Source organism: Sardina pilchardus, chromosome 17, assembly GCF_963854185.1.
Source record: "Sardina pilchardus chromosome 17, fSarPil1.1, whole genome shotgun sequence".
Classification (NCBI taxonomy): domain Eukaryota; kingdom Metazoa; phylum Chordata; class Actinopteri; order Clupeiformes; family Clupeidae; genus Sardina; species Sardina pilchardus.
This window is the reverse complement of record NC_085010.1, coordinates 4,280,083-4,337,582: the sequence shown is the minus strand read 5'-3', so window position 1 is coordinate 4,337,582 and position 57,500 is coordinate 4,280,083. Positions and strand designations below refer to the sequence as shown.

Sequence of the window (57,500 nt, the reverse complement as noted above, 5' to 3'; positions counted from 1 at the left end):
ACCACCACCACCACCACCACCACGCACAACACACACACACACACGCACACACATCCATTTCTAAATCCCCTTTTAATTCCCAGAGCTGGCTTCTCTCCAGCTCTACTTTGTCAGCCTCTGCCACCGCTACCATGGAGATACCTTGGCAACAGTAGAGAGGGCACTGGGATGCTGTGGGGAGGGGTGTGGATGTGCGTGTGTGTCCGAGGACGTATGTGTGTGTGTGTGTGTGTGTGTGTGTGTGTTTGAATGTCCTGGGGAGACCCTCAACCATTACTAGTAGCCCACAAAAAAAGATTTTAATGGTCACATTCTAGATGAGGGAACACATTTTGACTTAAAGATGCTCCCACATTTATCAACTGTTAACATTAAATTACTGCAGCATTGACATTCTTAATTTACATTACTCAATGCTTCAGTTAACACAAACTGAATTCAAACACCAAACATAATATGAAATAATATGAAATGCTAAAGTTCTGCATTTGCTTAATGTGAACTATTGCATAATACTTTACATCCAGAATTAGGTATGCATGATATAGGGACAATAGCTACCGTAATTGTGCTATATATTTTTTTGAAAGTCAAACTTCACAGCTTAATATTCATGCATAATGCTAATCCTGTGACAATTATTCAATTAGTTGTCAAGTATAAAATTAATCGCCAAGTATCTTGGTAATCCTTTGCGTCATCAAATGCTTTGATTGTACCTTCAGCTTCACTTAAGTACACAGTAAACTAAATATCTTTGGCATGGGGAAAAAGAGGACATAATGTGAGGACATAATCTTGGAATCTTTTGGAAGTACTGATTCCAAATTTTCTCACCATTTTATCGATGAAACTACTAATCAATTTCATCAAGAAAATAATCCAGAGATTAAAGGTAGGGTAAGTAATTACTAAGCAATATCTAACACGTTCCACTTTACGTGTTTACATTCAACGAACAGTCTTAGCCCTGGCTTCATGCACTGGAAACAAACAAAAAGGGGGCAGCCCGTCCCCAAAACAACAACAGAGCAGTGGGTGAAGTTTCTCAGGAAACACTGAGAGGTGTAAGCTTCCTCTCTGGTGCATTTAGTTTGGTATTTGGTTCAAATATTAGGCAGGCCTACAGTTATTTGGTCAAAGCAAGATACATAAGCATAAACCAATGCAGTGTCACCCTATTTTTAAATTGACTATGAAAATAACTGTTAATTGCAGCCCTACAGTATATACAGTAATACATTAAAAATGACTGAAAGTCATGAGCCTGTCTTGTTGGACACTACTGTAGTCAGGCTAGCCTGATGTGCAGTGCTTCCATCACGTCCCACTGAGTGTGGCGCTACATGTTCCTTTTGTAGCCTCAGGATGAGGCAACTGCTCTACAAAAGCTTCTGCATAGTAACTTTGTTTGCTTGCTTGTACACTACTTTGGGCACACCCAAAATACTCACAGATGATAAGAGTCACGAGCGGCACGATTAATTGCAGCCTTCCCAATTTGCTGATTGCATTATTTCAAATTGAGATTTCGATTAAAAATCAATTAATCTCTCAGCGCTATCTAAAATCTCTATAATCCTAAATGAATACATTAGTCAGCATGAACTATCAACAGCAGTAATTAAGGCCTATTCAGCACTAAAATGTTTTATTGGTGTAAACAACAGAAAATGACATCAGGGTACTTTCATGTAAATCTTCTCTAACCAAGAAATAACAATCAGACGATGCTCAGGCAGTAAAGGGAGTCATCACTCACACTCAACTAATGCTGGCACACATGAGAACCCATTTCTCTATGGAGTAGTTTGCCAAAAATTTTAATCACAACACCTTGCTGGGCGTCACAGAAATACATTAACATCCAAATGGATCCATTTCTCAGCAACAAAGCACATCACCATCAAGCTTCAATACAACCATGTGTGTCCTACATTAAATAGCTCTAAGATCAAACTGCAACACAGGAGCTGGATTGCGTATCCTTGTAGTATTACAGAGAAGATAATTTCGCCTAACAAGTTAGTTGTTCAAACATGAATAAACTTACATAAGTTGTTATGTAATGGCAAAAAAGTACAGTAGCTGCTCTGGGTTCCAAAGGGAGGTCTTCAGTAGAGACATACTGCAGTAAATCATGCATAATTCCATCACTTCAGGAAACTTCTTCTGTAGCATTACATTCTGTCAACAAGCTTGAAATAATTATTAATGCTTTTCACTGTTGATAGGAGGTCAGGAAGAGTCTGGTAGCACACTGCACTGAGATACTAGAAGAGCCCCAACTGATTTGTGGGTGTAGCTGACAGCACTTTTAAAAAGACAACATGAAGAGGTAGAGGTGTGCATTTTGTTTTTTGATAAGTTGACTGCTCCAGATTTTGTTTGCTACTTAAACTATTTTCTCAATTGCATATACTGTAACGGCTCATTTGAGTGCCTTTGGCTGAATTCAGCCTGATCCCGATGCCATCCATCCTACATAGTGGTTTAAGCAGCACCCTCTTGGCCACTGTGCTGCTGGAACACATCTCCTCATTGGACTTGTCGTCACAGTGCACCACAGTGCAAAACCACCCAGCTCCATCTGTTAGAGGGGAGCGCTTTAACACATAGGCCTAATCATCACCTGTCGTTTACCCTCGTAACCACTGGCTACAGCTGGACAGAGTCTCTGCGTCCGCCCACCTCAGGTCACTGCCCCCGTCATCCCCTCTGTACTTTTGGCAGCGCGCGTCGCTCAGTGTTTAATTCTGCTCAAACTGGAGGGCTGCCGTCTCGCCCTGCCCGTGGCTCCTCACCAAGCGGCCCCAACATCTGCTCCGTCCACTGCTGCTGACCCGCGGCCCTTTAACTGCATTAGCGTGGCATTACGGTGCCGAGGTAATCCCCTGCGCCCGGCCCAAATCCCCCAACTCGCCTTTCTCATCCTCCTCCTCCTCCTCCTCCTCCTCCTCCTCCTCCGTCACCGCCTGCCCCGGGGGGAGAAAAATCAGCGCTCCCCTCACGCTAGGCTAGCGCACACAATCGCCCGGCCGCTGCCACATGACCCCCCCCCCCCCCCCCCCCACACACACACACACACACACACACACACACCTTCCCTTTCTGCATGAGACGGGCCGGAGGAGACAAGGGGTCCACGGGGCAGGTGCTTGGGACGGGAGGAGCTGGGCGGAGCTAAAGTGCTGACCTGAGGATGAGGAGCTGGAGGGGGAAGCCTGGAGCCGGAGCTTATTCACTCTAAACAGCGGCAGGCTGCACGCAGACAGCGTGACACAGCTTATGCTTTAGAACAGAAAAAAGAAAGAAAAGAAAACCAAAAAAAAAGAGGAACCCAAAAAAAAAACCACCCATCCCTGCATTTTTTAGCAGCGGTTACATAACCGTGTCTACTGTACCCCCAGGGAGGCACAAATGTGCAAAAAATGTGATCTAGCACAAAACACACACACAAACACCCCCCCCCCCCCCCCCGCCCCACACACACACACACACACACACACACACACACACAAGAGCAGGCCTGCTCCATGGTGGACTACACACACAGAGTGCTGCAGGGGGTGGAGGGGGCAGCTCTGCCATGGCCACACCCCGCGAGGAGCAGCGGAGGCCGGAGCCAAGAGAGGAGGCGCAGCTCCTTGTCTGGAGGAACAATGGCGACTCCCAGGACAGGAGAATGCCCCGACCGAATCCAGCCCATTCTATGCCAGTCTCAGGGGGTCCATTTTTGCACAGTATTTCGAAACGAGATTATCACGCTTGTGCTGTTTCGGCAAAAACGCCAGCACACTCCCTATTCTCTCAGCCAATCGTGTTCATTGTCATCTTTTACATAACCCACATTCATGGAGACAAATTAATCTTTTGTGTTTTGAGGAGGCTACTTTTTTTTCCTTGCGATTAATGCATAATTTTAGCATCCTCTTATACAGTAAATCACTTGTGACTAATTCTAGCCAGTGAACGTTGACACAGGCAAACTGAAAAATAACAATGCGAAACTATTTGGAGTGCGGCCTCAACAAAACTCCCCTCGAGTGGAGATCTGCAGAACTCACATGTGATTTGGAAACGTGCATGTGATGATCTGCTCAGGTCTGGTCAGACTGACCATCTGGACTGGACGCAGTGAGGCAAGACAGAGATGTGAATGAACTGAAAACACTACCAGGAATAATAGCATACACACTGAAATACAACACACACACACACACACACACACACACAGACACGCATGCACGCATGCTCACACACATATTCACTTGTCAGTTGGAGCTGAGGATATATGGAGTGTGGAGTTCTACATTTGCTCAACTGTCCAGGCTAATGAGAGCAGAGTGGTGGAGCTGGTGAGTCCCTCTGCTTGCCTGCTGAATCTAGGACAGGAGGCTCTGTGCTGAGAGGAGATGGACCCACTTTTCCAGGACAAGCCTACAAATCGCCTTCATCTGGCTCATAAATGTGTGAGCACATTGCTGTGTATGTGTGTGTGTGTGTGTGTGTGTGTGTGTGTGTGTGTGTGTGTGTGAGAGAGTTATCTACATAACTTCATGTGAGCTTGTGTGCATCTGTGTGTTCACCAATGTTTGTGTGTGTGTGTGTGTGTGTGTGTGTGTGTGTGTGTGTGTGTGTGTGTGTGTGTGTGTGTGTGTTTACACCCCTACACTCTGACTTCACTCCTCTCTGCTTCCCACAGTAATAGCAACACGAGGTGACATTGGCTCTCAGCAGGAGAGCACAAGCATGGCATGGAGGGCTGTGTGTGTGTGTGTGTGTGTGTGTGTGTGTGTGTGTGTGTGTGTGTGTGTGTGTGTGTGTGTGTGTGTGTGTGAGAGAGGGGGGAGGTGGAGAAAAAGACAACAGATACAGAGAGAAGGAAAATGCCACGTGTAGGGAAAGATAGAGAGTAAATATGGGAGGGAACAGCAAATATCTCATCAAAATATCAGGCTTCAAACTCGACAGATTGTGTGTGTGTGTGTGTGCGGGTGTGAGTGTGTGTTCATGTGTGTGTGTGTGACTATAATAGCCCCTGTACCTTTGAGGAGTTATGAAATTGAAAAGTAATAAGATCAGGTGATGAAATGGCTGCCCCCTTCAGCAAACACCAGCCCCTCCTCTGCTCTACGGGGCTCAGCGGCAGCACAGGGACCAACCTGTGCACACACACACACACACGCGCGCGCACACACACACGCACACACGGACACAAGCACACACGCACCTCAGAATAGTTTTTCAACAGTGGCCCTTCGAGAAAAAAAGAGAGAAAGAGAGAAAGGGAGACAGAGAGCGCACGAGAGAGAGAGTGAGAGAGGAAGAGAAAAGTGTCCTATTGCGAGAGCGAGCGGATGCATAATCTCCGGATGGCCCAGCAGCAGGCCTCTGTGATGGGCTGATGGTATCACGGGGCAGTGGGTCTGGACTGGAGATGAGATTTGGACTTGAAGTGGGGCAGAGAGGGCAAGAGGCCCGGCATTAGCACATCAACTCTACGCACAATCTCTGAGCTGGCCAGGCCTGGCCACATCATTATCTGCCCACAGCCAATCACACGCAGGGAAAAGCTCTAGGAGGGGAACGCATTTGACAAATGAACTTGTGTGAATTTAGCACACATGACGTCATAGAAATGAGACGTGTTTGTCTCTAGTGTCAATCAGCACAATCACTTGACATCATAGAGATGAGACATGTTTGGATCTAGTGCAAATCATCACACAAACATGACATCATAAGGATGAGACATGTTTGGCTCTAGTGTAAATCACCACTCACAAATGACATCATAGAGATGAGACATGTTTGGCTCTAGTTGATGGGAGCGAGGAGAGGATGATGGCAACGGATCTTCCAAGACACCTGGGAGTGTCATCTTTCTCAACAACAAACTACTTAACACACACACATATCCCATCTCTTCTCCATCACACACACACACACACACACCCTTCTTTCCTCTCTGTGACACGCACACACACAGTGTCTTTGTTTTCTGTGGAAACACAGACACAGAAAGGCAAACTCACACACCATCTGACTCTCTTCACCCCCTCCACCACATGAGTCTTGCATGCTGTGCTCCTCCACGTGTACCCGGGCACGCACACACACACACACACACACACACACACACACAGTAAAAGAGCTGAAGGGGGGTGCAGAGCGCAGCGCCACTCATCCAACTAACAACCTCTGGTGCCTCCTCCAGTGTCCCTGCATGGCTTGCTGCTGGCCATGGAACACTCATGTGGAGGCCATGTGACCTCGCAGAGCTGACTTGGTGCAGGGTCACATCTTTGCTCTCTCTCACACACCCTGCTGTGTCTGTGCTAAAGAGGGCTGTGGTGTGTGTGTGTGTGTGTCTCTCTCTCTCTATCTCTCACTCTGTGTGTGTGTGTGCGCATGTGTGTGTGTGTGTGTGTGTCTGTGTCTGTTTTTGTGTATGTGTGTGTGTGTGTGTGTTACCATGTGCCTAGTGTGCATGGGGTGCATTAAAGGACATACTGCTTTAGAAATTGAACATGCAGGTTTGCTGCTTTGAGGTGTTGCTGATACAGACTGATGTCAGCAGGTTTCCTGGAAGCCACAGTGACTCGGTATGTGACTCACAAAGAGAACGGGCAAGTGTGTGTGTGAGTGTGTGTGTGTGTGTGTGTGTGTGTGTGTCTCCGTGCCCACGCAAAAGGTTACTGTGCCTTTAAAAATGCACACAATTCAATTCAAGTAATGTACATAAACAACACAGGAGCCCCAGCCACAGATCCATTCATGAGCTACTTCCTCCAGCTAGTCTCCTGCAAAAAGGCTGTTGTGTTGTACTCATATAACTCTCTCTGATGCCATACATTGCACATGTACAGGTTGTTCACATTTCACCTCTTATCGTAATGAACTGCCGGCGTCATCTACCCCCCATGTCACTCCCCATCACGTCACCTCACACTGTCACACATCACGTCAGAACGGAAATGTACGGAGTGCTGGCAGCACGTGGAGGGGCCCGTTTTGAACACGCTGGCATCTCCTCATGGGAGTAGAGGCCTTTCCACTCTCCATTTGCATACAGCATGTGTGAGAACATGAGTGTGCACTGGACTGCAAGAAAAGGGACTGCTGGATGGAGGATGGTGCCTGTGGGGGAGGGTGGAGGAGGGTGGAGGAGGGTGGAGGAGAGCCACACGGCCCCCTTCTCCTGCTTAAGCATTTTTCTGCTTTTGAGCTGGTCAGCTGTGAGGTTGCAGGAGAGGCAGGTACAGGAGGGTTAGTTTATTGATTCAGCTCCCGGTGCAGCACACAGCACTGAGATTTACTGCCCGGCTGAGGAGAGGCTGGGGAGCTGCTGCTAAGTGTGTGTGTGTGTGTGTGTGTGTGTGTGTGTGTTCTGAAAAAAGGGAGAGGTGTGGAGACGCAGGCTTGTCTATGAGCCTGAAATAAATAAATAACTAAATAAATAAATGGCGTGGTGATGAAGAGCTGACAGGCCCGGAGGAGTGAAGGTTGTGGGGAGCTGCGGCAGTCGGCCCACGTGTGGCAGAGCCCATCCAGCGTCTAGCTAGCGCGCTAAACACACATCCTGCCACTCACACCAGGGAAGGTCCTTCATGGCGCTTTTATTGTCCTTCATATTTGTCCTCTCAGGGATTGGTCCAAGGGAGAGAATGGGAGAGGAAGATGAGAGAGAGAGAGAGAGAGAGAGAGGGAAAGAGAAAGAGCGAGGGAGAGAGGGAGAGAAAGAGGAAGAATGATAGTGGCCAGGCTACAGCGTTGTGAGACTGACTCACCAGAGGAGCATCCATACACCACGGTGTCTGTGACGCTGAGCTCCTACACAGTGCTGCAGTCGCTGCCCCCGCAGCTCACACAAGAGCAAACACCTGATCTACGTACCTGATGTACCTGATATAGCTGATCCACCTGCGCTGTGGCAAACACTGAGTCACTGCGAGCGCGTCTGATATGACAGTGCTGTTCTCCTGGACCCCACTGCAGTCGGAGAGTGAGAAGTAAAAAGCCTCCAGTTAGGAGAAGTGAGGAGACGCTGGCGAGTCCCACTGCGCTACTTGAAAAGGTTCTGAGCTGCCTGCTGGAGGCCCGGGGACCCTCTGAACGTCAGCAGCCGGCGCTCGCTCTCTCTCTCTCTCTCTTTCTTTCTCGCTCTCTCACTCTCTCCCTCTTGTTCTCTCTCTCTTTCTCTCTCACTCTATTTCTTTCTCTCTCGCTCTCTCTCTCTCTCATCGGCGAGGCACCGCTGCAGCGGTAGCATCCGGTAGCTAGTGGTGGTTGCGTAAGCCGAGTTCCACCGCCTCGTATCAAATGCTTCCCCGCACGTCAGCGCTCACAGCGAGCCCTCGTGTGAACTCGTTTGTGCACACACGTGTGTGTGTGTGTGTGTGTGTGTGTGTGTGTGTGTGTGTGTGTGTGTGTGTGTGTGTGTGTGTGTGTGTGTGTGTGTGTGTGCGCGCATGTGTGTGCGTGCATGTATATCTGTGTGTGTGTGTGTGTGAGAGCATCTATATCTTTGTGTATGTGTGTATGTGTGTGTGTGTGTGTGTGTGTGTGTGTGTGTGTGTGTGTGTGTGTGTGTGCGTCCGTGTGTATCTCTGCTCCCAATCTACGTGCCTGACGGGCGGAGTCCTCCGTGAGCCGAAGGATGCTCAGTGGCCCGGCTATCAACCCCGAGCGTTTTGGGGGCTTTTTGATCTCCACCCCAAGCACCCCGCTCCCCCATCTCCCTTTTATGATCAGATCTGAGGGTTTAGATCCTCTGATCCAAACATTTATCTGCGTTCATCGGTATTGATTAAAATAAACACTCTGCATGGGACATCAGCGCTAAAGATCAGAGAGAGAGAGAGAGAGAGAGAGAGAGAGACAGAAAGAGAGAGAGGGAGATTTTCTCGAGGAGAAAAGAGTAAAAGCTAACCGAGATTGGAACAATGCACACCCTTTCTACATGATGGAGTGAGGTACGAACAGAAAGCGAAATGTATCCCTTTCTTCGCCACAGATCAGACGAGGAAAGAAAAAGCACTGTGGGTTGCGGATACCACAGAGAGAAGAGCACAATAAACAATTCACAGATGAATACAATGAGCTAATGTTGGGAGAGACAAAGCTGCTGCTGAGATCTCATGACTCCCTCTTGTTGAAGCACTCGTTCCCAAGCTTCACATAAACACATCCGCACAATGTGACTCACATCAACATTCATACAAAATACAAAAACTCACTTTTAGCTCTCAACAACCCTCTGAATTTTACATCTCTGTTTTGAGGAGACACATTTGCTATTTAGTTAGAAATGAGAGCATTCTCATTGGCTGCAATGTCCCTTACCCAGAGCTACTGCTGTCCCAGACTCATCCTTCTTATCGGCAGACAGCTGCCAGTTCCCCTGAGCTCCTGCAGGCCTCGGCAGCACACAGGCCCCCACAGTGCATCAGCAGAGGGGGGGGGGCTCTTCTGAGCCATTACAGGCCTCGGCCACCACCACGCAATCAATTCTGGAGCGAAGCTACTGGGGGAAATCAGGCGCGGACGGCCAGACACCGGACTGCAATTGAACAGTGGACAGTGAGTGGACAGTGAGTGGACACTGATGTTGCTGAGGAGGAGTGTGGTAGGGGGGGGGGGGGGGTGATCAGACATGCCAAGCCCAGCGGAAGCCAAGCCCAGCGGAAGAGGAGAGCTTAATGTGCCTGTCCTTCACGCCCGCTCTCGTCCACAGCTCCTGGGACGCCCCGGGCTCCGGCCATTACGAGAGGGCCTGATTGTCCATCCTGGCAGGGCCCCGCTCGGAGAGTCGGCCCACTGACCACTGGGAGTCCCTGCGGTGGAGGGGAACGCCACACTGTCCACTTCCTCTCTCCTCATCTATCCATCACTCGGCCGGTTCATCCCCAAACGCCTCCCCTCGCTGTCTCCCACTAACCTTCTTTGTCATTCATTCCCTCTCCTGCTCTGCTGTTGTCCTTCCCTATTTGCTTTAATGAATATGAACAGAACCTGACGGGGGGGCTCAGTGCAGAGCCATGTCCAGCTACGTGATTTATCCGCCAGGGGATGCATGACCACATGAACAACTGACATTTAATATGTAGGCCATCAGCCCACAGAGGACAGCAGAATAGAGAGAATAGCCAGCAACATCTCACCAGTGCCTTAAGACATCTAGATTTTCACCAAGTCATTAATCAGACATGTACATGTAGATGGATTCTAAAGTGAAGAAAGAGAGAAAGAGAGAAAGAAAGAGAAAGAAAGAAAGAAAGAAAGAAAGACCAAAAAGAGAGATGCACACCCATGTTCTGCTCACCAAGTGCACCTGATGCGCGGCCTCTGTTCAGGTGAGGCATAGGTCTTGTGAGCACCTTACATAAGGTGAAGTGTTACCATATGCTCCTCCTCAGCTCCAGCAACCGGAGGGGATATCGGAGGAGCTGAGGCTTCTGCCGCCACTCTCAACAGCAAACCAACCGCAAACTACAATGGACTCAACCGTCTGCTTATTCAATCAACTTGAACACTGAAAATAGCCTACCTTCCCCATGCATTAGCCCACAACAGGAGAGGTTAAAAACTCATCTGAAACCAGGGAAAATATGTCACACACCTGACTGGTTTCGTCTGCTAAATCCACGTCAATTAGTGCTCGAGAATGGGAAGGGACAGGTTAAAGACGCTTACGCCTTCAGACAACTGGAGCATGAAGAAGGTGCAATGAGTATACGAGATTTGTGTTATTCTTGTGATGAAGGTGGAGCTGGGAGAAGGTTCCGGCGCAAGAAGCACCAGACCAACGTCACTCAACAGCTTTCTGAGGCACAAACCACCCAAAACACATTCTGACAACAACAGGCACGCAGTCAAAAATAGCACACTGATGAAAACAACCACAGCTCCCTCCATTCCTCTCCTCAGGAATAGCATTGATCAAATGCAGAATGCAAAGGAGAAATAACAGACCGAAGGCGCCACACAGAATGGAACAAGCAGGCAATCCAATCAGGCACATGAAGCCACCAAAGGACAAACACAGTCCCACAGTACACAAACAGAACAACAGACCGAAGCAGAGAAGACAACACACACACAACACACACAGACATAATACACACAGACGCACACACAGAGACAGACACACACATCGGCAGGGAGGTGAGAGAGGAATGACATCTTCCCTCGACTGTAGCTTTTCTTCGCTGCGTCAAGACACATAGCCACACAGACACACACGCGGCAGCATGTCCAAAATGTCAGGCAGGATTAGAGGAGGAAAGGTCAGAGTGGGGCTGTGAAAGTGAGCACTGACCGACCGACCACTCTTTCTCTCTCTCTCCCTCCCTCCCTCCCTCTCTCATACACACATCTCTTTCTCTCTTTCTCTCTCTCTCACACACACACACACACTCACACACACAAACACATATGCTCTCTCCCTCTCTCTCTCTCACACACACACATTCTCTCTCTCTCTCTTTCTCTCTCTCATGGTCTTCTAAGAGGTGTGTGAGTGTGCACCCCACCCAGGCCCCACAAAGGGCTCCACAGCGCCATGTCATGAGCATGTGACACCTCACTCGTGTGACCAGCTGTGTCACCACAGAGACATGCCACCCACCCACTCACACTGGGGCCCTGACGTGACGCTGGCTGACAGCCGCGGTGGAGGGAGGAGAGGGTGAAGGGTGGAGAGGGTGAGGCAGGGGAGGTGGTGCTGTTGGGGCGGCATTGGGTGGAGGGGAGAGTGAAGGCTGCCTCGCCTAACGGAGATGAGAAGCAGGCGGAGAGAGTGTGGGAAGGAGGGAGGGAGGGAGGGAGGGAGGGAGGGAGAGCCTCTCGTGGGGTATTCTATGAATCGGCGTGTCGCAGCGACAGATTGAGGGATTTCGGCTGTGTCGTTTATTCCACATTATCATGTACTTGTCTGACGAGCTATTCTGGGATTCCTCATTTCAACAGCACCACTTAAATCTCATCTGCTGACCCATGCCCACAGTGGATGCTCACCATCCAGAAACACATTCGGCATAATAAACACGAACGCCATCACACACACACGACACACACACACACACACACACACACACACAGTCACACACACACACACACAGTCACACACACCACACTCACTCTGAAGATGGAATATCCTTCCCTGCAGTAATTCAGTTGGCAACTTCCCAACTGCTTAGAGTGAAAAATGTTTCATTACGGCAAACACAGTGGGCCGTGCTTAACGGTGCTGTTCCCAGATCTGTGCGCTGCGGCCTTATCTGCACTGACCCTCCACCAGTAAACACCACTGCTGCGTCGCCTGCTGCACTCATTACAGCGCGCACCGGAGACACCGGAGAGGGGTCAAACCACTTCACCTCGCCCAAATTAATGAAATTAACTGAAGGGATTGGAAATCGCATTATACACATGAGCTAGCCTTCGTTTAGCCGAAATGGCTGACGACACGAGGGAAAATAATCCAATTAATTTTCGAAATTCTTCTAAAGTCAAAAAGGGGTGTAGGTGGTATAACCCTCCACTGCACCCATTTCTCTTAGTTTCAAGCCGTAGGATTTTTTTTACCCTTGAGTGTGAACTCCTGTTTAAAATGCAGCTCTTTCCCTCTCTCTCTCCCTCCCTCTCTTTGTCTCTCTCTTGCTCTATCTCTCTATCTCTCCCTCCCTCCCTCTCTCTCCTTTGCTCTTCCTCCACCCCCACCCCAGCAGAGGCACGCACACCTTCCCTGCTCCCTCTTCCCTGTGCCTGCCAAGATCATCTGCTCTCCTTCCGCCCTGCATCCTGCCGTCCCACCACGGGCCCCGCTCTCTCCGCCAGCGTCTTCGCTCTCCTGCGCTCCCCGATCGCGCCATGCCGCGCCTCCATTCCTCCTCCAGCGTTCTTCTCTTTTGTCTTCTTCATTCGTTCATTTTTTTTATTCGATTCCTCTTTCTCTCAGGCTGTTCCATTGTGACACCCCCCCCCCTCCCCGCCCCGCACCATCTCTTTGCCCCTGTGCTTGCAACGTGTTCCTGCCCTGACACACACACACGCACGCACGCACGCACGCACGCACGCACGCACGCACGCACGCACGCACGCACGCACGCACGCACGCACGCACGCACGCACGCACGCACGCACGCACGCACGCACGCACGCACGCACGCACGCACGCACGCACGCACGCACGCACGCACGCACGCACGCACGCACGCACGCACACACACACACACACACACACACACACACACACACACACACACACACACACACACACACACACACACACACACACACACACACACACACACACACACACACACACACACACACACACACACACACACACACACACACACACACACACACACACACACACACACACACACACACTCTCCTGTGTCTGTGCTCAGTGTTCCTCCACCAGCCTCCCAGGATCTCTGGGGACTCATCTGTGTGTTCTCCTGTGGTCTCTCAGCACATTTACTCTGCCAGAGCCAGGCCCAGCGCTCTCCTTCCACTCTTCTTCTCTCTTCTCCTCTCTTCTCAATCCAGCATTGTCTTGGTCACAGCCAATCAAAAGAATACCTACCGCATTCAGGGCTGTGGCACAAACAACACTATGGGACAAAACCAAGACAATACAAAACACCACGGTACAAACCGTGTTATGATGGAAACATGACAGCCCAGACAAAACAGTGGGATGAAAAACAGAAAAGGATAGACAAAACCATAGCAATACCATGTTGCTAACAACACAGAGACAATAAATACTAAAAAGAACCCTATTGGACAGGCTATTCGCTGTCCAGGAAACCACATACAGTATCTCGAAATATTCACATTGGACACTTTCTCATGACGCCCACAGAACATTCATCTGAGCCCAAGATTATAATGCCTCCTTTGATTTTCTCATTTTCTCATTCCATAGTTTTAACTACCTTATACTACGGTCATTATTTCCCTAATGACTTTGCAGTGCTTATGGGGATCTCCACTGGGGAGTTTGGATGGACTCTTGAATAGTTTGGATTAAAATGACAACCTGATGACTAATGAGGGTGTGGGCATTGAAGTCATGGGCTTGATTAATTGGCGGTCCTGTGTAACGGGCTAATCTGCTGCAATGTGTGAGTGGAGAGGCCCTGAGCTGACCGCCCTGGCTAGTATCAGCACTGCCCAGAATGGCTGGGTTTTAGAGAGGAGAGAGCACATCATATATGTGCTGCAGTCTACAGAGGACAATGCCCTGGAGATACCATATGTTGTATAACTGAATCCTCTCCAGGATCCTCTACAAACGACTGTGCAAACAGCGCGTTAAAAGCAATTTCCAGGAATGTGACCCTGCAGGGAAGGATGGGTTCAGCTCAGACGCCAAACTCTCGAGAGGGACACAAAAATATTCTGATAAAGCTGAGAGTCAAAGCAGGACGGGGGCCGGGGAAATCTCAGCCAGGCGGCTGAACCTCCAGAACAGGGGCGGACTGCCCTGGAATAGCACAAGGGGCAGGGTGACATGACACTGGGATGTCAAACAAGAGAAGTAGGATTTTCTCTGCATGTATGCAATGCATTTCAACCACAATGTGAGTGCAGAAATAGGGATTAAAGCTCAATCTCCTAAACTGGTTGATCTTTTTCAGCCTCGGGGAGTTAGGACACAGCTGGCCATCACCTGGGCCCCAGCGAGGCTGACCTGAGCATGGGTGCACAGCACAGAACAGGGCTAGGAGACCGGATAAACGATTGGACAAAACAGGTTACCATGTCAACAGCGAGGGCCTCTTATTGGTGGTCTCAACGGGACAGTGATGTCTCACCACATGAGCGGTGATGGGAAATCTCTCTCGCCCAGTGGGGTGTGGTAAAGGGCCCACAGCAAGCCACCTTGCCCTACACTACGGCTAAATGTTACCGGCCACAACGGGATCGTGGGTTTGGCCGTCAAACAGCCGTGCCTTGTCCCAGCACCAGCTCCAATTTCCTGTGGTTAGCCGCAGCCCCTGGAGGAGATGGCCAGCGTGTGCCGGAGCATCTCCCACCACCGTGAGGAGAACATTATCCACTTCAGGCTCGGAGGCGAGGGAGAGCCGTGGGAAGCTTCATCGCCGCTCCCGTTAACAGAGAGGGCAACAGATCTTACACGACAGGCCTCTTAGCGTGCCGAGTCTATTCCTCTTCCTGTCACCAACCTCATTCCCCCACCCTGCTGTCTCCCTCTCCCCCTGCTCTCTCCCCCTCTCTCTCTCTCTCTCTCTCTCTCTCTCTCTCTCTTTCTCTTTCTCTCTCTCACACACACTTTCTCATTCTCTGAGATACCAAGCAGATTCTTCTTCCAAACCTCGTTCCCTCCCTTTCCCACCATCAGTTTTGCAAAATGTGGTTTCCTCTCTAACTGGGTTACATGGATCTGCAAATAGCCCGGGCAGATAATGGGGAAGGACCCATGGCCCTCCCCCTCCCCTCTCTCCCCCAACCTGATCCTCCAATGTCTCTGCAACCTCTCTTGAGGCTAAGGGAGAACAACACCTTAGACATCCCAATGTGTTACCTAACACAAAACAGGCCATGGCGTCTTTCAAATCCTCTTGTGCAGTTCTCTAAACTACAGGCACCGTGCACACCCCTACCCAGAGGCATCAGCGCCCTCCTGCTGAGGTGCTCTCAGCCTTCTCTGCACAGCCGAGCAGACTCAATTCTGCCATATTAACAAAAGAAGCCACACTAGCAATGTGGCATCGAGTTGCTTTTGAGGATCCGTTGCTAAAAATTCTTCAGACATTTTTTTGTTCTCTCCCTCTCTTCCTCTTCTTTTGAAATGTGTCCTCTATCAGGAAATTTTTTGACCGGTTAAGATTAACCTCACAATCCTGCTGGGGGTAAAAACATCAAGTCATGTCCTCAGCTGTCATTTTTGGTCATTTTAATTTGACATCATAGTCATTTTCACTCCGCAGATCAGCTCTTCCTCAAAATGTTCCATTAGCAAGAGGGCCTTCTGACAGTGTGGATCAAGGGTGCTTTTTTGTGACAAACAGATTCTGCATCAGGACTTCTTTTTGATTAATATACAGTTAGGATTAGGTTGATACAGGGCCGAGCTCTGCCAGTTCAGGCTGCTTAGGTAAGAACAGATCAAGGTTTTGGTAAAAACGGGGGATAGGCTCAGTGCCACGGCCCATTCCCTGTATCAGGCCAATGATGGACAGGCACGCAGACGGTTTTAAGGCCAACAATATGCATTCCTCTCATGTTTCCCTGTAATCTTCATTTAGTGCACTCCGCCGTGTCATGTGATGCCAGCCATGAAAGCAGCGATGGGGATAAAGTGAAATGACAGGCAGGGAGGGTGGTGCCAGCTCTCACTCCCTCACTCACTCACTCTCTCCCACCCATGTATGTGTTGAAAATTGGCTTTGCGTCAGATCAGCTGAAGGCAGTGATTTCTCCTTTATGTGAACGTTGCTTTGGATTCTATTCTCCTTTCCTTTAGCGAGTCGACACAGCAGGATGGTATTTTTTTACCCTTCATTGAAACATAGCACAAAAGCAGGAGAACAACAGCGTAGTTTACAGCTTAAGTGGGCTGCATAAGAGTCTGCTTCCTGTGGGCCCATTCTGTTGTAGTCCAATCATGACCCCACATTCTGGTCGCCTGCTTCTCCACTCCATCTGTGCTGGCCTTGCATTTCCCCTTGTTAACACCACCTTTTACAAGAAAATCCTCCCAGTTTGCCATTTCAAACAGGTACATCATGTTATACTGAATCAGGTCCACACGAGGTAGTTCTTTGGGGGGGCATTGTAATCCTCACATTCACCGTGGAACTGAATGCTAAGGCCACTCTGCAGTCTCCAGCCAATAAGCAAACCTCCATAAATGAGGACAGACAGCATGTAACAGGCTAAGCTTCACAGGTGTCTACAAAACTACCCACTACATATCCATACCTTTCTCGTGAATGACACCCCGGCAGTCTGGGTTCAGAGTCACAACTCATCAGCCACTCCACTGCGTTCAACAACCAATATCACCAAACCTTTTCTAAATCCTTTCCTGGAAAGAAGGAGGGAGAGAAAAAAAACATTTAAATTGCACAAGCTGATAAAAATCCAATCTTTTCTGCCTCTGCCCTCTCTGCAGTAAACCCTTGGAGTGACGTGCCAGGGGGCGGCTTAAAACAGCTTTACAATCCCGCTGCTGACAGCTACAACCTGCCCAGCCTTCACAGGGCTCCCTGTTCATTTCCCCATCACCCAGACAAGCCACCCTAACCCTCACCCTTGACCTGAAACTAGGCCTTGCCTTCCACTGAAGCTAGAGCAACCAACACACACACACACACACACACACACACACACACACACACACACACACACACACACACACACACACACACACACACACACACACAAGCAGGTTTTACATATCCTCATGGCAGTCACTTCATCATCGTTAACTCCAAAATCCTTACACCGCATGCACTGTTACTATCAATGACAGACAGTCTCCACATTTCCATCTCTGCCATGGCAAGCACACATCTCCCTGTGTCAACAAAGAACACACACAAGGGTTCTTGGTTATACCCTATTGCCAGTGCCACCATATAGGACAAATGGACAATCACTGTCACAGCCATAACTGAGGAGACTTCCGGTGATGAATGGTGTACCTGTCAGTGGGACAATTTCCACAGAGTGCTGACTAAGCAAAAAGGGTACACCACTGTAGTACACTGTGCATCCATAAACAATGTATATCCCACATCTCTACTCAGTAACTCTCCCTCACACTCACTCACACCCACAGAGAGAGAGAGACACACACACACACACACACACACACACACACACACACACACACACACACACACACACACACACACACACACACACACACACACAAAGAGAGAAAGAGAAAGAGAAAGAGAGACATGAACGAACACACACACGCACACGCACACGCACAAGAGCACGACAATTCCTGATTTCATCAGTGGTTTACAAGCAAGCGGCCAGCGTTGAAATTAGCGCAATCTTCTGTGAAATATTACAGGCCACTGTACTTGCCTGTCACCAAATAATTACAATATGTCAGTGCACAGTGTCATCATCTCTACTTCACAACAAAGGTGTTCCCGACAATTGGGAAAGTCACATCCACTGGAGTCACCGCATTACAGAGGCACCTCGATTTCGAAGCGGTAGCGAGTACATGTGCTGATGCTGTCGTGTCAAATATAGGATAGGCTACAAGCGTTTTGTGTCTGGTGATGGGAAATGCAGTTAAACGAATCGAATAAAACGTTCATAATAAATATTAGCAAAAGTAACAAATGAACCCGTTCCAGGAAAAGAGATAATTCTGGGACGTACCAGGCGGAGTTGATTCAACAAGTAAATATTTTTTTCTTGTGTAATGTCTGACAAAAGCATCACAACGCAATGGTTAAATGTGCCATCACAGTTCGGCATTATGTTTCCCTATGTGCTTTCTAACACAAAGCAATAAATAAACCCATATTGCCAACATTCCCACGCTTTTACGACCCGGCAGCCACAGTCTGCCAGAAAACTGCTCAATAACTAGCCTGTACTCTGGCAATAGATGCTGAGTGTGACTGTGCAGTCCGCAACGTTAGCTCATCCGGCTACCTGCGAAAAGGGCAGTCGTTGGCACAACAGCGTTGCAATGCGCTCCGTTGCCTAGGACATAAAAGCGACTCGTGCATCTTCTTCACATGCAGTGGTCTGGCTGAGAGTCACAAGAATTGGATAACATCTGCACAGGATCAACGAGCCTAAGTGCTTGTCAAGTTACACTTTTATGCTAATTTAAAAGGGGTTTTAATTTTCACAAACCTCCTGAGTCCTGATGTTGTTGTCGCCGTCAATCACGTGTAACCAGCGCTCACTCACCTCCTGCCTTAACTCAGATGCGGTCCCGTGTCCTCCCCGAATGCAACCCGGGAGGAATCTCAGATCCTCGAGCCTCCGCCAGCGCCATCCAGCGCTGCAGCCAAAGCACCGAGCTCTCGCGAGAGTGCGCTGTTTTTCTCTTGCGTTGACATCATCGCATTTGAGCTATGATTTGAGCCTCCTGCTACCATCTAGCGGAACCCGACCCTACGCACTCACAAGAACAACAGTTACGTAAATGCAAAGCCTCTATTTTGTAATTTGGTGTTCGGGGGCATGAAATTGGCTTCCAACTGCTCCGTTCTCAGACCTCAAATCGACCTTAAAGGATAAGCGACACTCCTAACTTTGGGCCTGCCAGGGGTGCAGGAGCATCCACCACAGGGAGAGAAAAGGATAAATAACATAACAAACTTATAGGTACACAGCTAACACATTTCTCACCAAAGAAGCAGAGGCTTTTCTTTACATCACATAAAACGTTTAATGTATCAATACTCAGAAACAATGAAGGATAGGCTGTCATTCAGTTGTCAGGTCTCATCATCTTCCTCATCTTAATATTCTTTACTAATGCAGTGCTCTTTTAAACCTTGTAAATGATAACTTCCAGGGATAACAGGTGTGAAAAGTTGGCACGCATAGCAACATACTTAGGCCATTTTCTCCTAAAACCACTTCAACCTGCAAGCAAGTAAAGACCTATCACAGTTTTTTATGTATAAGCTGGGGCCATGTTTGCACAAGGTCCCTGTTGTCTTAGAATTTGTGTGCAGTCTGCCTTAGAGAGTGTGCGTGTGTGTGTGTGTGTGTGTGTGTGTGTGTGTGTGTGTGTGTGTGTATGTCTGTGTGTGTGCAGGCGCTTGCGTGCCTGAGTGTGTGTGTGTGTGGGTGGGTGACTGTTAGAAGTTTGCATGCAGGCAAGATCTTCAGAGGTCGTCGGTCTCCCCATCAAATGGTATGGCATCCATCTCCATGTGGATGTGGCTGTGCTCGTCGTTGCACACCCAGCCGATGGGCGTGCGGTTGAAGGAGGGCCGGGAGCGGATGTCACACTGGTGCACTGGCACCAGCTCGGGCTCCTCGGGGGCAATCAACTCCGGTGGCTGGAAGGTCAGCAGCTTGGAGCCCTTCTCAAAGCCTCCAAAAGGTAATGCCGTTCTGAGAGTGGGGAAAGAGGAAGCAGGAGATCAGGGGTGATCAGGGGGGCTTGGGGCAAGCACTAACTTACCCGTTGCACATCCTAGATGACTTCTCATCTTGCCATCTCTTGTTCTGTGGTATTCTACCCTGAACAGCGACAGTTACTACTACTGTACATTTACATCTACGATGCATTTTGCTTGCACTGACTGTAATGAGCTGTGATTGTTAGCGCAAGGTGTATAGCTCACAATGCACAGACACAACAGAAACTGTACATGCATAAGAAGCAATATGTCACACCTACAAAAGGAGACAAGATTATCATTTCTGTCAATCACATCAGGGATAATTCTTTAAAGCCAAAGGCTTGATGCACTAAAAGGAAGGTGCAGGTTTTTTTTTTATTAGAATACAGATAATTGTCCTCTTAAAACCAGCATTCATAATGCTTGTTTGCTTCCATTGTTACATCTCTGTGTATAAACTTGTTTAATGTGAGTAACTTTTCAAACACCTCAGCCATGACCGTGTTTATTTATTCAACCCCTGTCCCCCCACCACTTTGATTAGCATGGTAATGGTGAGGTTATATTACTTGGTGACATGTCTGTGCTTGGGCTGATATATTACCTGTTGAAGCTCTTGAACTTGGGCATATCCTTGTACACATGTGGTCCAGGCATCTTTGAGTGCATGGTAGCCCGCAGCTCCTCATCTCCCTTCATGGCACGTTCCCATGGAGACATGTACGTCTTGACATATTCACGCCTCCTCTTCTCCTTCTCGGCAGCCTCATCGACCTCCTCTGCACTCAGAGAGAGAGAGAGAGTTTTAACACACCTCCTTCTCAGCCATACCTAGTGAACTATATGAACTATGACAGTCTGACCTCTGCTCTTTCCTCTGTGTTTGTGAGAGGCACTTGAGTGTATTATGCCAATGGGTATCTTGGAGTAGTAATTTATTGTTCGTGCTCAATGCAATCAAGTAATGGAAAGTATCTGGACTGTCTGACATCCAGAGAGAAGGAAAGGTACCTTTGACTGGTTCAGGCGCAGCAGGCTTTGGGGGAACTGGGGGAAGCATCTCGCAGCCTAGAGATGGTACCAGCTCCTGAAGATTTTGCTTGGAAAATACACAGATAATTGTAGACTCTAATCAAGAATGTGTGTGTGTGTGTGTGTGTGTGTGTGTGTGTGTGTGTTTGTTTTTTGCAGTGCATAACATTCTGAATCATTTTCACCTTTACACTTGCACAGATGCAATTGCACACTAGTAAATCAAGATGGTAACAGACTTTTATAGAGTCCAGAGTGACAGTGCACAATCTAGGCTTATTTACCCGGGCTGAGCAGGCCACTCTGTGTACTCTCCCATTAACAGTCCGCTTCCAAGGGACTCTAATGGATATGCATGATCTATACCTATAGGGAGCTGGCCCTGCATGCACATGGGACAAAAATATTGATACCTGCAGTGTATCAGTGTATTGATGTCTTAAAACATATTGGCACATTGATTTTGCGGCCCCATCCCAGTGTGCATGGCGTGTGTTGTGAGTGCTCTCACCATGTGCTCAGTGCTGATGATGAATTTCTCCACGCGCTGCTGACGCAACTGGAACATCCTGGAGCCCCTGTTCTTCATCAGGGACAGCTCCTCCAGCATGGTGTCCTTGGGGGTCTTGATCTTGGTCCCCAAGTCAAACTCGCTAGCTTCAGGGTCGGACTCCTGATCTGCTCAGAGGCAGAGATAAAGGCTTAAGGACACAGAGAGGACAGGCAGCCTTTGTGGTGTGCCATTTTTAATCTTGCCCCCATTAGATACCCTACAGATATCCTTAAACATGTTTAAGGATTTCTCCACCTTGCCTGTGTCATGTTCACTTTTACTATAATGGGTAATTTCAGCAGGGTATTCAGAAAATAAAAGAAGCATTCTGGGTATTTTTCTGCTAATAGAGATGGCAACAAACATGTAGACAGACTGATGGGAGAAAGTCTTGTGTGATTTTGTGAAATTCAGTTCCTTCCTTCTGCACAAAGGTGCTTTTATGCTGAAATGTAGCCAAAGGTTAATGCTTCTGTCACCACTGTGACAATACAGGACAGCTCCAATGACAGGGTGGCATTAACAAATGATCAACTAGGAGCTGGGGTTGCAAGGTGTGTCAGAATCGGTGTCGTTTGTAAATTTAGCCAACATGAAAATACGTTTTTGTACTTTAGGCCCTGCCCGCTGGGACTCTGTAAACATTCATTGCACCATCAATTCTGTTGTACCTATGGGACACTATTTACACTCCAAAGATTACCAAAAACACTTGCTTTAAGCCATACCATAGTTATTTAAATGATTAGTCATGTGTTAGCAGTGACAGTATTCTCTTGAAGATAAATGTAAGTCAAGAGCATAAATGAATGATTTATTGATATGGTTGTTTTGATTTGTTTGTTTTTTTCAGAAGAATGAATGAACTGACTGCATGTGCTTAAGAACAGCTGTGAAACCCTGGAGCAGCAAGCAGGAGGTGTGTGTCTGCACCTCTGAAAGAGATTGTTCTCAGAAACGGTATGGCTCATTAGAGAAAGAATGAGAGAGAAAGAGAGAGAGAGAGTGTGTGTGTGTGTGTGTGTGTGTGTGTGTGTGTGTGTGTGTGTGTGTGTGTGTGTGTGCGTGTGTGAGTGAGATACAGAAAGCGTGGACAGCCGTTTCTCTTTGCTTTGTTTGCCCATAAATAGTTCAGCACAGATTTCAGCTGAGGTTTGCCAAACAAAATGTCTCACAGACCTGAGAGAAGATAATTGTGTTCTGTGGAATCTATTTGTAGATGCAGACTCTGATTATCACCTCGGGACACAAAATTTCATTGGTGTCACATTTTCATCTGTGTGTTTGACGACTACTTGTTAGTGAAGCAATTCGTCAGCATCATATTCATAGCTTAAATGTTTATATTCAAACGCAGTGTGAGAACTGGTAGCAATGTATTACAGACGAGCAAATTGAAAATTCACACTCTGGTGTCCTTCCCGGATCCAGTTTCCATGACACTACTAGCATTTAGAAACTGTATTAGATTTTAAGTCCGGTGCAATTACGGCCTTATCCTTTCGACTGGTGCGAAGTATGCAAAGGGTATTGAGTTGCTGTTGGCTGGAGCAAAAGCAAAGGTCTAGAGGAGAGGGAATACATCAGTGTCCCTGATGCTGAGAACGCCATGCAATGCAGTCTCCTCAAGCACGGGCAGGGAGAGAGAAGGAGAGGGGGTACTCGGGGATAGAAGATACCAGAGTGGGTAACTTATAATGGGCTGTGACATTTTAGAACATTCTGCCATGCATCACTGGCTGAGTCACATGCCTCTGTGGGGGTTGGGGGAGCAGGCCCAAGGAGGGGAGGGAAAATAAACTGTGGAGCTGAGAACAGAGAGAAGGCGAGAGAGGAGCTGGTGGCACCAGTTACCTCGCCATCTGTGTGATTTCGGAGATCTCACGCGGTAGCACTGACTGACCGTTTCATCAGTGTCGTCCACAGACACTGAGAGAGCGAGAGGGCTAATTGGTGATAGCTTACGGACGCATGGGAACGCTGGGAGTAATTATCTCATACAATAGCTGCTAACTCAGCACCTTGTGTGGGACTCTGAGCAAACTTACCATCTTGTGTGATGTTGGTGAAGTCGGTGATGATCTTGGAGGGCTTTTTCCTCTTGTTAGGGGGGGCGGGGGCGGACAGAGGCATGTCTGAGTGGACACAAGACACAATCAGGTCAGACGATCCCACCCAGTTAGGATGGAGGTAACATGCGACACAGTCTGGGACAGCAACATAGTTGCTCACTTAGTTGTCATGAGCAGAAAGTAATTATTTAGTTTCAAAATTATTTATATTTGTTGAGTTATATCTATTAATAAACATGCACAGTTGGGTGGATGCCAGGCAGACACTATCTTGTCATCAGTATAATAATCAAACAGCCATTCAAAATGTCTGTCTTTATGATCAACTAAACAAAGTGTCTAGTGTTTCCTTCAATTCAATGCAACTGAGCAATAGTTATAAAAAAGAAATATATATATATATATCATTTTTTTGAGTAAATCACTTTCATGCTGAGGTCTCTTTTGGAAGCTGAGAAGTGACTATAAACCGAGCACTGCTACATCTCCAGCTCCTGTTACACGCTGGGGTAGTCCAGTTTTAGCCAACTATATAAATCCATAACACGCAGGGAGAGATGCAGTCAGCACATTCCCAGATGTCCCTGCTACTTGTGTGGTGGACTTAAACATAGGCATACACGGCCATTTTAATGTTATGTAAAGTTGGATAAGTATTACTGTACTTCAAAAGCGTCTTCAACATTATGATGTCGCCATCTTAAATATTTGAAGAAGATATGTGAAGCAGGGAGATCTTGGACATTTGGCTTTGACACGCCCCAGTCTTAACACTGCCTCCCACACTGGCATAGGTTTAAAGTTTAATGTGTGAGTCATCGAGGAAAACGTGACAGGCAATATTGAGCTTATAAATTGTGCACTAACTGGAAAAAGGTAAAACCAATTATTTCAGTCAAATGCAATTTCAGGTCTTGACAAAGGTTCTTGAGGTTCTTGATAAGGCTTAAGTGTGTGCGTAGGCAAAACGTCTACCACAGAACATGGGCCAGTACTGGCCAGTATCAGATATTTAATTCATGGTCACACCAGAGGTAGTTGTCCTCATAAGCCATCCGAAGCAACAAGTCTCTTTCAAGGCTGTTGGCGTGCCTGAATGGGAAGACATGCAAAGTCTGAAATCCATGCAAGCATGAAGCATCCAAAGGCCCTCTTACCTAAAACCAAAAGAGTCCCTGGGATTAAAGAGAACTAAAACCCACTTCAAAACAGACCCCAAACGTTCCAGGGAAGAAGCAGCTTTGGATTATTCCACAATCCCAGAGTTTCTGGCACGTCCGAACCACCACTGTTGCTTGCACTTGCTCTTGCCTTGCCCTTCTACATCCCAGGAAGAGTGTAACCCTAGCAGTGGCAGGGACAGCAGTCTTTGGGGAGGGGGCTGGGCCCTGGGGGGGGTTACACTGAGCTGCTTGCTACAAAGCAGCATGGCCTAGGCAAACAGGCCGCTGGTGGTATCCGAGACTGATACTTTCTTGCAGATGCTTCTCATTACTATATATAGATCAACAAAGTAAGGGGAGTTTTGAGAGGGGCCCTCTTACAGTCAAGGGAAAGGACAGTATTGGGGAGCAGAACTTGTGAATCACTCCGTTCCTCTTTCTCCAATTTGTGTGATCTTTGAAGTCGAAGTTCTGAAAGTGCTGGGTGCTTTTATATGCCCCATGCTTATTTTCTGACCAGTGTGGCGTTTTCAATTTCTGCCTCTCGCTTCTTTGCTCTCAAGTGAGCATCATCCCTTGAGATTTGTGTTTTGGCAAACATTATTGCACAAGCTTTAATCTTTGAGAGTTTTATTGAAGATCTCCTCTAAGAAAGGTCTCAGCCAAAATAGGGACTTCATGTTCCACAGAAAGGACTAAGAATGTCAACAGAAACCACTCACCCTATGCCTGCTGAAATGCTGCTTAGTCAGGCCCAGACCAGTGGCAAGATGTACAGTTGATACAGAGTGACTCTTCAGAACCTGCTTCTAGACTAGCTAGAGGCCCTCAGCTGTAGATAAGTTGAGAACACAGAGGGAGGAGAAGTTGTCTTTCTTTTCAGCTGCAAGTGTAATGCCAAGCATGCCAGGGACCCAAATCAACCATGAGATGATATGTGTTTATGTTTCAAGGAACAAGATTATATTGTTCAGCCAATTCTTGTCACAGTATTTATTGTGCACTGACATGGCAAGGTGTCTCTTAAGTCTTCTTTTAAATTTCAATGTTTTGGGCAGAGAGTCATACCGAGTTTCTGGTGTTCATCTTGTCTTCTTCAAATGTTTGTTTTATAATCACACTGTAAAAAAACAGATTGAGTTTAGCTGTTAGCTGTCTGACCAAATGCTCGGGTATTAACAGCCCTATAAATAGCCAGGGAGCGCGTGCAGGATCTGACAGGATCGAGGTGGGCTGGGAGTTGGGGGTGGGGATGGGAGCTGGAGGTGGGGGGCCCACAGTGGAGCCCAAATGTCTGAGTGGTGGGAGTCCGGCACTGGTCATCGCCAGAGGAGAGCCCACTGAGAGTCAGAGCAGAACCCACCACCTAAGGCTAAGGACAGAGATAACATAGACATAAGCAAAAATATGCATTTATATTTATTTATGAACATCTACTAATATGCAGTAGACTGCAAAATAGCATACTAACCTAGGCTATGCCCTTAACATTATTAGCGTCTTGTTGTTCAAGTTGTGCTTAAAAAAAATTTGGAAATATGCCCATATTTGCCCAAAATATTAGCCTGGGAGAACCCGTATGAACCTGATGGCAAATTTGGGGGTGTCTGTCCTCCTTGCAGGTCAGTCTGGCAAGGAGGATAGACACCCATTTCCAACATTGCAAAAAAATCCAGGCACCAATCACAATCCCTTATCCGGCATGAGGCGGGCTCTATATGATGACAGATAGAGCAATTCATTCAACACAACTGTGCTGATGGTGACAGGGTTAAACAGATATGGACTTGTATTTTGGAATTGAGTAAGCAACCAAATGCAAAACCTTTGTGTACAAGACAAGTCAATGAATCACTTGAGATTTGAGAAGTGGTCGGATGTTAACCAGGCTTCAGAAATATCTTGATATTGGATGTTGTAGTCCTTAAAAAGGGGACAAAAGGTCAATTACACTGAAACCGATAATGATATCACAAATACTGATCTCATGGCACTGCAAGACTAGACAGTGACAGAGAGTGAATCAAACTTATCTAGGCCTTTGTGATTTCATGGCTGAAACAGTATTGGCTGGAAAACCTTGCTTCTTCTTTCACAGGTTGTTGATTACCTGTTCAAAATTCTGATTTGATAAACAATTCTCTACAGATTCTGGTAGCAATTTTGGAGAACCAACAACCTTGATTGGCCTTTACTGATGATGATGATGATCAAGACACCAAGAATGTGAAACCTGCCTCTTCGTTCAATTTCAAGTTGGCCAACGGCTTTTATGTTCTACAAAGAGGTAAAGTGAAGAGAGCCATTCTTTTGGACAGATGTTTCAGTTGTTTTATGTGTATAGGTCCCATAAAGTAAGAGCAGCAGCCAAAGTTAGCACTGGTGACATATGATCCGGGGTCAAAGAGCATATAGGGGTCATAGGGCAGCCTGACTCATGACACTGAAGTTGGTAGAGTTTCAGAGATCAAAAACAAGAAGATTCATCATTTGTTTCTAAGTATTCTGCCCTACATTTGGTTGCACCAGGAGACCAAACAAAACTAGCTAATAATGGATATTTCTCATAAGGCAAAGGAAGAGTTAGATAACACTGATCTTGGATTGTCCGCCCACACAGATTTAACAGATAATCTGTTAAAATTCATGTCGAGTATAAAATAAAAAAAATTGTTGACCAGCTACTGAACATCACCTTATCTAACTAAATTCAACCCCTAACCTTCACCTTGATCATAAATTGCAGTTTACAGAGTGTCAACAGATAGTTTGCTGGTAATCTGAGGATCTGTAGGTGGTCTGTGAGCAGATTATGCAAGTGTAACCAAAAGTAAATATGACATTTCTTCAAGGTATGTCACAGTTTTTTTTATTTATTTGCACTTCATATTTTAGTGGCATGATATATGGACTAAAAGTGATATAGAAGGTCATCCTATTTCACCTATACTTTACAAACTGGCAATAAACTGCATCTGCAGTCAGGAGACAATGTAGGCTATGTAGGCCAACCTTTGCTGTACATAAATTTACACATAACTTCCAACTGCAATTTTTGATGTTTGCAGGTGTTGCTACTACCGTTAACCACAGCCACATTCAATTCAATTTCGGTTGTAGACCATTATAGCATGCATTCAACTTGACATGAATGTAGCCAGTAGAAGCCCTCTCCCCTGCCCATTAGGATGCAATTTAAATAATTTCTATATCTCACGAGACTTCAACGTTGATCTCCTGAAGTTTAATTTGGCTCACTCAACAAAATGACTGCCAAGTGCCACTCAAAACTCCTCAGCCAAAATATTTTTGTTCCAATATCTTGTGATGTAAAGGTTCATAATGAAATTTGATAATGCTGCATATTCATTAGCCTAGATGTACACCAAATTTCATGAAATTCCATCCATAGGGTTGCAACTGATAAGACCAGTGTGTGGCAATGCTTTGTGATATAAAGTTTCGAAGTTTACAAAGTTGACATGCTGAATCACTGTCACATCTTGTATGCATGCCAAATATCACACAATTCTGTTGATAGCATATTCTGATTCTGACACATTTCAATAGCTGCTTGAATGGCTCCCTATAATCACTGCTGGTGGATGTGTGCATGTGAATCTGTGCATTAAATCAGTTTGGGAGCAGACATACTCTCTCTCTCTCTCTCTCTCTCTCTCTCTCTCTCTCTCTCTCACACACACACACACACACACACACACACACACACACACACACACACACTGGCAGTGCACACAAGTTTGTCCAGACACACACATGCAGTACACTTCAGAATTGGCACCTTTAGTGAAGCAGTAAAGGTGTAAGATAATCTTTTGGTGGTTTATTGTAATTTCACTATGAAAAAAATTAGGGAAAATCCAACCTTCAAGAGAAGCAAATTTATTCTAAGAAAAAGGAAAATCATAAAGAAATAAATATTTTTTTTAACAAAAACAAGTCCACAATATTGACACCCCTAGAAAATCTTAAATATACTGTAGTCAAGTCAAGTCAAGTCAAGTCATTTTATTTATAAAGCGCATTAAGCGTGCACAGAGTACAACCCAAAGCGCTTCACAAAGACAGACAGCCGAACTACAGTATATAAAATGTAACAAAAGTGTTTCCCTATTCAACTTATTTCAAGGGCCGTTCTGTAACTCCTGTCATCCCTTCACCAATTTCTCACTTTTGTTGTTGCATTTTTCACCACGGAGCTCCCCCTACATCATATTTCACAACCGGAGACCAAAACTTTGGTCTTTTCGTTGGCTCTGCCATGACGACCATCTAAAAATGAAACCATATTATAGCTAGCCAGCGTGGTTATATGGTGCTTGAGGGAGGCGTGTGTATGCCCAGACAATTTTAAGCATTTTGTGTTTCTCACTCGTTGTCACTTCTCACAGCACTTACTGATTCAGACACTGGCGGGACGTTAGTGCAGATCTTACAAGGCTGGTGTTCCACTAGGAGACGATAGGGCTGCAGGGAATGCTGCCATTCTCGCCACAACAGGTAATTTAGCCGTCTTAATGATTTCTAAATTGTTTTATTAAGTTGAAAATGTTGCATAGGGGACTTTTAAGTTAATCAGACTGTGAACATTCAGAAATAGTTCATGACTTTCTTTTCCACTAAAGTATGAAAATAAAGTGACAAAAAGGCTAAATCCCCAAGTAAATTTTCAACAAGAGAATACACTAAAAAAAGAAAATGTGTTGACATTAAGTCAGGGAATGGGTATTAAATCTAGGTACCTAAAACAATAATGAAAAGGTTGTAATCAACTGGTATTGTGCCAAATATGCTTGGACAAAGACCCATGGTTATCTTATCCCCACATACAGTATGGAGGATGATAAGAGAGCCAGAAAAATAAGAACCACTGTTGGAGAGTTATAGGAAGGTAACATCTTAGGGTCATCAAGTCCCCCAAATCTTCAAAAGTGACCTTACTGCTAATAGATTATTTAGAGGGCATGCCTGGTAAAAGTCTTTCCATTTACTTAACTACAAATGTAAATGGCAGGAGTTACTGAATGCTATAGTAGTAACTTTGTCTGGAATTGTTGTCTTGAAGTGTAAAATGTTTAACATGTAGCAGTGATTGTTGGTTTTTACATAGTCATAGCCAGCCACTGATCTCTTTTTCAACACTTCATCACTCGGTGCTGATAAATGCTTAACGTCAGGTTGACCTGGAGTTGTTGAGGCCAACAACAACCTTAATGCCAATGAAACACTATCTCTGATATTAAATCAACCAAGATGTGTTTGAGATGGTTCCCACAGCTGCTATCGTGCATGATTTAATCTGTTGTGCTTGTAAACTGTGATGTAGATATTTATGTTTGTTAGATGCATGAATGATACTTGTGTTAAATATGAGGCAGCAACTGTAAAGACACTGAGATGAAAAGCTGTGTGTGCCGCGCTAATAGGGTTCGGATTTCATGCCAGCCCATGATCTGACAAAAACGTTGCTGGCCAGTGAAGCTGTCAGTCACAGTGTGCAGCACACACCAGTAAGGGACACTGAATCTCTATGGCCTACATGAGATGAGCAGACACACTGAGAGAAAATGGTCTTTAAAGCGTCTATATCGTCCAACCACAATGAGAATAAGAACTTCCCACAAGTGTAATGAACCACCTCAAACGTATCCCTGAATGATTATTCGACTTTTCAAATAAGTTTTCAATGTCTCTACTGTAGCAGTCAAGACAAATAGGATATGGCGATGGTTGCCCAGTATTTTCAGCACACTATTCTGGGATTTTTAGCAAACTTAGAGGGAGCTTCTAGGCAGCAAAACAGGGAGAAGACTGACAGATCAGATAAGATCAGCCACCTTTAAAGCAATCATGGAGGAATTGTGTGGTCATGTGGGAATGTCGGTGCTGGTTGCCATTAATCAGGGGCCAGAGCTCCGGTTTGCAGACCCAGGCAAATACTCCGTCTGAAACTCTGTAATGAGGGACACTTGCCAGTGAGCGTTCTCCAGGGCTGAGCAGCGCTCGCAGGGGCTTATGTGGCCATGTGGAATGACTGCAGTTGGTCACTAATGCTATCACCTGAGACCCAAACCTAGAGGAGGGACATGAGCTTCAGAGACTGGGCTCGTTAGATGAGGATCGGATCGGAGGAAAACTGGGACGGAAAACATTTGTCTGTACGTAAACCTTATCATCCTAATGACCAGAATATGAACAGAGATCTCAAAATGATTCATTGTAGCTCTATTTCCCGCAGATGTGACTCACAGTCTCTGTGTTTGGCAGAGTGGTGTTGGGTATAGAGCTAAGCAATACAGGGGAGAAGTCACAGACATGTACATTGGTAGAGAGACATGTTTATGTATCTGTAGCCATTCACACCTACAGTACCCTCCAGAATTATTGGCACCTTGGGTGAAGTTGATTAAAAACAAGTATAACATAAGAAAATGTGTTCTGAGAAAAAGGGAAATCTCATAAAGAAGTAAACACATTGCTTACCATTATTGGCAGCCCGAGAAAAACCTTATAAACAAAACCGAACTGAAGCATTTTCCTATCTAACTCAGATTATTTAAATTAATCAGAGTGTCTGTGAAGTTTGACTTTCTTTTCTACTAAGGTATGAAAATAAAGTATCATCCAACTATTACTAAGTCCCACAAAAAAATATTCAAAAGTGACCTCACTGCTAATAGATTATTTAGAAGGCATGCCAGGCAGAAGCCTGTCCAGTCATTTAATTACCAATGTGAATGGCAGAAGTAACTGAATGGTACTGGATGTGTCTTGTATTGCCAGATGGAATTAAAATGACACTCTTAGGCTTAAAACACTGTAGGTGTGTTTGGCGTACATACATGTAAGAATAACTATACTGAAAAAACTCATGCCTAATGATAATTATAGTGGAGGAGCTGTGATATTGTGGCTGTTTTTATTCCCAAAGACATTGGGAACCTAATTAAGGTGCATGACATCATGAATACCAAGGAAAACCTGTACATTTTCAAAGAGAATCTCTGTCAATCTCTGCCAAGACACTAAAAGTGGGTCATGATTGGATCATTCATCAGGTCAATGAACCAAAACAAACATCCAGATCTAAACAAATATGGTTTACTGAACACAAAATCAAGCTGCAGCCATTGCCATCTCAGTTCCCTGATCTAGACTCCACAGAAAAACAGTGGGGCGAGTCAAAGAGGAGAATGCACAAATGTGGACCTATGAATCTGGACGATGTGGGAGATTTTGTAAAGACGAATGGTCTTAAATCCCTTCCTTTGTATTCTCCAACTTCATGGGGTTGTTATAGGAGAATATTACAGGCTGTTTTATTGGTCAAGGGAGGCTTAGGTATTACAGCAGGGGTGCCAATAATTGTGAATGAAGTGTTTTTATTTTAAAAATATTTAGTTCTTTATTAGATTTCCTTATTATCAAAATTATCAAAATTGCGTTCCTTCAAGGTTGGATTTTTCCTGATTGTTTTCATTATTACAATAAATCACCAACAGATTATTTTTTATACCAGTTTTTAGTCAACTTTTCAATAAGTCAATAATTCTGGAGGGTAATGTAGCTAAAATGAAAATATACCTTAGTTAATTAACTTACTGTGTATCATATACATCATTAATTACACCAATAACGTAATAATAAATCTACTCTTAATCTAAAACACTCATTTTAATGTAAGGACTAAGTACAGCATGTTGTTATTATTCATGGTACAGTATATCTAATTGTGCAGTTCAGTGATCTGTACAGTCTGTGCAGTCTGCTCAGTGCTGTTCAAAAATCTGTATTATTTCCATATCTAAATGTGATATTATATACATGTATCTGTTGTTCAATTAAGTTTTCTTTAACATATTTTGTGCAGTGAGTATTTTTACTTGTGCTGGCCGTTTATATCCTCTACTCCTGGTAGTCTTCATGAGTCCAGCTGGGCAACAGCTACACCATTTGGTCAGTATGGGACAGTGCACCTCCCTCTGGATGTGAATGACCTTGGAGAAATGACAGCCTTTAATCTGTCTAATACACCTAGGGAAAGTGAATGGAAAAACATTTATATGCTTAGGTCTAGAGGAGAGAAAAAATGTGAATTAAAGGTGGCGGGAAAGATGAGATGTGGATAGACCAGGTGAAGTAAGAGGAGACAGTCAGCTGGGAATTCAGTTCTATTTTTATTCTTCTTGGACTCTCCATACCCAAAACCCAGCCTCCCAGGCAAGAACAAGTATGTCCTATACCACCAACATTAAAACAACAACCTATTTTTTCACTAGCATTATCTTGCTCCTGATCTGTTACAATTCAACTATATTTCAGCCACCTATAAAAAGCTAAAAAAAACTTGATCATGTTGCCATTTTTGTCAACCATGGTATGAAGTGAATTTAAAATAATACATGAAACATGAAAAGCAACTATACAAATGACATGAACACGTGAAAGCAAATGACACAAGAAACCATGTTAAAAACAAACATGTTTACAACATAGGAAAAACTAGCTGCACCTCTATGCTCTAAGGTACATTGTCTTTAATTCTCTCCCTGCATGCAGCAAGGCACTGACTCCGCCATGGTGTACCTAGCAATCTGCAAAGCTGCGGTGATCAGCTTTACTTTCATTTCTAAATTCCTATTACCTGCTTTCAACCCATAACAGTAGGCTATCTCTTTCATTATAAAAGCCAGAAAACTATTCTAGCCAGTCCTCAACCATATTCTCACTGAGTCCGTACTGTACCTCACAGGATTCGTTCTGAAAAGGTCAGTGAAATGGGCTGCCGTGTGGGCTCATCAGCCATGGCCAAGCCCAGGTGATGTGTGCCTGTCTGTCACAGTCACACTCTCCTGCTTCACCAGTCCCTCTGGAGCTCGTAGAGGAGCTCAGGGTGCTACTGTAACAGGCCTCCTGGGGTTCCGCTCTCGGGGCAATACAAGTGGAAACGAGACCCCCCCCCGCCCCTGGCCACGCACAGCCATTGGGCCATCCTACATAGACAATAAATAATTCAAAACACATTAGAGTAAAGATAATTGCATATCTCAATATATCTCCCGTCTCCGGTTCCTCGTCCATTCTAGTGCACGTACATTTTTGTGTTCCTTTTATGTACAGCAGCTTCTATCTCACCTGGTGGAAAAAAAACTGTATCCTTTCTGTAACGCCACCGCGTTGAGCTTTCTATTCATTCTGCCGCTAGACACCAGGGGCTTTGAGAGAGTCAGTGGCTCGCTGTCACTGCCAGGGACAGATTCATTATTTCATTGATCTGAGCGTCTGTTCATCTGTCACTGCTTTCATTAAAGTGGCGGAGGAGGTGAGCGCAGGTGAACTGGCAGACACAGAAGGCTGAGCAACAGAAAAAACATGACACACAAGTCACGCACATCTCCTCTCGACCTGCTTCTCCGGGACACACTGTGGTCTATTTTTACTCCTTCGCACTTGTTTTTCCCTCTTCCACATTTCATCTAATGCTTTTTTTAAAAGAACTACCTTGTCATCACCATCGTCTTTGATGATGCTGTTTGTCTTCACTTGTTTTTCCCTCTGCTTGGCCCCAGTTATTACCAAAACATACACATTTCTCACCACCAAAGTTATACATCTCACAGAACTTCAGAAATAGAACATAAAATTCATGGCGTTGTCTGGTGTCCCTATAAAACAGCATAGACATACACTGCATCTGTGAGACTGAATAGCAACAAGGATTTGAACAGAAGCTGCATCTCTGGCAGTGACAAATAGAAGCTCAAAAGAACCATAAACAATCCAGAGCAAACTCAGGGAGCCATGAAATAAAGAAAACCACTGAATCCATCATGTTAGCCAAGGCTAGGGAAAATAACACAATATGCAAGCTATACAATTATACGCAGCAGAACATCTAGGTAGCAAAAGACAGAATACAATAATGTTTGAACAAACAAAAAACAAATGACAACGTGTTAAATTGTTTGTGTGTTTAAACAACATTAATTGTAGAACAGAGTGCACACATAAAGCCTTTTAGTCAATAAAAAGTGAATCTACTGTGCTTTTAAATGCAACCATTCCTTGAAGGATACATTACTGTAGAATGCTTAACCTTTCCACAATGCTTTTCCATAAACATTACCATGACTTGACATGTGTTCAAATCTATAAGTGAACGCTTAAAATAACACATTTTTCTTTCAGCATTGCCATTTGTGTGCCAGTGAAGTTTACAGAGTTTAAATCTAATGGCATAAAATCTAGAGCAGTTTAAATCTAATGATATATGTATATTGTAGAGAATCTGGTCACTGCAAACATGAAATTGTTACTCACTGATAAATGAACTTTTGATAAAGAGACTGCTACAAGTGACTGATCACTTTGAGTTAGATAAGTGAATCAAAACATTACTGTATATCAATTACTGTCAGAAAAAAAGTGATAGTAGCACATCATGCCATGTATGGATCACATTCTAGATGTTTCCTCTGTGCTACTGCTCCTTCGGTCTTCCTCCCTGGCTCCCTTAGTGGATCATGGAGCCGGGTCTCCACACGTTGGGCTGCAGGCCAGCATTGGAGGTGCTGAAGCGTGGCCGGGGCACCCTGAGGGGCTGGGTGCTGCTGGAGCGCATGGCTGGGTTCACCGACAGGGGACTCAGCTCAGGGGCACTCTTGAACTGCTTGCCAGCCTGGAACTGGGCGCCGTACGGCTGAGCGGGAGCCGGGGCGTGGGCCGAGCCCTGGAAGTGGGGCAGTGCGGGGAGGGTCACTGAGGGCGGCGGGGGTCGAGCAGTAGGGGAGTACGGGGTGGGGGCCTGGTTGTAGGTGGCGGGTGCTGGGGTGTAAGGGGCGGGTGCCGGGGCCCGAAGTGGGGGTGACGCCGCCTCAGACCTCCAGATGGGCTCGGCCAACGTGGTAGCCGAGCGCGGCACGATGACGGTTGGGGTCAGGGAGGTAGGGGCCGACATGGGGGTGGGGGTGGAGAAGCGCTTGATCTCGTAGACGCGTGCCGCCTTGACTGGCACCTGTCGGGGTGTGGTGAGAGAGGCGCCTTGTGGCTGCTGCGGCAGCTGAGGCACTCCGCCCCCGTAGCTGAAAAGGGACGAGTTGAGCTGGTAGGGCTGGCGGTTCATATAGTCCACAGGTCTCAAGCCCGGTTTCTGGGCCACGCGAGGGGCCTCGGAGACCCTGGGGGCACGTTGGGCAACGGGGGGGCAGGAGGGGGACAACAGGGGGTTGTAGTTGATGGGAGGAGGGGCCCTGATGTTGGGGGAATACTTCCAGTGGGAGGGGAGAGATGGGGTGGGGGAGGGATCGCGGGGCAGGGCAGGGGACATCGGGTGCGGTTGCTGCTTGTCCACCACGTAGCGATCCATGCGGCTCTGCCGGCGTGCGAACAGCTCGGCCCCCTTGCCTCCAGTCTGCAGGGAGGGCGGGGGTGGTGGAGCGGTGGCAGCGCGGGACGGCTTGGGAGCCACAGGTGGAGGATGGTGCTTGCCGCCTCTCCCACGCTGCATGAAGTTGCAGGCCTCTGCGCCCAGGTTGAGGGAGTCCTCCTCGGGGCCAGACTCGAAGCCGGGGTCACCCTGGGGTCTCTCGTCCAGGTTCTGCACCATGTTCAGCAGCGCCGGGTTTGGAGAGAGGCCTTTCTTCTCCTCCGGGGCACTAAACATGGGCTTGCGACTACTGCGCTTGCGGGCGTCCTGCAAGATGCCGGTCTTGCCCGCTGGCACGGCGATCCTCTGCTCTCTAGACGCCAGCTCCTCCGGCCCCCCGCCCGCCACCTGGTATGGCTGAGGAGACGGGACGGCGGGAGGCTGAGGCGACGCGGACACATCAACGTAGGGGTTGAAGGACACTTTTGGAGCTGTGGGTGGTGGCTGCAGGTTTGAGAGGGAGGCAGGAACTGGCTGGGATGGCGCATAAGGAGCAGACACAGGAGCTGGGGGGTAAGTGGAGGCTACATTGGCAGGAGGTTGGGAGTAGGACATGGACATGGCAGAAGGAGGAGGGAAGGGGGCACTCGGCTGGTAAGGAGGTGAGAGGGGCATGTTTTGTTGAGGGGGGGAGAAAGGTGCAGCTTGGGAATGAGGTGAGGAGTATAATGGTTTTGCAGGCACAGGAGGAGGAGCAGGAGCAGAGTAGGGCATGGACTGAGGAGGGTAGTAGGCTGGAGCCTCTTGAGGAGAGTAGGGGGCAGCATGAGGAGCTGGTGGGGAGAATGGTGCAGCAGCCATGGTTGAGGGAGGAGAATAGGGCTGGCTCATGGTAGGGGGAGGTGGGTTATAGGATGGGAGTTGCACAGGGGCCTGGGAGAAGGCAGGAGGAGCAGAAGGAGCTGAATAAGTAGCCTGCTGAGGAGCAGAACGAGCAGCCTGGTGAGGAGCAGAATGTGGAGCTTGGTGAGGAGCAGAATGAGGAGCCTGGTAGGGAGCCTGATGAGGAGCTGAATAAGTAGCCTGCTGAGGAGCAGAATGAGGAGCCTGGTGAGGAGCTGAATAAGTAGCCTGCTGAGGAGCAGAACGAGCAGCCTGGTGAGGAGCAAAATGAGGAGCCTGGGGAGGAGCAGAATGAGGAGCCGAATAAGTAGCCTGTTGAGGAGCTGAATAAGTAGCCTGGTGAGCAGAATGAGGAGCTGGATGTGGGGCCGGAGGGGGGAAGGAGGCCACAGACACGGAGTTGCGTGGAGAGAGCGGAGACGCCCCTGCCGAGGGAGGTCCGCTCACGGTGGCGGGCCGGGCGGGGATGTAGAGGGAGGTAGAGGAGACTGCTCGCTTCACCTCTGGACCGCTGGAAGAAGAAGAGAAGGCTGCTGGCATGTTGGCTACAGACACCGCCTTCCGGGCAGGACTGGGCCGGAATACCACAGGGGCAGTGGCGGCCCGGTTGGTCACGCAGCCAGGGGAAAACGGCTTGGCGGTCCGGTTGTGGACATTGGTGCCAGCTTGTGAGTCCATGGTATCAGGCCCACCGCCTGGCATTGACATTGCATGGCCTGGAGGAGTTAGTACCACGCTGGTGCGGCTCACCACCGTTGAATCTCCGTTCACCAAGCCCGAGTTCATAGTCATCGGCGGAGCTGTGTAGGCTGGAGGAGCTGGGGGCATCTCTGCGGTCATCTCTGCCAGCTGCTCATCAGACATGAGTGATAGCGGCGCTGCGGTCGGCTTTGCCATGACAGGCTTCGCCGCAACGGGCGGTGGTGCAACAGGCTTTGCTGCCCGCTGCCTCTGCTGTTCAAATAGCTGAGCACCCTTCCCCGACATATTCAGCCCTGGGCTGCTCTCTTGGACACTGTCAAACTCTCCTATGTAGGCTGAGGACCTTCTGTCCAGTAGGTCCAGGTAGCCACTGTCCCAGACCGGGTCTGGCTCGGTGGAGGCGAAGAAGCCTTCCTCTTCTAGCTCTGACTCGCTGCCAGGGAAGCTGCTTCCTTCTTCCTCCTCGTCTTCAGTCTCGCTGCGGGAGAGACTGGCGTCGTCTGCACTGCCGAAGCAGGTAAGCGTATACTTCTTGGCGCGCTGTCTGCGCTTCTTGAACATCAGCACACCCTTGGCATGGGGGTTGGGCGCGTCGGTCAGCAGGGAGGCGATGGTGCGGCACTTGGTGCGTGCCTCCTTCACCTGCTTCTCCTGCCCGCTCTCACCTCTGTGCAGTTCTGGGGGAAGAGGACACACATGGTTCAGGCAAAGTTCACTTTTCAAAAGCAGTTGGAAAAGTTCCTGGGACTATGGCCTGCATGCGCAGATGAATTGTTTCTGTTATGAAACCAGACGCCAATTCATACTTCAATTATTAGTTTTTTATAGTTGTATTGCTACACCTGTGTCAATTAAGAACAGGTCTCTGAAATATTGCTGCGATGTTTTAAATGACAAATCAGTTGTTGAATAGGTGAAGATACAGGTGAGGGTTATGTTATTTATTTCTTATTAAATCCAGTAAATCTACTCATTCATCTTTCAAAGATATAATGGCCTCATCGTAGAGTGAACTGGACGACCTTGACTCCTGCCTGCAGCCTTTTTGCTGTAGACCGTAGAGACATCTCTGTCCTGCTCTCACAGACTGGATAATTATCTCAAGGTAATTCTCATCTGCTGCCCCGTCCGGGTGACATCATGCCCTTACATGTCTGGCGCTGCAGAGGAGGTGATTTTAAACCAGACAAAGGTGGGTTATAAATATTAATTGCCGCTAACTGTTCTCTCGTCAGACAGTAGGTGGCAAAGTGGGAGATAGAGGAGAAGGAGAATAAGAGATCTTTGCAGAGTTCAATGCAGTGACATCACGACCCAATCTGAGCCAAGACGAGGTCAAAAGAAGCCATTGCACTGACTCACGCTCTAAATGTAGCCGCGGCTAAAACAGCAGAATTACCACTGAGTGGTGCCATGCTCTACAGCCTTTTGTACGAGCTTTAGTTACACACATTTTACTGTGTGGCCTGTACAGTATAATGTGTTGGCTCCTCTGTGCTAGAGCTAAAACAGGGTACTTTTCCAGTGACCCCTGAGCCAGTAGGCTGAAATGTAAAATGGGCCTCCATGGTATGGTGGGGTGAGGTGAAAGGAATGATTGGATAGGCCAACAAGACACAAATAGCATACGACATATCAATGGTGTGACAGAAGGGCCTAGTAAAACAGATTGTTGATACGGTGACAGGTAAGACTGATGCCCCAGCTTATCCTCTGTAGTTCAGAAAGTATCTCTGATGTCCTTTCCCGGGTCACTGTGGCCAATGACATCTATATAAAACTGGTGGCTGTCAACAAGAACAACCGTATTTCCTCATAACAAAGATGGAGGGCTGTCTCCAGAGAACACAACCATATTAATTATTACGGAACAGTGATCAGCAGACCATTAGACAGTCAGAAAGTTCTACTTCCACTTCAAAGGCCTCCTGCCAAATTCACATCTTCCACTGAATAACATCCATTAATATCAAAAGGCATTCAATTAAAAACTACCGATCTATCTTCATTAATCAGAGCCTGTCATAATTAAAATCTCACTTTGACATACTAGCTCACAGCATGGGCTGATGATATCGACTGATGATATAATTTCCACAGAACTTCTTACGACTGACTCTTGAGCTTTCGTCCTTTTGTACAAACAATCACTGTCTTTACCTGCGTAGATGGTAGGTCCCATATGCTCAGTCTTCATACTGGCCCAATAAAAAAACCTCTCAGTATGATCGCCTCTCCCAAATCACACACACCCTCACTGCCGTCTGTCCACACACACATCCACACACGCTCACGACTCACTCTCTCAGTGACTAGCCATCTCTGGTCCTCGGAGCCGAAACGCCTGGTAGAAGGCAGCCCTTTTAAAGACCTTTTGTCTGAGCCGCTTAGCCTTCAGTCGACAGGGTCCCACGGACACATGATGTCACCTCACTTCATTTAGCTCGGGATGCAGCAGACCGGCCACACCTGTCTCGTGGGGGACACCAAGCCCATCTCCCCTCCGACTTCCAGTGTCTTACTGAGAGGCTGAGTGGGGCGGCAAGTTGTTGTGGTCAGACATTGTTGGCTCGTGTGAGCATTCCATGAGTGCACAGGAGAACACATTTCACCGCCGTTAATGGCACTTCAACATACCATGAGGATACCTCATGCCATGTTAACCTAACCCCCCATTGCCCCATCCCCTCACACAGACAGACAAACAAACACACACACACACACACACACAAATATACCTCCTGACGTGTGTGTGTGTGTGTGTGTACCCAGTAAAGCCACCTCAAGATGACCGCTAACTGATAGAAGTCTGGCAGCAGGGAAGGTGATAGAGATCTGATCTCATTGACGAAGGTTAAAGGCCAACTCTCATCCAGTCTTCTCCAGTATGACCTCAGCCTTGCAATTAGTAAATACTTCTCCTTTCTGTTATGGACAATAACAAATGTTGTTAGGGGCCCTGGTGATATTTGCGGAGCAGAAGAAGTTTCTACGAGTGACATGTTTGTCCTGTCCATTTAAGATTTTTTATTTAGTTTCATGAGGTAATGTCAAGGGAAGCCATAGCTGCCAGCTGAAGCCACTTTTTTGGGGAGTCCAACCTGACCCCCTGTGCCGTATCCCCCTGGTGTGTCACCATGACAGGTGACAGGCTATGCCAGGCTGCTCTGCCATCATTCCCCTGGCCTGTACGCCAGCACTAACTCACTCTGTAATATCATCACTCACTCTGACACAGCACAGCAGCTGTCATCTCACAAACACACACACATACACACACAGACATACACACAGATACACGTGCACACCCACACACATACACATACACAGGGACGCACACACATAAACACAGATACACATATCCACATGTATATAATGTATGCACACACAGACACTCACAGACACACACACAAGTGCACACACACATATACGACACCACATCAAACACTCACACTCACTCATTTATTTTTGTCCTGGCCTAATCCACACGCTCCAAATACACTGCCTGTGCAAGTACAGTACATACTCACAATACACAAACCGCCGTACACACACACAGGTGCCCACACACACACACACACACACAAACTCAAGTACAAGGTCAACTGCTGTTAAATACGGCTTGCTTTTACATAACACAGGTATGAAATGTAGACATAAGATCTGCCAGCGAGACCCATGAATGTCAATTACACATTAAGCTAACAGTTGGAAAGTTGTTGGCCTGTAACACACATTTTACTGAAAGTTATATCAGCTGTAAATCTGCGGTCAGTAATCTCTGAAAGGGAGTGTATTAATATCCAAGTCTATTAAGATGGCTATAGCCAATGAGGTGAGATAATTCTCTCTCTTCCTTTCTCCCTCTTTCTGTATTTCTCTATCTCTCCGCTGTTCTCTCTCTCTCTGTCTTCTCTGTCTCTCACTCTCTCTAATGGAAATGAAGTAACTATAGTAACCTGTACTGTATGTGTGATTAAGTTAGAATGCCAGAGGTATCTTCGTGTGTGTGTGTGTGTGTGTGTGTGTGTGTGTGTGTGTGTGTGTGTGTGTGTGTGTGTGTGTGTGTGTGTGTGTGTGTGTGTGTGTGTGTGTGTGTGTGTGTGTGTGTGTGTGTGTGTGTGTGTGTGTGTGTGTGTGTGTGTAGGGGGCAGTGAAACAGCTCCCAGCACATTGATGCTGTGTAGCAGCTGCGGATGCCTCCCCCTCCCCAGTGGCTACAGGGTCTCGATCTGTATTATGACAGGGGTGAGTCAGAGGTTAAATATAACCGGAGCTTTTCCTCCGGCTAGCCTGCCAGCGCTCAGCTGGGGCCGTGTAGGAAACACCTCTTTATCATCCACATGCCCTGTGCTCAATGACATACAGCACCACTCCCTATAGCCTCTCAGAAGCCGTATGAGCTGAATCCCATATTAGTATGATGTATGACAGTAATGGGAGAGGGCAAAAGGCAGAAGTCAGTCTGTTGAATCTCATCAACGGTTCTGTAGCCCTGAGCCGTATCGGAGGCTGACTGTCGAAGCGATGAGAACTCCGAAATGAGTTTGATAGTTTAGTGACCGGCCTAATGAATTGTTCAGAGAAACTCTGTTAATAATATTGTACTGCATGAGGAACCTTTATGTATTTTTATTAACACAAATGGATCATGAGTCTATTTGATCTCTGAGATCATCTCAGTCTTGTTTGTTCACAGTCATCGCTGCGGTAGAGTTTATGGGTGTTAATTGGAGGTGTTTATGACCATGAAGGTGCTAAACATGCATTTCAGACCAAAGATGTCTCTTCAGCATGATGTTTGCTTTAGGAACATCAAGAACATCAAGAGACTTAAATGAGCTATAAGTGTGAAGGTTCTGACAGAGTATTTCACCACTTAATACAACTATATTAGACCTGCATGGTGATGTGATCAGGCTGCCAGTCTTATTGGTGATAAATATATTTTACGAGTAGGTGCTCAGGTTCAGACACTAAGCTCACCTACAGGTGGAGCTCTTATTCCCAGAATAGCATGAGTCGGGTCATGATGAGGGGAAGCCCATGGAACTGACACCACTCAGTTGATATCCCATGCCCAGCACTGGCACAAGATAACTCAGAGAACTTTTGCTCAATATCTTCCCTCACACAGTTCTGAAAATAAATGCTCCCAAATGAGGGATTACACAGGGATAGGAAGGCACTTAAAAAGCCTCACTGACTGACCTGCCACATTCAATGGTCTTTGTTGCCAAATGAATGCTATATGAACAGTGTGTTCTGAGAGGATTTTACTGCATTGGAATATAACAGATGGTTGCAAAGAGGTTCCAGAACATGAGGTTGAAATATGTTAACATCAGTGGATGCGTATTTCTGAATCGGAACAACAGTGGACCAATAACAGGCTTGGTACGCAAATTCAAACTGCAGTCCTTTTTGGTTGTCATAAGAGTACTGAACCAATCCTTTGTTGATAGACCATTGTTCATAAAGATGCCAACAAGATAACTAAGATGTCAACACAGCAGCCAGTGGCAGGTGAACCGGTGGTGGGGCTAAATAAATCCCACATTCCCAAAATGAGGAAGGTGTAAAGTGGACCAAAGAGGAACAGAGAAGAGATTTAGAGGTGTATCACTACCACTTTCATAAGCAGTTTTGGTCCAAAACTGGTGCAATAATTACCTAAGGTATGCGAGATCTACTGTCTACATATATTTGTCCTTCTGTAAAAGATGTTCTTATATTTTGTGAGGTGGTTTGTCCCAGACATGTTTTGTCTCAGACAACAAAAGTATGATTACACATACCTGAGCACTACCTTGCCTTTTACTGTAAAGTCCCTTTGACACTATGGAGGCAAACTCAACTTTTGTTGTGTTAAGAACTTTATCGGGTTAGACACCATCTCCTTCGCATTTCAAGAATAAATGTGTTATGTGTGTTAAATGTGTTTTTCTCTTCTGTTCATAGCAACAGGCCAACACATGAGAGTTATGGAGAGTTACCATTTTGATGGGCAACTGAAGAACAAAGCATTTCTGCTAATCTAATATGAAATTGCAGAGTAAGAGCATAATGTTTTTTGTTCAAATGCAAGTTTCTATGGGTGTAATGGGGTACTCACTGGCCTGTCTGGCTTTGTCCTTGTAGGTGGCTGTGAGCTCGTCGTCCATAGGCGTCTCCAAGGGCCCCACCATGGGCACCAGCTGCCTGCAGGAGGCCAGCATCAGGGCTTCTCTGGCCCGCTCAGGAGACACCAGCGGCGGGGGCTTCACAGCCGGAGCCTCCTGGAAGCCGCTGTCGCCCTCCCCCGCCCCCTGGCTGTCGTTTGGGCTGCTCTGGCCCGAGTTCTGGCCCGCGTTCTCCTGGAGCCCCCACTCGGTCGGCGGCGGCTGGTAGACCACCTCCCTGCGCGCCACGCCCGGTAGCACATGATGCTGCTGCTGCTGCTGCTGGTGCTGATGCTGCTGCTGGTGCTGCTGGTGCTGCTGCTGCTGCTGGTGCTGCTGGTGCTGCTGGTGCTGAGGGGGAGGTTGGCTCTGCATGTCGGCCCAGCGGTGCTGCAGCTGGCTCATGTAGCCGCTGGCGTCGGGCGCGCTCTCGTAGCCGCTCATCTCCGAGGTCTCCTCCTCCTGGTGCGGCGGCTTGGCGGGGGAGCTGCTGGGGCTGCGGCGCTTCTGGCGGCGCTGGCGCTCCTGGGCCACCACGTCGGCGTCGCTGTCCGTCTCGCCGTAGTACGCCTCGCTGTCCGGCGGGGACGTGATGCAGCCCGAGCCCCCGCGCAGAGCCATGGAGGACAGCGGAGGGGACAGGGCCTGCAGCGCCGCACGGTACGCCTCGTCCATGTGGGGAGTGGAGGAGGGGCCGAGGAGCATCAGGGACTGGAGGCCAGGGGACCTGCAGAGAGAGATGGGGACAGCACTGCACAGTTAGGTCCGCCCTGAAGATAGCCAAGCCTTAGATGTTCCAGCCTTAAAGGTGAACTATGCAAGGTTTTTTAGCTGAATTTGCCTTAACTAATCAGCTTCGGAGTCATTGGAATGGTTATTTGACTTATTTCAGGTTGAATGACGGCTGCCTTGCTTCCCCCTTGCAACTCTGAGCGGAAAAAACATGCATGCAAGTTTGTGCCACCGGGACGGTCTCCAGCCTCGCGATCATGAAATCTAGACGCACCTTAGCGTCAAAAATATGTTTTGCCTAGCGGGATGGTCTAGGGTTAGCCTGGCAAGCCAAACTATACAGAAATGGCCTTGGCCTTAAAGGAATTATCCGGAGTAAAATGCACTTTAGATCAATTTAGGGATGATTGGGAGTACATACGTTGAGTTGACATCACATCATGTCATTCGGATGTGTTTTGAGAGAGTTCAATTTTACCATTTTTAGCCAAAAACTCGTTAGCCTGGAAGTGACCGGGGCACGTCCTTTCGTCGCTACAAAACGCTATTTTTATACCTCTTCTACTGTTCCAAACAACATTACACTTACGTGGTAGTGAGTAGAGTCCCTAAAGCCAAACCGAGGTATCCCCAGGTCTTTATGTGGTCGGATAGAGAGTCCAGAATGAATTTAATCAAGTCCGTACCTTTCCGGAAATGTTATCAAAGTGTTGTTAAAGCGTTGCTCAGCTGCAGCAGCGACATTTCCGGAAAGGTACTGACTTGATTAAATTCATTCTGGACTCTCTATCCGACCACATGAAGACGTGGGGATACTTCGGTTTGGCTTTAGGGACCCTCTAGTCACTACCACGTAAGTGTAATGTTGTTTGGAACAGTAGAAGAGGTATAAAAATAGCGTTTTGTAGCGGCGAAAGGACGTGCCCCGGTCACTTCCAGGCTAACGAGTTTATGGCTAAAAACGGTAAAATCGAACTCTCTCAAAACATATCCGAATGACATGATGTGATATCAACTCAACGTATGTACTCCCAATCATCCCTAAATTGATGTAAAGTGCATTTTACTCTGGATAATTCCTTTAACGGTGTGACCCTAGACTAGCCTAGAAATCTAGACGCACCCTAGCGGCAAAAAATATGTTTTGCCTAGCGGGATGGTCTAGGGTGGCACCGTTAAGGCCAAGCCTGCGTTCGGCTTCGGATATTTTGACGCCAGGGGGCTTGATCATGCGTCCTCGTTCGACAAGTTGGGTGTGAGACCGTGTTGAACAACCATAGAGAACAACGAAAGATGGATGAGGCTAACAAGTGTGCTCATTTGAATCGGCTTTGGAAGAGTTAGACTTGGGCTTTTCTTTTGAGGTTGAAGGTTGAGCAGAAAGAACTCAAGTCATTCGTTTTAAAGAAGGATGTATTTGCTGTTTTGCCGACCGGCTACGATTGGTCACAAGTGCTGGCCTATTACGTGCAGAGGCAGTTTGAAAGACACCGGTTCATCCCACCCACAGGCTTCAGCTCTGTGAATGGTCCGACTCCAGACTATACATTTCTGTATAGTTTGGCTTGCCAGGCTACTTATATTCTATTTCTCTGCCAATATATATGGAAAGTCATGTGACCACTCCACACATTCCACACTGGAGTCTAATAGGCTCAACTGCATAATAAGTCAAAATTCTTTATGTGACTCTGTTCTATATTTATTTAGTTTTTTTCAACATTTTCCACTAGCTGATATATTGCCAACACCCTCAGTTTAAGACCTATACTTGATCTAAAGTATCTGTCAGCATTGATCCTTGGGAGGAAATTGCTTTGCCCTGACCTTCTGACACGCAGGTGAAGGGTTCCTCTGCCATTGTCAATCAGGTTCATGGCCTGGGCGTGAGAGAGTTCTCCACATGACAGCTCATTGATGGCCAGCAGCTCATCAGCCTCCCGCAGACCAGCACGGCAGGCTTTACTGCGCTTCCTTACCTGTACCAACAGAGGGAGACAGAGCACAAACATGCACTTACACACTATTCTACTGGGACATGGCATAGCACAGCACACAAGGCTTATCCACTTAGCAGATAGAGGAAAAAACTGTTTTGATACACAACACCCACTTCCCTCTCTATCTTTCTCTCTCTCTCTCTCTCTCTCTCTCTCTCTCTCTCTCTCTCTCTCTCTCTCTCTCTCTCTCTCTCTGGCACACATGCACACACACACACGCACACACAAACATTCACACTCACACACATCACTCTGGGAGCAGACCTGTGTAATGATCTGGCCATTAAGCATGTAAACATTAGGCTACCACTGAACAACTAAATCTGCACCTGTTCCCAGTGATTACTTCCCCCTGTAATTAGAATAAACCTTAATAGGCTACATTGACAGGAGCATTCATTACAGAAACTATTAGACGCACGCACACACACACACACACACACACCCAAGATTGCCTGAGGATGTGTTATTCTCAAATGCACTCACACACATATACTTGCTTGCACTTGCCTATGTGGAGTAATGTCACATTAGCAGAAACAGAAAAGCACAGGACAATGTTTTGAGTGTATGAGAGACACTCAAATGTGAATAAAAAACAGACTTTGTCTCATTTCAGAGAGGTATCAAGGCTAACTGAATAGTCCCTGGCATTAGTTCAAGTCTGTTGGGCTGCCCTTGAGGTGAGCTAGGATTAGCTAAACTGTCAGTGTTATACCATGCAAATCACTCTCCATTTAGAGGGGTACTGTTAGGTAACATCTGCAGCTTCAGTTCGGTGTCGTATTTTGTTGATTTGGTATCAAAACATTAGTTTCCATGATACTGGGAACAGTCTACCTCAGCACTGTGTATGGAAGGGGATTTGCACATTATCAAATGTTCACAAGGACTTACAGTCAGTAATCTTATACATTTCTCCCCCATTACAGGGCACTAAAAGAGGTTTTATGAGGAGCTTGACAGACTGTAACCTTGATGTTTAGTGTAGCATGTAGACTGGGCATGCGGATTGAGGGAACAAAATGCACAGGCAGTGCCAGGGACAGCTGCCGCCTCACTGCCCAGACCTGAGCCGGGGCATGCCACGCATTCACCATGTGTTCCCAGCGGAGCCCAAAATACAGCCCTCAGCCTTTGAGGCAGCCACAGTTGTCAGTGTGCCCCAACAGGTTGGGTATTAAAAATGCAGCCTGCTTAGAGAGGAGCATTTCAGGGGGCAGAAATGGAATTCTAGGAATTCCAAAAGAGGACGCAACTTAAGATCTGTTTGCACGTTCGTCGCGGCGACTGATTTCCTTGAATGACTCTGGTGGGTGCTAGGGGATTAAATGACACGGTGTTACAATGTTCATCTGGTTTGATAGTCATCCAGAGGATCCGAACCACTCCGTGCCTCTCATAGACCGTGGTGGTGCATCGGGCCACTCCGCATAGCAGTATTAAAACAAAATGGCGGGAGGATGAGAATAGCTCATTTGTGTGCTGAGTGTTGCGTGGAAAAAGAGGCCTCTACAAATGGAACCCCCTCAGAGGTGACCTTGCTCTCAGCCACAGAGAGAGAGAGAGAGAGAGAAGAGAGGGACAGAGCCAGAGAGAGAGAGAGACGCAGAGCCAATGTGTTGAGTTCCGTCACTGAAATGTAACTATTACCCCTGCATGAAAGAGAGAGAGAGATGAAAAGAGAGTGGCAGCTGGACTAGAGCGATATATTTTGTCTGTCCAGAGAGCCCAGTCCTTTGCCATGGCTTAACCATTCCAAAATAGCCATTTTGATCAGGCTGCACACACTCTGGCCAGCCAGGGCGATTTTGCCGCATGTATAAATAAAATCAGAGTGCTCCAGCCACGTCCTGCATTGCCGCGCCGGCCTCTCAGTGACCACATTTAGCTACGAGCGAAAGAGCGAATCTTGGGGGACATTGGTGTCCAGAAAAAGCCAGTGTTGAGCAAATGTGATAAGACCTGGAGAGTGCGGTGTGAGAGGCCTGGCGTGTTTATCTCTCTACTAGAGTAGGTGACACATGCAAGAGAGTTCAGCTCTCTCCACGCGCTATCTGCATAAGCCAACACACGACCCAGTTTAATGCTCCGACAACAGTTATAAATGGTACAGTATATCACAAATATAAGAGTGCTCAAATAGATGTCAAAGCAGGACCTGGTGCAATCACTCGGAAACACTTGACAGGATTCTTTGGCCTGGCACAGTGACCGCAGAGGAGTGACCTGAATTATTCCCCATTCTTTTGCCTTATCACGTCTTTCACGCATTCCTTACTGACAGATTGGGAACAATGTCATTGAGTACAGTGCAAGCAGGTTAGAAACCTCAAGAGTACCTGGGAAATGTAGTTCATGGGTTCTGAGGAACACAGTTGTGCGACGTGTGTGTTAAGAAGCATATTGTATCAACATAGGCCACCAACTGTTGCGCAATCTCCTCCTCGAGTCTAAACTTCATTGCTTCAAACTACTTCCATTGAATTGAGACTTTTTTTTTATTAATCCCATTCCTTTTCCACCACAGGGCACATTCACCAACCACATACAGATGGAAAACTGCTCTGACCATATCAAAGTTTCTATGCTACTCAACAAATGCTTTTCAGTAATCAACCATAAGAAATATGCAAAGTATGCACAAACCAACAAAAAAGAAACCAAGCGCCCACAACAACAAAAACACCCATATAAAGATAAATTCAGGAATCAGGATACATGATGACCATTGACCCAGCTGATTACAAACTATGCCAATCTCTCAACCCCACGAGCACTCTGACAGTGCCAGACGGAGCTGGGCCACAGCCCCACCGCGCCCCTCTTACCTTGGCTACTTGGAGAGCTTTGCCCTGCTCAGCTCCCCCCTGGAGCCGAAAGCCCCACGGCGCTCCCCCAGACAGGCTGACGACCACCTCCTCGGCCACCATTCTCCCTTGTTCACTGTGTTAGCGTCCTGCTCAGCTTGCTTGTTCTCTCTCTCTCTCTTCCTCTCACTCTCTCTCTCTCTCTCTCAGAGTGACCCTCAGTGCTTGCTGCCCATCCCTGGACCGTGACCCTCTCAGCGTGGAGTAATCAGGGCTCTGGTGCACACAGCTCTCAGATCAGACGCATGCTCACCCCACGCTGTGGAGCTCAGAGAGGGAGGGGAACTGGAGGAAGGGGGGGGGGGGGCAGATAGGGAAGAGGAGGGAGGGCTTGGGCTCTCTCTGAGTGTGGTATGTGCCGCTGGTGGGGGGTGCGGGTGGTGCTGGCCGGGTGTAGGAGTGGGGGTTGATACAGGCCCTCTTTGCCTCATCCAAGGAACACTTGTCCTGTCAATCTCCAGGCACGGCCAGAGGATGCTGATAGACCCTCCAAAAATAATCTGGGCAGGCGGCCTCTCAGGGCTCTTTTGTTTGTAAGAGCCTTCACAACCTCACCAGGGTGGAGTGTGTGTGTGTGCGCGCGTGTGTGTATGTGTGTGTCGGGGTCAGGTGGGTGAGGGGGTTCAGTAGGGGCGAGGAGGAAGGGGTATTTTAGGAACATGGTTCTGGTGGACACTCATGAAACAAAATCAGTCTGAAAGCATGAAGCAATGACAGAGGTGATTAAATATGATATCCACTTGGCACGTGAGAGATTTTCACTCTTGCCATTCACTTCTGAACACAAGATAGTTGCCAATAGCTTTTCAAAACATGAAGGTTAGATATTTGACTCCTGGCATTCATTTCTTAGAAATGGGAAATGACGAAAGAAATTAGGAATCTCTGAATATCAAAAATCATCTGCTATGAGGAAGCCCAAGGGTCTGGAGAGAGGGGCAGCATTAATGGCATGAACGTCTGTTATTTGCCAAGGGAATACTGTGTAAAATATGCATTTTATTCAACAAACACATATAGCACTCTCCCTAAAAAGCAAAAATAATGCAGCTGTAAGCAGTTTTGGTTTAAAACTGGAAAGCTAAATATCTAAAAGGCATAAACACATTCTAATGCATAAGCATGCACTAACTGGTGTCTTTTGATGATACAATTGACAACATCATGCTATTGAAACATTTCCTATATTTTTTTGTGGAGGATTTAACCTGGACACAGTTACATACCACAACATGGACAGCAAGTGGACTGACCGGTGTGTTAATTTCCCTTAGCTCAGAATAGGGTCTTTTCCTTCTTACTGTTGTTTTAATGCAGCACTGTGTGCTACTGCTTACAGTATAAAATAGTGAGCTAGCCACCCAGTTTCGCAGTGTGTGCCAGTGTGTTCAGAATGAATTTGAAGATGATACCGAAGCTAGTTGTTTACCAAAACTAGTTTAGATAAAATCTAAAAAATATAATGATAACTAGAGAATGTAATTCCAGGGAAATTACGAGTGCATGAAAATGCAAAAATGTACAGATAAATCATGTGTTTACCAATGCTAACCAAGTTGATTAGCTAACTTAGTTGATGATTTCTAACAGTTATGTTAAAAATGCTAACTATGTTCACACCAAGCCCTGGCAGCACATCACCCCCATACTCAAGAAACTCCACTGGCTCCCTGTCAAAGCACGCATCACATACAAAATCCTCCTCCTCACGTACAAATCACTACACTCACTGGCACCCAAGTACATTACTGATCTCCTCCACCCCTACTCCCAATCACGGTCCCTGCGCTCCACAGGCAAGGATCTACTCACCGTTCCCCGCACCAAACTAAAGACCTTTGGTGATAGGGCCTTCTGCGTAACTGCCCCTACCCTATGGAACAACCTACCATCTCCCATCCGTTCTGCCACCTCCCTGTCAATGTTCAAAAAGCACCTGAAAACACACCTCTTCTCTCTGACCTACCCCTCTTAGCCCCCCACCCCCTCCCACCCTCCCCACTCCTACTCTTGTTAAGCGACCTTGAGTATCTTGAAAGGCGCTATATAAATGTAATTTATTATTATTATTATTATTATTATAACAATGTTAACTATGCTAACAATGCTAACCAGGTTGACTAGCTAACTTAGCTAATGATTTCTAGCAGTTATGCTAAAAATGCTAACCATGCTAACTAGCTAACTTGCTAGTGAGGACTTTTAGTTTGAAACATTTGTTGCTAGGGTATCCATGGTGGCCACTATCAGGAATAAAGAAGTTACTGCAGTATAATCATGTTGGTTGCTATGAAAACTTAGCCTGATAAACCAGCCTAAATGGATTGGATGTCTAATTTAGTCTGGCTCCGATGAATGGATACAACGGAACATTGTTGATGAGCACAACCCGTTGTCTTTCAAACCGTGTCTGTGCCTATAGGCCAACGCTCCCTCAAAACCCCGCCCCAGAGCCCTCTGCCCCGCCCGCGTTGATTCAAAACACATCTCTGCGTTGTGATTGGTTTAGTTGCCATCTGCCAGATTCAGGGCAGTGTTTTCAAAATGTACAGTGGTCCGAGGCCAGACCCAAATGCAGGCAAAACATTTTGCCGTCCAGCAGTTGGCGCTGGTTTTCCAGGCTAATGAAAACTGTCATTTTAATGGTTGCTATGTTGGTTGCTAGGTACATGGAGGTTTCATATAGTTGACTGGAGGCATAGTTGATGATAACTGACAATTTGAATGGTTGAACAGTTAAATAGATGAGTAGTTTCGATGGTTAAATGATTTAATAGTGTATTATTGCAGTGAGGACTTTTATTTTGAAACAGTTGTGGACAGAGGAAACAGTTTACAGGATATGTAGTCTTCACAGAGAGTTGTATTTGCCTGAGAGAGAGAGAGCTGCTGCAGGTGGGGCTGGCCACCTGGCATAACATTCTAATTGCCCTATTATGATGTCATAATCCAATGTTAAGTCTATGGGGAAATTGTAATATTTTTTATTTAATAGTTCTAAAAGTATAAAAGTTGCAAAGTTGAAAATTACATAGCTGAAGTCACCTAAGTAAGACCTACGCAGCGCAGTTTGAATGAAGTTTCTACGTTAAACGGTTGAAGCTGAATTCGACGCACAAAAAGCGTTGAAGAAAAATAATAAGAATACTTCGGATAACAGTAGAGTGCATTTTCATGCACTCTAATAATTTGGATAACAGTAGAGTGCATTTTCATGCACTCTAATTAAAGTAGCAAATTCTTGAAGTGTTGCTTTAATAAAGTAATCAGTCGGGCCATTAGACAAATACATGTGCTTTAGGAAGGACAAAAGCATTTTAAAAGGAGTGATCTGTATCAACTGCTTTGTAAAGTGCCTTCCCTTTATCAGTTCCCATCAGCTAAGGGTCACCTTGTGTCCTTTTGCAGCGAGATGTGAAGCCAGCGCTGATGTGAACAGATGTGGCCAGAGATGCCTGCTGAGTGGAATCAGGATTCTGGCAGCAAGTGGGAAACCTCTGACAAGTGTGGAAACAGATGACCTTACAAGGCAATTAAGAGATGTCTCATGCAGATCCCCTTGAAGCAAGCAGAACTTTGGACTTCTGTGTATAAGCCCCAACTTATATCAATCCATCCCATGGTTGCACAGTGCACATGATGCTGTAAAGTCCTAACATTAAAAAAAGAAAAAGAAAACGTGTGAAAAGACGGTGAATTTGTGGAGTCAACCATTCAACAGGACTTTATCTCTCTCTTTATTTATTTATTTATTTATTTTGGCTCTTTTGGGGCAATCCCTAAAGGCTTTTTAAGTTCCCTATTTAGCATAACCGCTCCCTTTAAGAGCTGAGTGAGCAGAAGTGAACAAACCCAGTGCTTTCACCAATGAGCTCTGCTCCTCTTCAAAGCTGCACATGGGCAGATGACACACCCTCCTGAGCAGGTACTGAGTGTGCCCCCTGGTGTCCAGTTGTAAAAATTACAGTTTACATTATTCCTAAGCACATTTACACAGGATGGAGAAATCCCCTTCATGATGTATCCTGTCACCTTTTGGCAGTGGGCAGGCAGAGATCAGACACCAGTCTGGTTTTGTGAGCCTTCCAACAAAAATCTGTTCCAAAACCAACTGTTATTATTGATTGTTCAGACATGGCAAAGACCCAAAATATGATGCAGAAATGTTCATTTTCCATTACAGCCTCAACTGTGACACTCAAAAGTGTGTAAGAGCCCTATAGGTCAGCTAAAAATGTAAACGGAAAGTCTCCGTTTTTCTGTACTCTGTCTCCTACATACAATGGATATTTCTCGATGCTGTGTCACAGATCTCACTTCTAACACTAGATGGAACCAGAGTGTCTTAGGTGTGAACCTGTTGGGGTTTTATGCATAAATGCATGGCACACACTCATGGAGCTGCAGTGAATGAAACAAAAGAACTAGTCTATCGTGACTAATTTGAACACTTATATAGTCATGAGTCAGATTGCTGCGCTAACATTTTTAGGAGGTGCTGATTTACTGTTGTAATTAAAGCGCAATGGACGCTTTAGAACTTATCACCTAGCCCTACACAGAGGAGTGCATCTTTGTTTCAGTATCTTTTATCTGAAGCTGACCAAACAGAATCTTTGTTAAGAATATTATAACAATACATTTCATTCCAACAACAACAAAAAAACATACTAGAAACATAGATCCTTACCCCCTCCGAAGCTAAATAAAAACCTGTTAAGAATATGTCTCAATACACCTGCGTGCTTTTGCCTACCCAGCAGGCTAACAATAAATAGGATCAGCAAGCTTAGTGCTTTATGTCTGGCTGGGGAAAAAATGTAAAACGCATGTGGGGCGCCTTGCTGTAACTCTAGTCTTATAGACCATGTCAGCCCACCAAGATAATAACCATCCAACTGCTCTAAATAAAACATCGCTAAAATTATCCTCAGACCACCAGCCGTCTGTGCCTCTGGGCTGCTGTGTTGAAATCATGAGCCCTTCATTTACAAGGACACACGGCAACTGCACCGCCCTCCTGATACCCAGCTGCTGGTGTCATACTCATGCTGAAGCCCCTCTAGTCGATCCCACCCACATACAGTACCCCTCCGCAAATCTGCAAATGAAAACATTGAATCATCACTACAGCAAAAGGTACCGCACAGTGCACACCCACGACTGATATGAAACAATGGTGTAAGGAGTAGCCTGGAAACCCATTGGATACCTCAGCTTAATTATCAACATGAATATCGTTAGTACTTGATAACCCTTTTGACAGATACCAAAGGAAATTCTGGTAAGGGTGGGGTAGCCCCTGTAATAAGCCTGCTTGGGCTAAGTTTGATGGGTGGAAATAATTCCCTTTGTCGCCTTCTTGGGGAGATAGTATTGGCAATATCATTCCTCCTATTAGAAAAAAAAAACAAATAGGACAACGGACGACGTGGATCCACCTGCGAAGGATCAAATATTGCTTCTGCTATAGTGGCATCAACCAACCAGTGAAAATACATCTTCCACATAGACTGCGGGTTCTTCTGCATCACCAACAAGATCGAAACTTTAGAAAATTCAGGTCTGATGAGTATGCCAATCGCGCCTACCCAAATACAACGCACGCCCGCCCGCTTACGCACGCGCTCGTGCGCGCACGAAAGGTATGAGGTAATTGTTTAATCACATGACTCCTGCAGTGGCTGTCAAAAGTGATCCAGCAGCGCATCTTTGAGCAGCTCAGTTCGCTTCCAGCTGATTGGACCGCAGTCAGGTGTTAGGGACCATCACCAAAGTTCTCCTTCAAACGAAATGTATAGGCTAAATTCTAGGTGATGGCTAGACAAAAATCAGTTGGTGATAAAATACCATCATGACAAATGTCATCAAATTTTCAGCGGTGGACTACAGTGTAGTAATGATAACAGAATGAATCACTTGATGGTTATTGTGTTGGCAAAGTGTGAAGTTATGTACATTTGTTTTCGCTGTTTCTGCTATGCTGACTTTTGAAATTTAACCCAAAAAAACATAATTGATGTTCTGTCAGCTTACTCTGTCACTTTTCCCACTCCTTTATTCATCTAATTTCAAATCATTGTAAAATGGGCTACACAAAGGCCTACACACACAAACAAGCAAGCTTTATCTTAACAACTCCCATTGCACTCTAGTTGGCAGTCCTGTGGCATCATACCCAAGAGCAACAGAACAGGTTTGTCAAATTCCTGATTGAATGTTGCTAGATATAACTAACTGTAAGTCACTTCATCATTATTTAAATGGGCAAATAACTGTATCTTGAAATATCCCATTAGTATTTGCACAAATCTGCTTAGTAACAATGGTTATTTGCTGCAAATAAAATTGCTGTCTGATTGTTAAAACGTGTGAGGTAAACTATATTGCTCTTCAGTCTGCTCCACTGCAGTAGAGGGGGATTCCCTGTGAAACAGGTTTATGAAACTTTTGACGTTCTCCCTTGTTCAGAACGCCTACCCCGCCTCTGTTGCAAGTCAGCTCGTGCAGGCTCCGGAGACAGGGGACTAAGGGGAGGTGAGGCTGGGTGCGCGAGGGAGAGCGCCGAATGTGGGTCGCCAGAAAGTGCCGCTGGGCTGCAGACACGCCGAGTCGCGCGGGGTGGCGGAGGGAATGACTTGAGCTTCGGAGTTTCAGTGCGGCCGCTCATCACCTGTAATATTGGACGTCTGGACTGCATCCCTGACTTCACACGGTCAAAGAGAAGCCACTCTGAGTTTGAGAGTAGAGGAGTACAGAGGAGATGGCATTTGAACGCACATCATCCCCGCGGTGTGCACAGCAAGCGGGACGCTGGTGACAGTTCAAAGGCAGAGGTTTCACCTCACATCAGCATGAGGCATTGAGCCACTGAAGATGGTGATTCTGCGTGTGTCATGGCAAACGGGACTGGCACGATCATGTTGAAATGCGTGGTTGTCGGTGACGGCGCCGTTGGGAAAACTTGTCTGTTGATGAGCTATGCAAACGACGCTTTTCCCGAAGAGTATGTGCCCACTGTTTTTGATCATTACGCAGGTAAGTCATGAAAGACAAATTGTTGCAAAATTGGTGGTAATACATTAACTTGAATGTATTTTAACTAGATGTTTTGCACCTTATAAAACAATTACCATTCATATTTTACTCAATACTAGCTTTGGGGATATTGATTATCATAATATCACATCGTATTGGTTATTAGAGCTGTACATGTCCGATTAGATTAACTGTTCTTATGCATGTTCTTATTAAAACCACCTGTGAGCTTCAGTAACAGCGACCCCCTCCTCCCCTGAAAAACGGTTTACAGGCAGGGGATGTTAACACTAATCAGTGTGCAAGTAGTTCAGCGTAATAAATGTATGTTTACAATAATGAGGTAATGCATTTGCCTATGTGTAACAACAACACGACTGTATGTGATGTTGAGAGAAATGTGTATGTGTGATATAAGAAAGTATGAACGGGGTGTGTGTGAGAGAGATGACCCTCAATTATATTATGCATTGCATGTTGATGTTATGATTCTGAATCTGTTGACAACTAGGGGAATGTGTAGTGTGGGCATGCAGACAGGAATAAGCTGTTGAGAGCTGTGTGTATGATCTTTCCAGTCAGTGTAAATGTTGGAGGAAAGCAGTACCTGCTCGGATTGTATGATACAGCTGGTCAGGTGAGTGAAGGCTATAAAAATGTTTCTGATTGTTTATCCTACTGACATCATGTAATGATAGTACTATCATAGTGTCACAACTTATCACAACCATTAATATTGCATAGTCTATATTCTGTACACACACGCACGCACACGCA

At 46.5% G+C, this 57,500-nt stretch overlaps 3 protein-coding genes across 4 annotated transcripts in view; 1 reads left to right on the top strand and 2 right to left on the bottom strand.

The window, feature by feature from the left end:
• Window positions 1-19,398: 19,398 nt before the first annotated feature.
• myoz1b (myozenin 1b) lies at window positions 19,399-25,138 on the bottom strand. 2 transcript variants are annotated; one of them, XM_062518246.1, is made up of 6 exons: window positions 24,926-25,138; window positions 23,745-23,831; window positions 21,655-21,821; window positions 21,123-21,198; window positions 20,716-20,890; window positions 19,399-20,100 (listed from the first exon to the last, which is right to left on the bottom strand). In XM_062518246.1, the coding sequence occupies exons 2-6, from the start codon at window positions 23,827-23,829 to the stop codon at window positions 19,869-19,871; spliced, it is 735 nt and encodes a 244-aa protein (XP_062374230.1). In that variant the 5' UTR covers window positions 23,830-23,831; window positions 24,926-25,138; the 3' UTR covers window positions 19,399-19,868. The 2 variants fall into 2 exon arrangements, with proteins under 2 accessions (XP_062374230.1, XP_062374229.1); XM_062518245.1 differs by having other exon boundaries at window positions 21,123-21,210; window positions 24,926-25,132.
• A 7,974-nt stretch (window positions 25,139-33,112) lies between these two features.
• synpo2lb (synaptopodin 2-like b) lies at window positions 33,113-49,889 on the bottom strand. Its single transcript, XM_062518124.1, has 4 exons — window positions 49,647-49,889; window positions 46,643-46,794; window positions 44,038-44,810; window positions 33,113-38,599 (listed from the first exon to the last, which is right to left on the bottom strand). Exons 1-4 carry the CDS (start codon window positions 49,746-49,748, stop codon window positions 35,466-35,468), a joined length of 4,161 nt encoding a protein of 1,386 aa, XP_062374108.1. The 5' UTR covers window positions 49,749-49,889; the 3' UTR covers window positions 33,113-35,465.
• Window positions 49,890-56,198: 6,309 nt separating this feature from the next.
• rhoq (ras homolog family member Q) overlaps window positions 56,199-57,500 on the top strand; it is a 10,330-nt gene continuing 9,028 nt past the window's right edge. Inside the window, exons 1-2 of the mRNA XM_062517815.1 lie at window positions 56,199-56,723; window positions 57,302-57,360. Coding sequence (XP_062373799.1) covers window positions 56,582-56,723; window positions 57,302-57,360 — 201 coding nt within the window. The 5' untranslated portion in view covers window positions 56,199-56,581. The remainder of the gene's footprint in view (window positions 56,724-57,301; window positions 57,361-57,500) is intronic.

Coding starts and splice junctions, on each gene's coding strand:
- synpo2lb (XM_062518124.1), bottom strand. CDS start 49,748: ATGGTGGCCGAGGAGGTGGTCGTCAGCCTGTCTGGGGGAGCGCCGTGG. Junction 44,811..46,642: donor CTTCACCTGCGTGTCAGAAG/GTCAGGGCAAAG, acceptor CTCTCTCTGCAG/GTCCCCTGGCCTCCAGTCCC. Junction 38,600..44,037: donor GGACAAAGCCAGACAGGCCA/GTGAGTACCCCA, acceptor CTCTTCCCCCAG/AACTGCACAGAGGTGAGAGC.
- myoz1b (XM_062518245.1), bottom strand. CDS start 23,829: ATGCCTCTGTCCGCCCCCGCCCCCCCTAACAAGAGGAAAAAGCCCTCC. Junction 21,211..21,654: donor TCATCAGCACTGAGCACATG/GTGAGAGCACTC, acceptor GTATTTTCCAAG/CAAAATCTTCAGGAGCTGGT. Junction 20,101..20,715: donor AAGTTCAAGAGCTTCAACAG/GTAATATATCAG, acceptor CCCCACTCTCAG/AACGGCATTACCTTTTGGAG.